Source organism: Triticum aestivum, chromosome 2D (assembly GCF_018294505.1).
Source record: "Triticum aestivum cultivar Chinese Spring chromosome 2D, IWGSC CS RefSeq v2.1, whole genome shotgun sequence".
NCBI classification, from domain to species: Eukaryota; Viridiplantae; Streptophyta; class Magnoliopsida; order Poales; family Poaceae; genus Triticum; species Triticum aestivum.
Window position 1 is genome coordinate 14,953,954 of NC_057799.1, and position 69,738 is coordinate 15,023,691.

The 69,738-nt window shown below is 45.4% G+C and overlaps 5 protein-coding genes and 1 long non-coding RNA gene across 11 annotated transcripts; 2 read left to right on the forward strand and 4 right to left on the reverse strand.

Annotated features, from left to right (window-relative positions):
- Positions 1–19,543: 19,543 nt before the first annotated feature.
- LOC123051141 (uncharacterized) lies at positions 19,544–25,344 on the forward strand. Its single transcript, XM_044473939.1, has 5 exons — positions 19,544–19,888; positions 20,111–20,286; positions 24,142–24,325; positions 24,880–24,986; positions 25,092–25,344. Exons 1-5 carry the CDS (start codon positions 19,817–19,819, stop codon positions 25,171–25,173), a joined length of 621 nt encoding a protein of 206 aa, XP_044329874.1. The 5' UTR covers positions 19,544–19,816; the 3' UTR covers positions 25,174–25,344.
- Positions 25,345–27,929: 2,585 nt separating this feature from the next.
- LOC123051142 (L-type lectin-domain containing receptor kinase IX.1) lies at positions 27,930–30,661 on the reverse strand. The gene is made up of 2 exons (XM_044473940.1): positions 29,192–30,661; positions 27,930–29,079 (listed from the first exon to the last, which is right to left on the reverse strand). The coding sequence occupies exons 1-2, from the start codon at positions 30,574–30,576 to the stop codon at positions 28,488–28,490; spliced, it is 1,977 nt and encodes a 658-aa protein (XP_044329875.1). The 5' UTR covers positions 30,577–30,661; the 3' UTR covers positions 27,930–28,487.
- Positions 30,662–30,786: 125 nt separating this feature from the next.
- On the reverse strand, positions 30,787–36,002 carry LOC123051144 (phosphoglycerate mutase-like protein 1). Of its 3 annotated transcripts, XM_044473946.1 has the most exons (11): positions 35,774–35,875; positions 35,442–35,621; positions 35,108–35,169; positions 34,872–34,979; positions 33,715–33,794; positions 33,457–33,619; positions 33,006–33,080; positions 32,826–32,914; positions 31,503–31,622; positions 31,250–31,294; positions 30,787–31,158 (listed from the first exon to the last, which is right to left on the reverse strand). In XM_044473946.1, the coding sequence occupies exons 3-11, from the start codon at positions 35,165–35,167 to the stop codon at positions 31,044–31,046; spliced, it is 855 nt and encodes a 284-aa protein (XP_044329881.1). In that variant the 5' UTR covers positions 35,168–35,169; positions 35,442–35,621; positions 35,774–35,875; the 3' UTR covers positions 30,787–31,043. The 3 variants fall into 3 exon arrangements, with proteins under 3 accessions (XP_044329881.1, XP_044329880.1, XP_044329882.1); XM_044473945.1 differs by lacking the exon at positions 35,442–35,621 and having other exon boundaries at positions 35,774–35,904; XM_044473947.1 differs by lacking the exons at positions 34,872–34,979; positions 35,108–35,169; positions 35,442–35,621 and having other exon boundaries at positions 35,774–36,002.
- Positions 36,003–36,935: 933 nt separating this feature from the next.
- On the reverse strand, positions 36,936–43,875 carry LOC123051143 (phosphoglycerate mutase-like protein 1). Of its 4 annotated transcripts, none has more exons than XM_044473942.1 (11): positions 43,587–43,875; positions 42,214–42,275; positions 42,017–42,124; positions 40,970–41,049; positions 39,995–40,157; positions 39,672–39,746; positions 39,491–39,579; positions 38,796–38,915; positions 38,414–38,455; positions 37,345–37,389; positions 36,936–37,255 (listed from the first exon to the last, which is right to left on the reverse strand). In XM_044473942.1, the coding sequence occupies exons 1-11, from the start codon at positions 43,783–43,785 to the stop codon at positions 37,141–37,143; spliced, it is 1,098 nt and encodes a 365-aa protein (XP_044329877.1). In that variant the 5' UTR covers positions 43,786–43,875; the 3' UTR covers positions 36,936–37,140. The 4 variants fall into 4 exon arrangements, with proteins under 4 accessions (XP_044329877.1, XP_044329876.1, XP_044329879.1 ...); XM_044473941.1 differs by having other exon boundaries at positions 42,214–42,296; positions 43,587–43,831; XM_044473944.1 differs by lacking the exon at positions 38,414–38,455 and having other exon boundaries at positions 43,587–43,874.
- A 1,227-nt stretch (positions 43,876–45,102) lies between these two features.
- On the forward strand, positions 45,103–49,400 carry LOC123048302 (uncharacterized). Its single transcript, XR_006423265.1, has 4 exons — positions 45,103–45,180; positions 45,562–46,301; positions 46,410–46,470; positions 47,257–49,400. It is a non-coding gene; the product is annotated as an uncharacterized lncRNA (long non-coding RNA).
- Positions 49,401–52,776: 3,376 nt separating this feature from the next.
- Positions 52,777–56,763, reverse strand: LOC123051146 (phosphoglycerate mutase-like protein 1). The gene is made up of 10 exons (XM_044473948.1): positions 56,504–56,763; positions 55,327–55,388; positions 55,131–55,238; positions 54,933–55,012; positions 54,671–54,833; positions 54,494–54,568; positions 54,313–54,401; positions 53,634–53,753; positions 53,455–53,499; positions 52,777–53,372 (listed from the first exon to the last, which is right to left on the reverse strand). The coding sequence occupies exons 1-10, from the start codon at positions 56,745–56,747 to the stop codon at positions 53,192–53,194; spliced, it is 1,167 nt and encodes a 388-aa protein (XP_044329883.1). The 5' UTR covers positions 56,748–56,763; the 3' UTR covers positions 52,777–53,191.
- Positions 56,764–69,738: the final 12,975 nt, after the last annotated feature.

A 69,738-nucleotide genomic window follows, 5' to 3' on the forward strand; every position in this document is an offset into this window, starting at 1 on the left:
ATACATCCGCCGTGGATCCTCCCAGTCACAGTCACCGAGCAGGCAAGCAGGCCAACAAGCAACCAGCGTCGAGTCTTCCTCTTAGATATCTTATTATGTATTACCCATTCCATTTCAGTTTAAAGTTCTAGGTTTATCCTAAGTCAAACTTCTTTAGGTTCGATCGAGTCTATAGGGAAATGTACCGACATCTACAACATCGAATTAGTTTTATTAAATTCATCATAAAGTATATTTTTGTATTATATATATTTGATATTGTGGATATTAGTAAAAAATTCTACATACTCAGTCAAACTTAAGAAAGTTTGACCAAATTTTGACCTAGGATAAATCACTTTCAATATTTTGGAACCGAGGTAGTATTTGCCTAAAATACTTGCATATGACCATGTGGTGGAGCTTTTGTAGTCTTGTTGTGGTCTGCTTCCGTTACTGTCTTTTCTTCTTTTCCATTCCTATATGTAGAGCTAGGTCAGCACTGTTCGTGTTGGCAAACCAAAGTGAAAAAAAAACATCCGTATCATCGTCACCCTATACATGCACGCTTAATTGCCAAATGGATTGAATCCAGACCGGCTTACTGAGTTAACAAGAACCAAACTGTAACCCAATATAAGCATGTTTTTCAAGATAATCCAGGTGGCAAAGGGCATTTTTACACATGCATTTCTACAAATTCTCAAGTCAAGAAATGTTTCTCTCGGATGGAAAAGACTTATTGTACATGGCATGATCATTTGTCACTAAACTGTCTTAACGTGCGTGTAGGCACTTCTCCTTAATAAGCTCCCAATAAGGCAATAACCAACTCATGAAAATGACCAAAACGGTGATTTGACGTTGCAGCATGATCTTTAGATTTCGTTCTCAGAGGACTATGCACACGGAAAAAAAACACTAGAATGATGAGGATGGCGTGGCCTGATATGAATGCATGTGATCATGGCCTTGTGACCATGATATTTCAAAAACCATCCAAACCATGTCCTGTGTAGCAGCATATGAAAACAACCAAAATGGCTAGATTTCATAATTTGCCAAAAGCAGACCATTACTATGAATTGTGGCTCGCATCGACGACAAAAATGTCAGAGATTCCCAAAACCCAATGGTAAAAAAGCCCCGAACAAAAGAATTTTTTATCAATTATCATAGTAGGCTCGTCAACATGACCCATCCACCTAGGAGTATTCCCTACAAAAACATTATGGGGTCCCTAAAAGCCACTTGCAAAAAATCGACCAGAACAGTAGAGAATGTGCGAGGCTCCAGGATAAACTAGTGAGCCTCACATAGAAAAGAAGAACGTGGAGACCCCAATGACTATCTCGCCAGAGACAGAGCCAAAAATTCTCAAACTACCCCTAAATATTAGGTGAAGTTAATAAATTTAATATCCAAATTCTTATATTTGCCCCCTCCAATGCTTTACATGTTTCATTGGCCCCCTTTAATAAAATTCCTAGTTCCATCCCTGTATATCGCAAGAAATTTAATAATTTGCGATGTGAAAAGAAAAACTGAACCTTATAAAAAAAACACGAAACCACATCCCAACAAAAAGTAACAAAAACGAACTCAGCCCAATAGGAATGTTAATTAGGCCCATCCCGTTCGATGACAGTCATCGTGGTACATGGTACGTGGAGTCCAGATCAGGAGGAGGAAGAACCGTAGCCACCCCTTCCCCAAAACCGAACTTTAGGATCGTGGGCTAACCCATTTCGCGGCTGGCTCACGCAAACTGTCGGAGTAATGGGCCACGGGTAGTCTAACCCGAGCCCCCGAACCTTTCAAGACATCGGGGCCGGCTGCGCCCTCAAGACGTCAAGATGGATCCCCGCCTTCTGGCGGCCAGTTGGCCGAACGGACGACTGTCAAAAGGCGGCCGAGTTTCAGAAGACGGCATCACAATAGGCCGACTCCTAGTGGGCGGCCTCCAGAGAGGTCGGGCCCTAGCAGTCGGCCCATGGCGTCCTCAAAGTCTGCGCCCTCATCAAGGGGACAAGACAGGGTGGGTCGGGCGTGGCCACAGTGCCCCGTACAGGCGGAGATCTCCGCACGATGCGGCACTGTTGCCTCTCCCTTTTAAACGTCACTCCTGACAGGCGGAGCCCTGTTCCCACGACAGCCTGTCGGTACGGCTTGCAGGCGGCGGGCCCTACCAGGCAGTGAGAGCCCTGAAGACCGAGGAAGCCAGGGCAGCCGGACCTGAGGGAAGCCGGCTTCCAGCAGGCGGCTTATCCCTCCCTCGGGCCCCGTGTGCCATCAACCAGATGAGACGCGGTGTGGCTACAGTAATCGCCCGCCAGGCGGTGGGACTGTAGCCACGCTCCCCCGACCAAGTCTGCGTCATTAGCATCACGGCTACAATGATCAGCAGCTGGCAAGACCCGCGAGCGGCGGGAGCGGCCTGTCGGCTCCGTACCAGACCAGGCGGCGGGCCCCAGCAGCCGGCGGCCAGAGACACTGACAGCCGGGTCCTACACCCGGCAGATTACCAATGTACCCCTGGGGGGTAGGCCTATATAAACCCCCCAGGGCACCCATGCAAAGGGTTCCAACCTGTTAGAACTAGACTCATACCTAGAGGGGGAGAGAGCGTGCCTGCCTTCTTCCACCTCTAGCAAACAGCTCAAGGAACACCATTGTACCACTAGTGCCTTAGTGAACATGCGGAGACCCCGCAGAGCAGGACTAGGGGTGTTATCTCCACGGAGAGCCCCGAACCTGGGTAAAGCTCGCCGGCGTACGTGTCTACGCCTCATCCCGCTTCCAGGCACCGGCGACGTTCTACTCGCTCCCACCATGATAAGCCATCCTTTGGCATATGTCGCACCCAACCCCCGACATTTGGCGCCCACCGTGGGGAGAGGTGCACCGTCTCCCGGAGACCTGCTCTGGACGGGAACCTTGTTCCTTCCTGGCGAGCGCAGCCAGCCCGGCACGCCAGACGGCGTCTGCACCGACGCGCTGCGTGGCGCGGAGGTCGCCTGCGCGGCGAGCTGCCTCGCCGATCTTGTTGGTGAGATTCGCCTCTCCGACGAGCCCGCGTCTGACGCGGGCACCGATGGCCTTGAGAGCCGCCTCGTGAGCCTCCTCGATCAGCTCCACGTCGCCAGCGAGCCTGCTGCTGACTTGGAGTCGGTTGGCTCCACCGACCCGATGTTGGTCGACTCCGTCACGGCGTCGCTCGACGCGTTCCCCTCCAACGTGGTGGTCTACGATGAGCCGCTTCCTCGCGTGGACAGCGGCGGCAGCACCATCACGGAGGTGCTCGTCATCAGCCTTGGCGAGCACTCTGGCGGAGGTGACCAGGACCCGTTGCAGGCGGCAATGCAAGACCTGGCTGCGCCTATCCCGGAAGACGCCGAGGCCGAGACGCTGAAAGCGCGCCGCGTCCAGCTCGTCGAGAGCGCCAACCGGCTGGCCAGCATGCGACGCCTTTCGGAGGCCTACCAGCGGAAAATGGACCGTGCCGTCGGCGGCACGCCGGCTCCTGGTGGGCCTAGCCGCATTGGCTTGATCCGGCGGCGTGGAGCGACCATCGCCAGCATGTTCGGGACAGATAGTCCCGTCTATGCCACACCTGCGGAGAACATACGAGCTGCCCAGGCGGCAGCAGACGAGTTAGACAAGCTCAAGGGTGAGGAGCGTCGCCACATGACGGAGCGAGTTTAGCAACTCCTCGACGCGGCTGCTGAGCAGCAAGATGCCGGGTGCCGGACTGAAGCGCCCAACCGGCGAAACGACGATCCGCCTCCTCAACGAGACCAAGGTGCGACATCCCGGACGCCGACTGGCGGCGTCCGCGATAGAAGAGACAAGGAGCCGGCTGCCAGCCGCAGCCGGACTCACATCACCATCGAGCGCGACCAAGACGGTCGCCCAAGAGCAGTATGGCGGCGAGACGACTGTCCGCCTCCTCCTCCCCGCAGGGAGAGGCGCATTTCCCCGCCACCTGTTGATCACCCATCACTCGGCGACCGCCTTGGCCGCCGAGAAGGAATCGGAGAAAACGATGCCCGCCACCGGATCGATCGCCTCAATCGATCCCTGGCGCTAGAAGAGGAAGATGAGCTGGGTCCGCCTTGTTTTGGCCCCCGCATCCGAGATGAGCCCTTCCCCAAAGGATTCACTCTCCCGAGAGACACACCCAAGTACACCGGCTCCGTGAAGCCGGAGGACTGGCTCGTCGACTGCTCCACAGCTGTCAGCATCGCCGACGGCAACAAGTGCATTGCCGTGAAGTACGTCCCGCTCATGCTCCAGGACACGGCCCGGACGTGGTTGAACAGACTGAAGCCCCGCAGCATCAACAGCTGGGTTGATTTCACCGAAGCATTCATCCGCAACTTCACCAGCACGTACAAGCGGCCGCCCAAGCCCCGCCAACTCTCTTTATGCGTCCAAGGCCCAAATGAGTCGACTCGCGACTATCTTACGCGCTGGGCCGAGTTGCGCAACTCGTGCAAGGGTGTGCACGAGGTGCAGGCCATCGAGTACTTCACTGCCGGGTGCCGAGAGGGCACCCTCCTCAAGCACAAGCTTCTCTGTGACGAGCCGGCGACCCTCGACGAACTGCTAATCATAGCAGCCAAGTACGCCACGGCCGACTCCTCCATGAAGGCGGAGATTCAAGTCAACGTGTCGGGCAAGGTGGCCCCTCAAGCTCCTCGGACCCCGGCTAGTGACTCTAGTCGGCGACAGCAACCGAACGACAACAAGAGCAAGGCCATGCAGCCGGCTTCCACGAGCCGGCAGGTGGCAACAGTTGAAGATCAGTAGCCAGAAGGGCCGCCTCCTCCAAAGCGCCAGAAGGGCGGCAAGCCCAACTGGCTGCCCGCTTTCTCGTACGAGCAGACTCTTGATGCACCTTGCAAGTTCCATAGCGGTGCGAAGCCGTCCAACCACACTACTCGGAAGTGCCACTGGCTCACCATGATCGCCAAGGGCGACGGACTCCAGCCTCCTCCGCCAGGCCCGCCGCCTCCTCCTCCTCAGCAGCCGGCAGCCCGGCCAGTCGGTGCCATACAAGATGATTATCCCGAGGAGCATGGGGCCTATGTCGTGTTCACCAGCGTGGCCGATGACAGGCGCAGCAGACAGCAGCAGCAACTAGAAGTGAATGCAGTAGCATCAGAGACCCCCGAGTTCATGCATTGGTCGGAGAGGCCCATCAGCTGGAGCAAAGCTAACCACCCGGAGGTGATGCCAAATCCCGGCTCTTATGCCTTGGTGTTGGATGCCACGTTTGCCACCGAGAGGAGAGCTGCTCGCTTCTCCCGAATCCTGATAGATGGCGGCAGCAGCATCAACATTCTGTACAAAGATACCATGGAGAAGTTGGGGATCAAGCAGAGACATCTTCAGCCCAGCCGGACTATTTTTCATGGCATAGTCCCTGGCCTTTCCTGCTCACCAATCGGCAAGACTCGGATAGATGTCCTCTTCGGGGACAAAAATCATTTCCGCCGAGAGCCAGTCTGGTTTGAAGTGGTGGACCTTGAGAGCCCTTATCATGCATTACTTGGCCAGCCTGCCCTGGCCAAGTTCATAGCAGTTCCCCACTATGCTTACCTAAAGATGAAGATGTCGAGCTCCAAGCGGATCCTGACCATAGCAGGAGACTATAAGAAGTCGTCTGTCTGCGCTGCAGAGAGCAGCCGGTTGGCCGAGTCCCTCGTGAACGCAGCGGAGAAGCGGCTCCTTGACCGGGTTGTGGCAATGGCAGGCAAGCAGCCGGAAATGTCACCCAACCCCAAGGAGTCGGAAGTCGAGGGCTCGTTCAAGCCGGCCAAAGAAACAAAGAAGATACCCTTGGACCCGGAGCACCAGGAGAGGTACGCTGTCATAGGTGCGAACCTTGACAGCAAATAGGAAGGCGAGCTCGTCGATTTCCTCCGTGAGAATCGGGACATCTTCGCATGGTCCCCCAAGGACATGCCGGGTGTTCCGAAGGATTTCGCCGAGCACAAGCTACACGTCCGACCTGATGCCAAGCTAGTCCGGCAGCCCTTGCGCCGCCTGTCAGAAGAGAAAAGAAGAGTTGTTCGAGAAGAGATACCCGGCTTCTGGCAGCCGGCTTCATCATGGAGGTGTTCTTTCCAGAGTGGTTAGCCAACCCGGTCCTAGTGCTGAAGAAGAATAAGCAGTGGCGCATGTGTATTGATTATACCAGCCTCAACAAAGCATGCCCCAAAGACCCATTTGCTCTGCCAAGAATCGACCAAGTGATTGACTCTACAGCCGGATGCGAGATGTTGAGTTTTTTGGATGCATACTCCGGGTATCACCAGATCAAGCTGAACCCGACCGACAGGCTGAAGACCGCCTTCATCATGCCATTCGGAGCCTTTTGTTACCTGACCATGACGTTCGGCTTGAGAAACGCCGGCTTCATGTTTCAACGGTGCATGTAGAAGTGTCTCCTCAAGCAACTCGGCAGAAACGCCCATGTCTATGTGGACGATGTGGTGGTGAAGACGGAGAAGCGTGGGATGCTACTAGAAGATCTCAAGGAGACCTTTGAGAATTTGCGCCGATTTCAGATCAAACTCAACCCGGAGAAATGCGTCTTTGGAGTACCAGCCGGCCAGCTTCTTGGCTTCTTGGTCTCAGAGCGCAGCATAGAGTGCAACCCTGTGAAGATCAAGGCCATCGAGAGGATGGAGGTGCCCACCCGACTGTTGGACGTGCAAAAATTCACCGGCTGCTTGGCATCCATCAGCCGTTTCATCAGTCGGCTGGGCGAGAAGGCTCTTCCCATGTATCAGCTCATGAAGAAGACCACTTTTTTCGAGTGGAACGATAAGGCGGATGAAGCTTTTCTCCAGCTCAAGAAAATGTTGACCACTCCGCCTGTCCTGGCGGCCCCGACTCCTAAGGAGCCCATGCTCCTCTACATCGCTGCTACCAGCCGGGTGGTCAACACATGAAGGAAATATGCCCTAGAGGCAATAATAAAGTATTATTTATTTCCTTATATCATGATAAATGTTTATTATTCATGCTAGAATTGTATTAACCGGAAACATAATACATGTGTGAATACATAGACAAACAGAGTGTCACTAGTATGCCTCTACTTGACTAGCTCGTTAATCAAAGATGGTTATGTTTCCTAGCCATAGACATGAGTTGTCATTTGATTAACGGGATCACCTCATTAGGAGAATGACGTGATTGACTTGACCCATTCCGTTAGCTTAGCACCCGATCGTTTAGTATGTTGCTATTGCTTTCTTCATGACTTATACATGTTCCTCTGACTATGAGATTATGCAACTCCCGTTTACCGGAGGAACACTTTGTGTGCTACCAAACGTCACAACGTAAATGGGTGATTATAAAGGTGCTCTACAGGCGTCTCCAAAGGTACTTGTTGGGTTGGCGTATTTCGAGATTAGGATTTGTCACTCCGATTGTCGGAGAGGTATCTCTGGGCCCACTCGGTAGTGACTAATGAGTTAGTTGCGGGATGATGTATTACGGAACGAGTAAAGAGACTTGCCAGTAACGAGATTGAACTAGGTATCGAGATACCGACGATCGAATCTCGGGCAAGTAACATACCGATGACAAAGGGAACAACGTATGTTGTTATGCGGTCTGACCGATAAAGATCTTCGTAGAATATGTGGGAGCCAATATGGGCATCCAGGTCCCGCTGTTGGTTATTGACCGGAGAGGTGTCTCGGTCATGTCTACATAGTTCTCGAACCCGAAGGGTCCGCACCCTTAACGTTACGATGACAGTTTTATTGAGTTTTTGATGTACCGAAGGAGTTCGGAGTCCCGGATGAGATCGGGGACATGACGAGGAGTCTCGAAATGGCCAAGACGTAAAGATCGATATATTGGACGACTATATTCGGACTTCGGAAAGGTTCCGAGTGATTCGGGTATTTTTCGGAGTACCGGAGAGTTACGGGAATACGTATTGGGCCTTAATGGGCCATACGGGAAAGGAGGGAAAGACCTCAAAGGGTGGCCGCACCCCTCCCCATGGGCTAGTCCGAATTGGACTAGGGAGGGGGGCGCCCCCTTCCTTCTCTTTTTCCCTTCCTCTTTTCCTATTCCATATGGGAGGTGGAATCCTACTAGGACTAGGGAGTCCTAGTAGGACTCCACACTTGGTGCACCCCCTCCTAGGGCCGGCCTCCTCCCCCTTGCTCCTTTATATACGGGGGCAGGGGGCACCCCAGAGACACAACAATTGATCCTTGAGATCTCTTAGCCGTGTGCGGTGCCCCCCCCCTCCACCATATTACACCTCGATAATACCGTTGCGGAGCTTAGGCGAAGCCCCGGTGGAACATCATCATCGTCACCACGCCGTCGTGCTGACGAAACTCTCCCTCAACACTCGGCTGGATCGGAGTTCGAGGGACGTCATCGAGCTGAACGTGTGTAGAACTCGGAGGTGCCGTACGTTCGGTACTTGATCGGTCGGATCGTGAAGACGTACGACTACATCAACCGCGTTGTGATAACGCTTCCGTTGTCGGTCTACGAGGGTACGTGGACAACACTCTCCCCTCTTGTTGCTATGCATCACCATGATCTTGCGTGTGCGTAGGAAATTTTTTGAAATTACTACGTTCCCCAACAGTGTAGACCGCCACGAACCGACCCGCGATGGTCCTGCTCAATTTCTTGTCCAGGAGCACCAGGATGATGAACAAGGAGGCGACAAACGCCGTCGTGTTGCAGACGAAAAAGGCCCGGTACCTCCGGAGCTCGCTGTCCTGCATGATCGGATCGCCGGCGAGGTGAAGAAGGAGGTCGTCCTCCTGCTGGGTGCTGCTCCAGAAGCCCCCAGGCGGGTTCAGCCTGGCTGTGTATGAGATGGTGACGACAAAGGCCGCCAGCGGCATCAGCACCGTGATCTTCTCATTCTCTTGGTGCCCAGTGTTTGTGTTTGTTTTTTAGAGAAAAGGCACAAAGGCCCGACTTCAAATTAATGAAGCCATCAACCGGCTAGGATACAATGGTGCTGAATTACAAAGGCCAAGACTTGACCAAAAACTGAAAAATCCATGCCAAATTCCCTACAACCAAGAGCAGCAGAGAATAAGGCAGCAAGAAATACTATGATCAAGCCACCGGAGATCTTGCACAGCTAGAACGGCAGGGCTGAAGCCTCCCGGCGACAGCAAAAGCCGTGAACATGAAGATCCAGACCGCGTGAAGGAAACCATCGACTCCACCGCCCGCCGCCTCGGGCCACAGCCGGAGGAGAGACCACTATCTCCCCTTCGTCCAGACCGTGTCGAACACGCGGACGCCCACTGCCGGCCGGTGACCAACCAGCAAACAAAGCGAGGAGCCGCTGAAGGATGCGGAAGAACCCACACGCCACCACCAACGCCGGCAACCAAGGGAACCGAGCACCACCACCGCCACCCACCACCACGCACCAGGTCCACAACCCCCAACCACCCCTTGAACGACGCCTCCAGGAAGGGCCGAGACGCCAGAGCGCCTCCACCGTCTGGCCAAAAAGGCCAAGGCTTTCGCCCGGGGAAGGGAGGAGGAGGAGGGGGACAGATCTGGAAGCTCGACCCGCCCTCAAGAGGGAGAACGGCACCGGAGCGCCGCCGGCGTCGAGGTCGATGCGAAATCGACCAGGGGTTTCCCCCGTTCCAAGTCTCCACCGCCCCATCCTCGAAGCCCAGATCTGACGAACCAGCCACCAGATCAGCGAGAGGAGACCACCGCAGGGGGAAGGGGCTGGGAGGAAGAAGAGCCGCCCACCGCTGCAGCAAGACCTCGCCGCCCTCACGCCACCCACGCGGCCGGGAGGGAAGGCCAGCACCCGCGCACGTCATCCACCGGAGAAATCGACGCCGCCATCTCCACCCAGGGCCGCCGCCCTGGCTTCCAAAGCTCCTCACGCTGGCGCGAGGCAGCAGATCCTCGCCGCCACCTTCACCGGAAGATGCGCGGCAGCCGGCAGGCTCCTCTGGTGGCGGCGGGGAGGGGGCAGGAGGGAGGAGAGGAGGCGGCGGCTAGGGTTTGGGGGCCGCTCCCGAGTCGCCCGAGAGGGGCGACGCGAGAGGGGGGGGGGGCCTTGGGTGCAGTGTTTGTGTTTGTGTGTGTGGTGCAGCGGCGGAACAGACCGAGGTAGCTGAGGAAAGCATATATGATGTGGACCAGGACGGGGCAGGCGAGTGCCACAGCCCAGATGGTTGTGAAGGTGTCGTCGCAAGCGCCGGCTGTGTAGGAACCCATAAGTCCAAGAAGGTCGAGCACCATGACCACCCGCAGCAACACCGACCAGACTGGGCTATTCCTGCCCAGCATGATGAGGATGAGGCAGACCACGACTGATGGGGCGAGCGCAGTGGCGTTGCTGTAGTAGAAGACGAGGTACCGGCGGTAGTGGACGCCCCGGAGGATCGGGTCGCCAGCGAGGTGCCCCCTGCTCCTGCTCGGGCTGCCAGGCTCCCCCCGGGAGGTTGAGCCCGGAGACGTACGTCACCGTCGCCACTAGAGTGGTCAGCAGCAGAAGCTGCTCTTTGAGCTCATACAATAGCTCTGAGTCTGGAACTGCGTTGGACACAGCTTGGTTGGACGTCGACGTTCCATTGGAGATGGAGATGGAGATGTCTTTCATCTTGCTAGCTGGGAGTCTGGGAGCTCCTTGCATTGCATAGCACTGGGTTATATACACATGCAGCTATGGATGTGAACAAATTGCCTTTAGTTTGTGTGTGTGATTAGACCACACGTCTTGTGATTTTATACCCCTGTGTCTTTTTCCCTTGATGCATGAGCCGACGACAACTGCGCTTGGATTGTAGCTTTTCAGTTTTCACACATCACATTCATCTTCTTGTCTCGATTCACTGTATTTTGCACACAATGATGAGCACGTACTTATTTAAGATTGACTAAAACTTGCAGTGCATGCGGTCATGCACCTACCCCTTCAGGATTATACTTCTTTAAGACTGATTAACAATTGTTGCTCAAGCTTGGGTAGTTGGATTAGGCAACTAATGAGATGCAAGTTGGCAAGTCTCGTGTGCTCTGGGAATTTCGGTTCACAGTGACAGATAGTTATAAAGCAATGAGTTGGAAGTCTTTATGTATCTATTTACATACTGATATTTCTATTACAAAGGAAATAGAGATGTGCTAGAAGTTTCTCATTAGAAAAGCAAAGCATCTGTTTTTTTTATCTCATGGCTAGTACTCCCTCCGTCCCAAAATAAGTGACTCAACTTTACACTAATTTTAGTACAAAGTTAGTACAAAGTCGAGTCACTTATTTTGGGACGGAGGGAGTATTAAATAAACAGAAAACAACCGTTGGATCTTCATAATGTAAGCAGCAAAGCATGAAGATTATCTACATAACCATAAGTAAGCAAATCACAACATTTTTTTGAGAGAACTACATATCCTCTGCATTTGGGAGCTCCTTGCATTGCATAGCATTGGGTTCTATATACATATTGTCTCATGCGCTTCACTGTATTTGGGAACTACATATTATCTACATAACCATACATAAAGATTGCTGTGCCAAAGGTCATGCACCTATCCCTTTAAGATTATACTTCTGTGAGATTTCTTAAGAATTGTTGCTCAAGGTTGGGTAGTTGGATTAGGCAACTAATGAGATGCAAGTTGGAAAGTCTCATGTGCTCGGAATCTTCATTCAGAATGAAAGGTAATTATAAATCAAGTAGTTGGTATTCTTTTAACTATCTATTTACTATATACTAGCTAAAAGCACGTTATGAAGAAAAATAGAGAGTTGTGCTTGAAATTCTTGTAAAAAACATGTAGCTTTTGATGTTATGGCTAGTTTAGTCAAATAGATTACCACAATTATATATCTTCATCACCATAGCTAAGCAGAACACAATGGTTATCTACACAGCCATTAGAGTTACATATCTCACGCGCTTGGGAGCTCCTTGCAATGCATATTCTCTCATGTGCTTCGCTGTATTTTAGACAATGGTGGTTATACTTTATGATTGACTAAGAATTGCAGTGCTCGAGGTTCACGCACCTACTCTTAAAGATCATACCTCTTTAAGATAGAATAAAGTTCTTGCTCAAGGTTGGGTTGTTGGAGTACGCAACTAATGAGATGCAAGTTGGCTAGTCTCATGTGGTCGGATTTCTTATTCGAGTGATTAACATGTAATGTGTACCATGTGAAGCTGTCGGAGCAGGATGTTCTCGCGTCCGCACCATGTTTTACACGGGAGTCATGTTTCCTAAGAAACTTTTACAAGGAGTCACTAGCATTGTTACTAATAGAATAGACAATGGAAAATCTCATGCAAAGTAATGGCCTCTCCAGCATGCTCGTGTTATTTTTCTCAATCAAATGGAAGAGACCCAGTTCAGTTCCAAGAATGAAACTGACAATACAGATAGGATCTCACACCCTTCTTCACTGGGACATGCACAATTGTCACGCCCTACGACAAACTGAACTTGGAAAATCTAAACAAGAACACCTGGAGACAGATGCAGTTGTACTGTAGTGGGCAATCACAAGCGACATGTACGACTACTAGGCGTGTTGTTTAAAGAGATAAGAGTAGTGATGCAATCGGCATTCCAATCTTGTAAAACTTGCCCATGGATCTGCAATATTTTTTCAGGTTGTTTAGATGCTCATGCACGGTGTATGTATGGGGCAGAGAAGCTATCAGATTTGGCTTGATCAATTTCCAAACGATGTGATAAAACTTGTAGCCGGCAAAGTCCAGCTTGCCTTGTTATTGGAATGCTCTGTGTTTGTTTACAAAAAAAAACACCACAAACTCCAAGCCTCCAAAACGAAATAAGGCAACGACATGTACAATTTTTTTGGCAACGCTGGCTTCTCTCGGCTATCTCTTTCATAATGGTGGCATATATGGGCGAAAGCCATCTTCTGTTTGCGAGCTCATTTGAGCTCATGATGAATAGTCCGAAACAAATGAATTAACATTAAAAAATTCTGAACCTTTTTTGTGGCGAGCTTTGACAAATGGTTCAGTTCATGCAAGTTTTCATGATGAAATAACATTGTTTTAAAATGATTATGAATTAAAAAATGATTTATAGAAAAAAAAAGAATTTTCAAAAATCTTCACCATCGTGAAATAATGCTCGTCATGTATTTAAAAATGTTTACCGTGTATTTGAGAAATAATCCTCATGTATTGAAAATTGTCCACTGTGAAAGACAAAAGTTCATCATGTTGTCAAAACAAAACATGTCAATTATTTGAACATGATCACTATTTATTTTAAAAGAGGTTTTTTTAGAAGAATATGTTTATAGATGAAAAAGCAAAGAAAACAAGAAATGAAGAAAAATATGCACGCAATCTTGTCTAGATGGGAACACGAGTGAGAGATATGCTAAAACGATTTATAAAGAAAACATCTAATTGTCTTTCTTCCAGTAACTTCATTTTTCAGTATTACAAAAGTGATATTTACTATCTCTAAAGTTACGCTAACCAAACAAAGTTGTAGTTAGTTAATTACAACCATGACAGTGTTTAGACAAAACTGATTTAGTAAATGCTCCATATCCAAACAACTCCTAAGGTTCATTGCCAATGTTAAGGTATTTATTAAGTAACCTGTTATAATAAATCAATGAACTAGCCCATCTTGTATAATTTGTAGTAAATAGCATGGTAGTCCATTATCCTTAGTGGGATAGACGTGTTGAGTATTAATTTATGTTTATCTCATGTATGATATATGTTCTAGAAGGTCCGTGCTCGATTTTGTCTCTTTTTTTGTTTTTTGGTTGTTTTCTCTGCTGGTTTTCTTTTTGCTGTTTATTTCTTTTTTTATTTCTTCCCGGTTTCTACGTTATTTTTCTTATGATCTCATTTTCACATTTATTTTTAAAAATGTTCACTGCTTTTAAACATGTTCGCATAATTCAAAAAATATTCACAGTTTTTGAAAATGTTCATAAATATTTCCGATCCTATACTCTTTTTATAACTAAAAATTTCATAATTTTCGAAATTTATTCACAATTTTTTAAAAATATTCACAATTATATAAATATTGTAAATTTTAAAAAAATGTTCACAAAAGTTTTACAAAATGCTCACGTCTTAAAACATGTTCCCTATTTTAGAAAAAAGATCACATTGAAAAAATGGTTTAATTTTAAACTTGAGTGAAAGTTTCAGGTATTTTCAAAAATCGAATGACAACCAAAAAATATTAGAAACTGAAATAGGAAAATATATATATGTTAGCTTTTCTTAAGCTATTTTAAGGGAATTAGCTCTCATGGTACCGGTGATATTCTATATCTAGCTAGCCTCCACTAAGACATTTCTCTCAACATACTAGCATGCCACCTCAACATACCAGCATGCATGCGAAAAGACCCACCAAAACATGCAACCATGCATTTTCATTATGTTATGCTATTTGTATTTACTATATACTAGCTAAAAGCACGTTATGAAGAAAAACATAGAGTTGTGTTTGAAATTCTTCTAAAAACATGTAGCTTTTGATCGATCTTATGGCTAGTTTAGTCAAATAGAGTACCACTGTTATATATCTTCATCACCATAGCTAAGCAGAACACAATGGTTATCTACACAACCGTAGCTAAGCAAATCACAACCATTAGATTTACATATCTCACGCGCTTGGGAGCTCCTTGCAATACATAGCATTGGGTTCTATATACATATTCTCTCATGCGCTTCACTGTATTTTAGACAATGGTGGTTATTCTTCTTTATGATTGACTAAGAATTGCAATGCTCGAGGTTCATGCACCTACTCTTAAAGATCATACCTCTTTAAGATTGAATAAAGTTCTTGCTCAAGGTTGGGTTGTTGGAGTACGCAACTAATGAGATGCAAGTTGGCTAGTCTCATGTGGTCGGATTTCTTATGTGAGTGACATTGTAATTAACATGTAGTGTGTACCATGTGAAGCTGTCGGAGCAGGATGTTTGCGCGTCCGCTCCATGTTTTGCACGAGAGTCCTGTTTCCCAAGAAACGTTTACAAGGAGTCGCTAAGATTGTTACTAATAGAATAGACAGTGGAAAATCTCATGCAAAGTAATGGCCTCTCCAGCATGCTTATGTTTTTTTTGTCAATCAAATGGAAGAGACCCAGTTCAATTGCAAGAATGAAACTGAAAATACAGATAGGATCTCACACCCTTCTTCACTGGCACATGCACAATAGCCACGCTGTACGATAAACTGAACTTGGAAAACCTAAACAAGAACACCTGGAGACAGATGCAGCTGTACTGTAGCAGGCAATCACAAGCGACATGTACGACTACTCAAAGTGTAGGCGTGTTGTCTAAAGAGATAAGAGCAGTAATGAAATCGGCATTCCAATCTTGTAAAACTTGCCTATGGATCTGCAATATTTTTGCACGTTGTTTAGATGCTCATGCACGGTGTATGGAGAAGCTATCAGATTTGGCTTGATCAGTTTCCAAACGATGTGAAAAAACTTGTAGCTGGCAAAGTCCAGCCCGCCTTGTTATTAGAATGCTCTGTGTTTGTTTACAAAAAAACACCAGAAACTTCAAGCCTTCAAAACGAAATAAGGCAACGACAAGTACAAGTTTTTGGGCAAGGCTGGCTTCTCTCAGCTATCTCTTTCATAATGGTGGCATATATGGGCGAAAGCCATCTTCTGTTCGCGAGCTCATTTGAGCTCGTGATGATTAGTAAAATCCGAGACAAGTGAAATAACGTTCAAAAAAATCCGAACCTTTTTTATGGCGAGCTTTGACAAATGATTCAGTTCTTGTAATTTTTCATGATGAAATAACATTCGTGGAAGTCGTGGCAAAAAACAAAAATTAGCACTCCAAAACACTTTTGAAAATAACATTTTTAGAGCATTGATTTTGTCTTTTTTGCCATGACTTTCACAAATGTCATTTCAAGATAATGCGCTCCAAACATTTGTCAATGTTTGCACGCAAAAAAATTCAGATTTTTTTTCAAATTTATTTTCAAATTTTGGATTTTACAATGTTAGTGACTAATGCGCTCCAAGCTCTGGAACACCACATCCGCATAGCCATACCCAATATTGTGAACAACGCCGAGGCAATTCGAGCTCACACCTTTGATCCTCATGAGTGCCTAGGCGTTGAGGCTGCGTTCGGTTTGTAGGATTTTCGCAGGAATCTGGAAGGAATACTGTTCACGGAGGTTTATTTTCCTGTATGGTGTTCGGAATGCAGGAATCTCCTACAGTAATTAGGAAATCTGTCCTTCCGATGCTGATTCCAGAGGAAATGGAACATCTGCGTGGAGCTCATTTTTTCCGCGGAAGACCGAGGCGAGATGCTATGAGCCTTGACAGTTAGCATACACAGCTCATTAAAATAAGCTGATGTGTGACGCAATGAGCTGAGAAACAGAGATAAAGCTGCCCTTGTTCACCACTGTTGCCAATTTTAACTCATGTGCTTTCCCATCGTTTTTCTATAGCCACTCAAGCGTGAATGCTTGATCCGAACAGCCTACTTTTCTAGATTCCCATGTTCCTAGACCCTGTAGGTTCTCTGGTAACCTTCAGCCCTATTCCCGTGGAGTATTTTTTTTTCTTTTGTTTTTTCTCCCTGCGTACCGAACACAGCCTGAAGAGGTAGACAAACTGCCACGCATGAGCTTTTCTTCAAAAAAAAAGTAAAAACAAAAGGTAAATTCGAAAATCATTTTTTTAATATTGTTAAACAAGTTTAAGAATTAAAAAATGATTTCTGTGGAAAAAACCATTTTTTGGAAATCTTCACCGTTGCGTATTTTCAAAATGTTCACCATGTATTTAAAAAATAATCATTGTGTATTAAAAATGCCACCGTGTTTTTTAAAAACAAAGTTCATTGTGTTGTCAAAACAAAACATGTCAAGTATTTGAACATGCTCACTACTTATCTATATACCAATATAAAAAGACCCAAAGGGCATATTCAACTAATCTCTGTCATCGAACCATGTCAATCAAATGATCTAAATTGCTTCAATGGTTTGTATCCAAACAACCCCTATGGTTCTCTGCCAATGCTAGGGTTTTTATTAAGTAACATGTAAAAAAAAAGAACTCGCCCATCTTGTGTAATTTGTAGTAAATAACACGGTGGCTAATTATCCTTTCTGGGTTCGAAGTGTTGAGGATAAATTTATGTGTATCCCGTTTATGATATAAGTTCTAGAAGGTTCTCGCTCGGTTTTCTCTTTTTTTGTTTTTCGGTTAATTTCTCTGATGGTTTTCTTTTGGGTTTTAATTTCCTTTTTATATATTTTTCTGGTTTCTTTATTATTTTCTCTTTTTCCTTTTTATTTTGAAAAACGATCACCTATTTTAAAACATGTTTGCATAATTTTAAATATGTTCCTGCAATTTAAAAATTGTTCACGAAATTTCAAAAATCTACATGATTGTTTACGAATAAAGTTTTCAAAATTTATTCAAAATTATAGAAAATATTCTAAATTTTCACAAAGGATCACAAAAGTTTTGCAAAATGTTCGCATCCTAAGAAACATGTTCTTAATTCGAAGAAAATGTTCACATTGTAAAAAAAATGGTTTAATATTTGGAATAAATAAACGTTTCAGGTATTTTTAAAAATTAAATGAAAACCAAAAATGCTAGAAACTTTTTTCGATAAAGGGTGGATTTTATTGGCTCAAAGAGGAGCATCAAGAGAATACAAACCCAAAGAGCACACACCCGGCCTCTGCATAGCTACGATGCACACAGCCAACACCAACACACGCACACACAAAAACACGCCAGATAGCAAAGTCATATATATAAGACCAAAGCTATGTGCAGGCGAGTAAAAGAAAAACCCGAAGCGACCAGATCCGCGATCGGCAAACTATATCAACGACCATATCCGCACCAACCATCTCATGACATCACACAGACGACGAGGTTCTTCAACAGTAACGCCTTCAAGGAGGGAGCGAAGTGTTGCCGTCACCGGATCCAATCACCAAGGCCTGAATCTAGGTTTTCATCCTGAAGAATCAGTGCAAGCATATCCGAGCAATGCCTTCAACAAGGTAATGACGTAAAAAAAACATCGCCATTGCCGGGTATAACCAGCTCAGGTCAACCTAGGCTATCACCCCGGATCTCGCGACCGGGTGCTCATAGCACCACCTTCGAAGTCACTCAAGTGTTTTCGCCACCACTTTTCCGTAATCCCAGCAGCTACATACGATGCGACCGCCGCCACTGCACAACCATTCCTCTGCGTCAAGCCAACGTTTATAGTTTGCATCTCACCATCGAAGTCAACCATTGGACATAGATAGATGAACCCTCCTGAAGATCCCTCGGTGACCACCGTCACCATGGAGCCGCAAGAGGTCACTGCAACACAGTCTGCAGTCACCCCACTCGACCGATCGAATCTGGATCACCACCACCAAGCCGTCCAGTTCTGAATTGAGCAACCACACCGGGTCGGTCATGAACAGACCACGATCCAGAGTCGCCGGAGCCCGCGACCTCGTTGCCTCCACGCCTTGTAGCAAGCCGGAGCCAAGCCACAAGAAGAGACAAGCCGGCGTCGCACGAAGGCGCCCATCCAGCAGAGGGCAGTTTTGCCGTCGCGGGAGAGCTGTGCCGCCCGACCATCAAGTCGCCGTCGCAGGACGCCCATGCAGCAAGTGGAGCTGCATCGTTGCCCTATGCAGCCATGAACCGAGGAGCTTTCCCCATGCAGCCGCCGCCACACGCAGATCCAGAGCGCCGAGGAGCCGCCCGCCGCCAGAGAGAAATCCCACCGCCACCGGCACCGCGCGGGCCTTGCCCGGCGGCACACGCCGACGGCAGCGGGGGAGAAGGGAGGTGGTGGGGAGCCGAGGCGTGCTAGGGTTGGGGCGCCCTGGTGCCGCTCGGGAGCGGCACGGGAGCGAGATCCGTTTCGTTCGACGGAATAAAATGCTAGAAACTTAATAGGGAAAAATGGCACGCCGCAGTAGTTTTTTTAAAATGACATGTACTTTTATTCAAACTTGAGAAACATTACATGTACTATGCTTTGAACTAAAACCACGACAATAATTATGGAACGGAGGGGGTAATTCTCATCACTTAGAACTTTAAATAAATTTCTTGGCACATCTTCTCATGGTATTACTCTTTGCAACAAAAAATACTGCCAAGACTTGAGTGAAGAGAGAGCAATTAGATAAGAGCAGCAATATCACTGCTCGTAAACCTGCACAAACTTGATTAACTGGGAATTCGACGCACTTTGAGAATTCCTATTTTTCCCAAACGAGTGTAGAATAGGGAATGAATTCCTATTTTTCCCAGAAAAATAGGGAATTAGAAAAATAGGAATTCATTCCTCGCATTTTTTAAAGGGGATTAGCTCGCATTTTTTCAAAACAGAACCCCGCAATGTTAGCTCTCATTGAACACGAACCCACACAGCCCAACAGAAAAGAACATGAACGAGCCCAGCCCAATAGGAATGTAAATTAGGCCCATCCCGCAACCAGATGACAGTCATCGTCGAGTCCAAATCAGGGGGAGGAAGAACCCTAGCTACCCCGCCCCCACCTCGTCGCATCCCCTCTCTCCCCCACTATCTTCGCCGTCGCCGCCACCTCCCCCTCCGGCCTCCGTCCGCGAGGCAGCCCCCCTCCCTCCCCCCTCCGCGCTCCAGTATTTCTTGCCGGGAGCAGCGACGGTAGCCGCCGCCCCAATCGAGCGGGAGAGAGGGGATCAGGACAGCGGGCGGGGGAGGAAGAGCGAGGTCCTCGAGCGGAGCACTGCAGAGGGCGAGGAGGAGCAGGATGGTTTCGCTGTCGACGTGGTTCCGCTACGCCGCCCACAAGTTCGAGTACTCCATCTCCCTCTCCTGGAAGGTACCCCCTTTCCCACCTACCTCCCCCCTCCCGATCCGCGCATGCCATACAATCCCTCGAGTTCGTTCAGAGCCAATTCATCCAATCCAATACCCAAATCCCGTGCAAGAAGGACCTCACTCAAAATCATATGTATCTTGTCTTGCTCACTCTGGCCGAATCATGTACTAGATGTATTCTTCTCTTGGGTTTACATTGTGATTTCTGTTCATTTCAATGCAGAAGTACACCGTCGGGCAGATCAACAGCACTGAGATGACTGACGCCATATGGAAGAGCTTCTTCCAGGGCAAGCTCACCTTCCCGCAGTGGATCAAAGGGGGCGAAGCCATGGCCCCTGTCGTGGCTCCGACCGGAGGAACCGTCCTCGTCAGAAAGCTCGCCACTTTGTCCCCAAAGTAATCTCCTTTTTGCCAATCTATAACATGCCATTGTGTAGGAGCAGCACTCTCTGTTTTGCTTTAAGATTTATATTTCTGTTCAATGCACTTCTGTAAGCTAGTTCTACGTAAATGGTTCAAACGAACATAGATCAAAATCTCAATGTTTGAAAAAGCGGAAAGTGTAAGCGAAGCGGAAGGCCTGCCCTTAAGTGTTCTTTTTTTAAAAAAATTGCCAGAATTTGACTGTTTTAAATGATATGCACAGGAAAATAGAAAATATAGCACATAGGTAAGTGAAATATTCCCTCCGTTCACAAATATAAGATGTTTTCGATATTTCAATATGTACTACATATGGACTGAAATGAGTGAACAAACACACTAAAATGTGCCTATATACATCTGATTCACAAAAAAGTTAGAACATCTTATATTTGTGAGCAGAGGGAGTAGCACCTAAAATGCAGTTCACACCATAGCAAATACACATCAGGTTCACACAACAAGCAAAATAACAACTAAAATGCACTTCAGTTCAAATTGAGGTGCAGTTCACACCATAGCAAATACACATCAGGTTCACACAACAAGCAAAATAACAACTAAAATGCACTTCAGTTCAAATTGACATAGCCTAATAGAGATCATGTAGCCAGAATTTGGCCAGAATCTGAAGGGGATAGTTTGCTGAACAGACCCTAATAACAAGATAAATGGCATATTGCCATTATTGCGCAATCAGCCAAGCTGAAGTAGTTCAAAAACAGCCAATTTTTTAAAAGTTTAATCTACTGTTTAGGGCCAAAGTGAAGTATTTTTCCATCGCTCAGCGCTTAAGCGTCCCTTAAAAACACTTTCTTGAACACTGCAAAATCTAGGTATTATCAGTGTTTGGCAATGTTTTCATGGCGTCCGTATATCGTCGCTATATCGACGATATAGCGGTATGGCGCGGTCGTAGCCTGGGCCGTCCAGGCCCGCGATAGGTTTGGCCTGTGGCGTCCGCCATAGGCCCGTGGCGTCCGTAGGTCGTCCACATGACGCGTTTTCATCGCCATACCAGAAATCGAACGCCTTCGACTCGGTGAGCTCGTGCGCGCGGGAATAGCAGCCAGCGGCAGGAGAAATTGGCGCGCGCGCGGGAAGCATCAGGCAGCGGCGGGAAGGAAAGAGCTCTCCAGAGGTAGAGAGAGGGAGAGGGAGAGAGAGAGAGGGAGGCCATGGGAGATTGAGATCGTACCTGGAGTCCTCGACCTCGTCCTCTCCGGCGAACGGCCAACGGCAGCCAGCTCCAGCTCCGCCTCCAGCCTCCGCACCACCTCCCCACCACCCCTGCGGCCCCTTTCCCTACCTCCCGCCAGCCCCCTCTTCCCTCCTCCCGCCACCCCCTGTCGCTCTCCTTCCGCCAGCCCCTTTCCCCTCCAGATCCAGCTGCAGGGAAGCGCCTTTGCTCCAATCGAGCACAGCTGCTCATCTCCTATGTGCATCAGGTGACCATCATGGTATTTCCCTGGCTCCCCCCTCGCCCTCTCCTTCTCCTTGCTCTTCCTCCCCATGCTAGTGCTCTGTTTCTTCTGTATCTGTCCTCTCTGTGCTAATTTCTGAATATATGTACATGTACTGCCTGTTGCGCTGCTGCTATATGTAGTGTTCAGTCATGTACAACTCACTTGGGCAACTCATTTGGTACAACATATTACAGCAAGATTATGAAGTTGTGATTTAATTTGCTATCATTCGCCATAAGGTTGTGTCTATGATGTCGCCACGCCATACGCCATAAGCGTTATAATGTTATGAAGGGGGTCAGTCGCCATAAAATGCGTTACGCCATGAAAACATTGGTGTTTGGATGCTTGATCTTTTCTTTTTTTACCTTTTAGCCTTGTCAAATCCTTTATTCTGCACTGTATGGTAAGAAGTGTATGCTGCCCGGAATCAAAATTAAGACTTTCCTGGTAATGGCATTCAACCTCTATCTAAAGAGTTAACTTACATTACTACATATAATTTGCTACTGGCTGTTCCTCAAACAAATCAAGAACTATCCCAGAGGAACAATTTTAGCTTGAGAAATAATTTACTAGAGTTAGCGAAGATACTCATATCTTAACAAACTACTAGCAAAAATACAAGCATGTGCAGAGAACATTTTGCCGATATATAAACCATGTTTTCAATAATAAAATGCCACCAGGTGTGGAACTCCCCTCTGAATTTTGTTTTTGCAGCTATATGACTATAGTAATAGTAAAAGAATAATATGGCAGCAATAACATTTCACAACAATGCATCATATGGGGAGAAAAATCAGCAATCATGACGTCATGAGTATTTGCTATTTCTCATATAGTGAAAAATGGGATCGCTAATGGTAATTGATATGTTGTTATTACGAGATTAAATGTGCAGTTGAGATATATTTTTAGCTATTCAACTTAATTTTTGAGCTGTTAGATTAGATTGGATGGCTGAGATGATGTGCATGAATCCCTAACACCCTAAAGTAGTGATCTAAATGCTCTACATTTCTTTACAGAGGGAGTACCTTTTATGTTGGTACAGATATTGCAGATTTACAAAATGATAAAGTGGTACTTACTGTGGTACTAATTATTTTTTCTATGTAGAAACCTCTTTAAAGGAAGGTCCAGACAAGATAAAAATAATAATCATGTGAATTAACTTATCTGAGCATAACTCTAACTAGGCTGAAATTTATCTGCGAAAATCACTTTTTTCTTTCATGTTACCTCCGTCCCATATTAGTTGTCTTAAATTTGTCTAGATATGGCTGAGGGAATATTTATAGAGGTGGCTGCCTGTGGTAAATTTTCTATAAATGAACCAGTGTTCACAAATACTCCCTCCGTCCGGAATTACTCGTCACGGAAATGGATAAAAATAGATGTATCTAGAACTAAATAACGTATAGATACATCCATTTCTTCGACAAGTAATTTCGGACGGAGAGTAGTTAATAGTAGTGTATTTTCTTGTTTGCCTTGCTGTTGGCTGCAGCAATACATGTGGTGAATTTATTCAGTACGTGAACTTTGAATCAGGCTGGTGCTGTACACAGCTCGTTCATTGGCGACAAAAAGGACTCGAATCAGGAATGGATATGATATAGGCTTAGCCTTGGACCATATATGTACAGAATTTGGCTCCATTTCTGTGCAGTCCTAATATTTATTAACCTGTAAAATATCTGAATGATCGATAGAATAGTTTAACTGCAAGATATACTTGGGTCCTGTACAGAACTGATAACTGGTCTGCCTACTTAACTGATCTCATAAAAATGTTCCATGCTAGTAATAGTAACAGCAATTCTTATCAATCTTGTAACTCTGGTGTTTTAAAGGGGTACAGCATTAACTTTTTGGGAATTGCCACTTGAAGGTTTTTACCATCAATATTCATCAGCCGTTTTTTCTGATGTGATACCTTCACTTTCCTTGTTATTCAGATGTATCATAATTCTCTGATCTTCCATTTTTATGATTATTGCGTTTAGATTCACTATGAGCAGATAATTTTGGATACTATCTTTTGTTATTGATCTTGTCTTCTGTTCGGTTAGAAAATGTGATAGTTTTCTAATTGTATTAAGCTAATTACCATGCAAATTTGTGTCATGATGTGACATGTGTTGATCTGAGTAGCTGACTGAAACCTGATCTTTAAATCAACGGATTGATCTCAAGAGTAGCACTATCGTGTATTTGTGTCAAGTTTGGCATCTTCTATTGCTTAAACCCTTGCCTTAATACAAAGAATGAAAGAGAATATATATTGGGTCGGTATTGAGCCTTTAATAATGTCTTGATATATTGGTGTTATTTATGCATTAAATTGTGTCAACAGAGAACTCTTTGTTGGGGACATCGTCTTGTTGAAGGACCCAGAGAAATCCGATGATTTAATTGTCCGACGACTGGCTGCAGTGCAAGGCTATGAGATGGTCTCTACTGATGAGAAGGATGAGCCCTTTGTACTTGACAAGGACGAATGCTGGGTCATGGCAGATAACCAAGAACTAAAGGCAAAGGTACAGTACATCAATCCGAATTATAAGATGTTCTAACTTTTTTCTGAATCGGATGTATATAGACGCGTTTTAGTGTGTTTGTTCACTCATTTCAGTCCGTATGTAGTTCATATTGAAATATCCAAAACATCGTATAATTCAGATTGGAGGTAGTGGTAAATAATTATATTCGATTGTTTCAACCAGAATATATTTATATTTTAGTGGCGTAAGCATGCGATAAGTGGACATCCTCATTGTAGATACATAAAGCATAGAGCATGACTGAGTGAATGAGTATATAAGTGGACATCCTCATTGTAGATGCATAAAGCATAAAGCATAGAGCGTAGCCAATCGCTAAAGGAACAGTGTGGTACATCAATCAGTAATAGTAAATAATTATGTTGGCTTGCTTCGACAAGGTTGTATTTATATTTTAGTTATGGAAACGTGAGATAGGGAGAGACATCCTCATCGTAGATACAGTGTGTTCATAATGACCGAGTGAATGAGTAATATTGGATTTCAGCAGAGTCTTCTCATAATTGTTTGTTATTTTATTTTGGTGACAGGAAGCTAGGGACAGCCGCCTATTTGGGCCGGTCCCTATGACTGATATTGTTGGCAGAGTTATATACTCTTTAAGAACTGCTGTTGATCATGGCCCAGTGGACAACAGGTAGGAGGACCCCTACTCCCTTTGTTTAATTCAGCGCCAAATCAAGTCATATACCTGTACTTTAGACATGAGCTGAAATGTTTGTTCCTACTTTGTTTGCCACAGCCGTGTAGCCATGTTCCAGGATTCGCCGGTTTTGGCGGTAGAGCTCGACGTGGAAGAGATGGTGAAGAACAATAAAATGTAGATAATGACATCCTGTGGTGTATCATTTCCCTTGCGCGGATTTTTTAAAATTTGTCGCTTCAAGTAGAAACTGCACGTGGATGATTGTTATTCGATGTTCGCTTGTGATGTGGTGAAGTCAATAATATCTCATCATAAGAAATAAGCACACATGTTTGCTGAATTCTGATCATCCCTGGGTCTGGGTTATTATTACTCCATCTTTGTTTGCACTATTCGATGTGTGTGTGCTTATGTTGCTATTGATGTTTATCACAGTTTTACGTGACATCTTAGGATTAAGTTAGATATGTTTGTACAAATTGTACCAGTCTCATCACAGGCCTGAGGTCACTTTTTAAAAGAAAACAACTATAAACCCAGGGATCCAGATCTTCATAACTACTCCGTGCCATCATCACACTCCAAACACGCAAGATGATTGAAGTTCTTCTATACCTAATAATAAGGGTGTTATTGCATGGTACATTATAAAAATTGTCCCCAAAGTTGCAAAATATTACCATAAGTTTTTTTTTTAGAAAAATTATCACATATCAAAGTCATAAAAAATGTTTCACATAGGTGAATCCCCAGCCTGGGACGGCCCATGCAGTAGGACCTCTATACTGAGCTGGGAGAAGACGCTGCGTGCCCATGTCAGGGCGGCCTGTTTTCTAAATTTCGATTTTTTAATTTTTATTTTTATTTTCCGAAAATTAAAATAAAATGTTTGTGCATTCAAAAAATGTTTGTGATTTTGTAAAAAACTGTTTTCTTATTCAAAAAATGTTTGAAATTTTGAAAAAAAATGTTTGGGAAAAATGTTCATGATTTAAAAAAAATGTGTATTAAAAAATATTAATGAAATTAACAAATTTTGCCAATTCAAAATAAATTATGAATAAAAAATATCCTAAAAATTCAAAAATGTTTGTGACTTACAAAATAGTTTATTCATTCATAAAATGTACGCTGATTCAAAAATGATCATGCATTTCAAAAAATGTTCGTAAATTTCAAAAAAAATTCAACTATAATTCCAAAAAGAATGTTTGTAATTCTAGAAATGTTCGCTGATTCAAGAAAATTGTTTCAACAAATGTAAAAAATTATATAAAAAGTTTGAAAATAGTATAAAATGTTCACGAATTCAAAAAATGTTCTTGATGTTAGAAAATATTTGAAAATTTGTAAAAGTGTTCATGAATTTGAAAAAAGTTCACAATTTCAAATATGTGCACAAGTTTTAAAAAATGTTCATGAAATTTCAAAAATTGTTCATGATTCCATGAAAAGAGTTATATTGTATCTCGGTGATGCAGCAAAGTGTGGTCATGGCCATTGAAGATTATGAAATTTTTTTTCCTGTTGCAACGCAAGGGCCTTTGGCTAGTAACTACAAAACGATAAAGTTGTAGAGCAAAATACCAGACCGAACAAAGAATCTCGGAAGTGCATCAAGTTTTCGGGGGGTCGAACCTCAACGTCTCGCACACACATCCTGTGTACCAGCCGGAATAAACAACAAGCTTCATATTGGCTCTGTTCGAACATGTACGAAGACTAAACCGACCATCATCAGCCAGATCGAGGATGAATACTTCTTCCTTGGCTATGTTAATGAATACTTCTTCCGTCCCACAATATAAGACGCTTTTGCAAGTTAACATAGCTTGCAAAAAAGTCTTATATTATGGGACGGATGAAGTATAGTGTTTGAGAACTGATGATGTTTATAATATATATATCTCTTTAAGAGACACATCAACCGACACATCATTTCTGAGGGGCTGGAGTGGAAGGATGCGACGGTTAGCAGAACCACATATACATTACAATGTGGAGATTAATTACACTCCTCCGTCTCAAAATGTAAGACGCTTTTATAGGCTGCTTTTTTGCGAAGAATTAAAAAAGATACTTGACTTATCCAACGATTGTATTAAACATAATAGGTGATAAAGGATCCCCTTGAAGTAGCCCTTCCCTAGATTGAACAATTGCTTAACATCATTGTTTACTTCAATGGAGACACTACCTTCGTAAACAACGTTATCAACCCAAGCTCTCCAAATCGAAGAGAAACTCTTCACCCGCCGGGCTTGTTGTAGAAATGACCAGAACGTCTTGTCGTGGGCTTTCTCAAATTGATCTTTAAAGCCTCCATATCAAAATCAAAGAGAATCATCATTTACTCCATCCAACTTATTATTATATAATTTGTGGGTGGTTTCATGCAAACAAAATAACAAAGCCTCCATAATATACTGGCTAGGCAAAAAAAGCCGTTTGTATTGGCCATATGATATTTAAGAGCCACATCGATAACCCAGTTAGAACTCCATATAGAGTACATACAAAGCAGAATTTCATAATATACTTGAATCAGTTGTCCGTGCCATAGAATCATCTAGATGCATCGCATTCCACTAAAAGAATAAAATGATTGCAATACAACCAATGATGAAGCGGGTCAATAAATAGGACATAAGATTTATATATCAATCACCAGTATTGATATTTGATATCTGTGTGAAGATCCTCCAAATAAAAGAGAAATATATGAGGTGTTCCTTCTTTGATGTCTAACTATCAACGATGAATCGTAGAAGCAAGCCATGGTTAGAGGCAAATGAGCCATGTAAATGCAAAAAACAACATGATTGGTAGATTCATTTCTAAATGATGCTAACTCAAGGTGTAACTAAGTTTTCTTTTTTCAATTTTACAGAAATACTATGCTGATTGATTCATGCATTATACTGTATGGCTTGATATGGGGGCCGGCAGATAAAGAGGTGGCACAATATATGTACAAGCAAAGTATATTCATGTTTATAATTAAATTAGTCAACTAACGTATTGTTATTATACCTGTTGCGTATTTTCTTGTGATATTACCATTTACAGTTTCATACAAGCATATCAATATAAAAAATGGATAAAATATGTATTGGAAATCATATAAAACTAAAAAACAACACGTGTACTAGCATCGAAGAAATCTAGCCACTTCTCAAATGTGCGGGGTCATCAGTTGACGCACACATCCAACTTTCTAGTACATGATTCCTATTCCTGATACATCCCGGCCGGCTCAAGCATATCAATATAAAAAATGGGTAAAATATGTATTGAAAATCATATAAAAACTAAAAACGACACTTGCACTAGCATCAAAGAAATCTAGCCACTTCTCAAGTGTGTGGGGTCATCATTTGACGAACAAATCCAACTTTCTAGTACATGATTCCTGTCCCCGATACATCCCGGCTCAATTTGTATCCCTTGAATACATGTATGGTATTTCTTTGTGGTTTTGGACTACAAAGGCTATGGTAGGGATAGTGTCACCGGTGCCAAGGGAGTGATGTCCAGTTTTAGCTCCTCTGATCGCAGGGAATCCATGGCGTGCGTGATGGACGGCCGGCTGCTCGGGTCCTGATGCACACACAAGAGCCCGACAAGTAGCACACGCTCCATTTGTTGTCGCTCAGTACTAGACTCGCCGCCTATCAAGCTGTCATTTGCAGCCTCAAGGATCGCATCGTCGTGGTACAAACTCCTTACCCATGACGACAACGGAGGCATACCATTGAGACTCGCCGTTGGGTCCCTTCCAGAGACCATCTCTAGTAGGACAATGCCAAAACTGTAGATGTCTGACTGCCTGTTCCGCTGGCTCGTGTTGAGGAACACAGGGTCTATATATCCCCAAGTGCCCTGCAAAAGGTCTGTGGTCTTTGACCCAGTTTCTTGGTGAACAAATCTTGTCAATCCAAAGTCACCTAACTTGGCACCACTTGAAGACCCAAGCAACACGTTGCTGGACTTGATATCACCGTGTACAATACACTGTTGGTGTTGCTCGCAATCTACATGGAGGTATTGCAGTGCAGAGCCTAGGTCGAGGATGATCTTGTACCTGTTTGTGAAAGCATGTAACCACGTGTTATGTTATGTATGTAAGAGAAAAAAACTGAGTTGAATGAAGCGAATTAAATGTTGTCTGAGCTGGAATTACAATGCATATATACCTCTTGGACCATGGTAACCAACTCTTGCCCTCGTGTAGGTGTTGATCGAGGCTACCTTGTGGCACAAGCTCATACACAAGGAAGAGACGTGTGTACCTGTCGTCCCGCCACCAACATATAAACTCAACCAGGCTCCTCTGGCCATCGCAGCACCAGCCTATCAATTCCACAAGGTTCCGGTGCCTGAGCCGACTCGCAATCTTGAGCTCGTCCTCGAACGCCTTCCTCCCCTCGCGTGATGATGTTTGCTTGAATATCTTTATCGCCACCGGTCTACTTGGACTTGCCAGTTGGCCCTCATAAACAGAGGCAGAACCTCCTTGCCCAAGCTTGTTTTCCTCTGCGAATTCGTTGGTTGCACCTGCCAACCTATGATAACCAATAGGCCCAAGGCCCCTGGCAAGAGCTCTGTAACGCCTCTTTCTCGTGAATAGCTGCCATCGACGGATGCCAACAAAGATGCACGCAATTGCAATGACTCCAATGACTGGTCCAGTTATTATCTCTACTGGCAACAGGGTCTTCGGTGCAGGAGGGCGACTCCCAGGGCTCTCCCGTGGCGGATCCAAGGTGGATTCAAATGACCAGGAAACTATTTGGTGTAGTTCGAGCGCCACGCCAGTGGCACCGGAGAAGCCGATGGCCACTAGATTAGGCAAGAACTGCCTGAGGTCAACAGTCGTGTCGACGCGGTACGTCGTGTCGCCGATCTGAAGAAGAGCTGTCAGGATTTTTGTGTCGTTACCGTAGGTGATGTTGCAAGTCATTGTGAGGCCGGACGTTAGGTTCCTGCCAGGCACGGTGGCGTTGGTGTAGGCCCGTGAGACGATGGAGTTGACATCAATGCCCATGTGGCTGCCGCTGGGGTCGAAGCCATCATTCAAGTGCGTGTCAAACTCAACGGCCACGGCTCGTTCGTCGCCAGTAGCGACTGTGCCGACGCTCTTGTTGAAGAGGCCGAGGTTCCCGCCGCCCATCTCACGCTCGAACTTGGGAATGTCGGCCGGAGGGTAATGCCCGAGGAAAAATGCCAAGCCGTCGCCGGCATTTGCATTGTTCACCTTGATTTGGAAGGTGAAGGAGGTGGTGAAGCGGGCGAGCTCGCCGGTGACGGCATCCCACAGCGGCACGGGCGCCGCGAGGAACGCCCGGCCTACGCTGTTCCCGATGCTCGGGGTCAGCTGGATCGTCTGAGACCGGGAGTCGTAGTAGGCGTCGCCCTGGAAGATGAGGTCCCGGCCGTCGTAGTCGGGATGGGAGAAGTTGGAGGTGAAAGAAATGGAGGAGGTGGCACGAGGCAGGTGTGGAGACCATATGGAGCAGCAGCAGAGGAGCATGAAGATGTGTATTACTATTTGGTAGGAAAGGCTCACGGCAGCGGCCATTTGCTGCGGCGTCTTGTTTGGAATTGGAAGCTCGGCCTATATACTCTATAGCTTGTGATCTCGACGATGAAATGGCCCCTAGCAATGTCCGTCAAACAGAGAGGGTTAATAAGCAAAATGACAACACTATTATAGGTGAGGAAAACTATGTGCCATCTATCTGTGTAGTTTCCATCAGACCAAGTCTCCGAAGCATATAGGACAAGTATATATTGCCCTCGTTCTCCAAAGAGGGGTACGTGTATAGACCATCCTTATTCCCATGAATTTTTGGGTGCGTGTTCAGACAACGAATCAGATGAGATAACAAACATACGAATCATGTAGATCATACACTCCGGAGACAGATGGTGAGTCCTATCCGCTTGTCTATTCTTCGATTTCAGGCATGCAATTTAAACTTGGCCATTGTCAGCCAGAACCATGGTTTGATAAAAGAATCAAAGACATACATCTGCTCGGTAGTCTCAATTCTTGCTAGCTTCTTCAGCCTGCTTCTTGTCTGCGACATCGCTTGGCATATCGAGCCCGGCCGGTATCTTCCCAGCGAAATTGTATCTAGAGGTATCCGATCCAAGCTTACTGCAGCGTTGCAAAACAAATCCACATTATAAAAGAAGAAGCAAAGCGTCAATCGCAACATATTCGTTGAGGCAATAAATTAAGGACTGACCTTCTGTCGACCAACACCATCGACCGGAGCTCACAGTTGGCGAAGCTGTATATAACCAAGTACTAGTTAGATTACTGAGATTGCAAGACAAAAGTTCTCTGAACAAGTAACTCTATCAGGTCATGGTATCCCAAGACAAAGAATACAAAAGAATTTTTTTTTCCTTTTTCCGGAAAGAAAAACACCATCTGGCAAATGCTGTGCTCTCTTGAGTTGATTGCTCAGTTGCAAGGGGAATGAATGCATTACTTACACCTTGCCCAGTTCCTCTGCTACGGTTGGATGACACCCTTTACCATACGTGTTCAGGGTGTGATACAAGAAACCACAATGGGTGACAATAGCTATCTCTTTCTCCTCCCTTGTCCATAACCTGCAAGCACATCCGACGAATAGTTTAATTTAATCTAGCTACCAAAAATAAAGTTACTGGTCAACCCAACGGGTCACCTAATCCGAGGTTTGTCTTTCTCGATACATGCTACACATAAATAATCTCCAGCATCTAGAACTTCCTAATTTCAAATTAAATGCAGTTCACAATCCTTCACCACCAGTTTCAATTTGTCTCTAAATCACGCAACAAGAGTTGACGGAGATAAAGTAACATATATGGTCAGCTTCTGCCTTCCAGTCCATACATGAAAGTGGGGCAAATAACTGGCTAACCAATGCTGCGGCAAATGAAATGGTTGCTTTGTTGATGTCGTTGCAGGGTTTTAGGTTCTCCAATGACCAAGACCAAAGGGCGCTCATACATGGCAAAAAAATCCTCAAAAGCTCCAAGGGTATTATTATGCATGAGGAAGATGAGCGTGACCATGCGGATCTTATTTGGCGCAGCCGCTGTCCAAACAAGCTGAAGATCTTTGCTTGGCTCTTGTTTAGAGGTCGGCTAAACACCAGGGACAGCCTCTTTCATAAGCACATTGCAGTCGCCACAGCTTGCCCACGATGTAATGCCACTTCAGAGGGCACACAACATTTGTTCATTGCTTGCCCCAAGGGTTGCGTCCATATGGCTGCGCCTAAGCATTGTGCTCCCTGCTCAGTTCCAAGATCTTTGGGCTACCTCGACGTCGGCTGACCTTTGAAACTTGCATTTGGCCAGAGATTCTTCTACCGATTCTATGGAAGATATGGGACTCTTGACCGTCTTCAGGAATAAAAATCATAGCAAGTCAACGACTGTTCGAAGTATTTGTAGTGACTTTGAACTTTGGACTCATCGGTTTAAAGAACCGAGTGATAAGATGGCCGCCCAGTCGCAACTATCCCACCTCACAGATATACGTGGCCTTGTAACTTCTCTCTAACACCAAGCCCCTTGGGTCACTTTGAGTAATATATATATATATACAGGTGGGGACCCTCCCACCGGCGGTGATTCCTCAAAAAAAAAGTGAGGCAAATAACATGATTCTTTAGGAACATGGGACTCCTGTAAAAGTGATATAGGGCGCGCAGATGAATTATCAAGGTACTTGTGTTTCATGTTCATAAAAGCAGAGCATCAGGCTCATATTTTCAAGACATTAATGAAAAGAAACTAATCAATCTTATAAAGGAAAATTACCAGTCAAACAAATTCATGCCCCTGGCAACAACAGACTCATCTGTTTCTATGACATCGGGTCCCCAAAGAACATCTTCATCATTCTTTATCTGTAAAGAGTGTGAGCACACGTATATTAAAAACACCATCAAGCACTGTGTCATGAACTGTTCTTGTGAATTAGCAACAGTAGGTACTTGCCAAGGAAAAATCAATGGCAGGAAAGAGAGTACGGTATCTTGTTATGCTGCTCCTCTTGTCAGAAGTAAGAACACTCTGCATTTTATAATCAAATACAAAATCAAATATTGAGAATATTTGTCAAACAGAGCATTGCTGATACGGGAGAAGCAGACACAAACAGAGGCTTCTGTTCCATTATGCATATAATGGAACCCGGCTCCCAGTTAGGGATGCATATGGAATAAAAAAGACACAAAGAGGCACGCAAAATTCTCAAATGTGAGTATTCGACTTAGAAGTTAAAATAAAGGTGAAATCGGCTGAAAATAGCCTATTCTCATATGGAAAAGTTATTCTAGCAACTGCGAAAATAGCCTATTCTAGTTAATATTTAACACAAACCAACATAAATGAGGCACTAAATGACGAGAGATTTTTATTTATTTTGTAACAAATGATAGGGAAATACCAACTTCTCCCTGCAGGCCTCAACTGCAAGAAACGGTGGGCAGTTCAAACTTGAAATCGGCTGACGTCCACTGTTTTCTGCACCTTCTACCATTAAAGGGGGTGCACTTACTCCATCAGTATAGTTCCCACCACCAAAGACCCCCACTGCAGTTTGCATAGTCCTGTGAGATTGGTTCAAGTGAACATAAAAAGCTTAGAAGAAGATCCAGAACACTGAAAATGTACAAGAAGGCCAGAAGGTCAAGGAAAACTATACCTCATTAGAGGGGAAACAATAACCAACTCAATCTTTTTTGCTAGTCCAGATTTCGTCACATGCTCTCGCAGGCAATCAACCTACAAATGCATTTTAATCAACATCCATGGAACTTGAAAATGCCACATGAAAAAAAAAAGTTGAGTGGTATTTCGATCGACATTATACGTCAGGGCCAGAAAAGAACTCAACTAATTACACAACTGCAGACAAAAGACTTTCAAATGAACATGCCTAAAAAATTGGCTCGCAGCCTTAACGGAATCAGCTGAAGGCATCGCAATGTCATCCAAAACAAGGTGGTGTCATTGTGTTCTGATACAACTAGGGTTAGGGCTGATATCTCTAGTCAGAGGTTGATGCTAACACAAGGGACTTAATTTTTCTAAGGCGGCAATAAGAACCATGTGAACTACTAACAACCTAAGGTTTTGCATATGAAACAGCTGCTACGCTGTGAGGATTTCATTAGTAAGGAGAAAGTATTCTCTAGGATTTCAGCCATGAAAGCTTGACAGAATAACCATAGACAAAAGTATTGGACATTTCCATAATACTGCTAACTGCCACACATGCATTTGACAGAAGATGCCATCATCCAAATAAAGGTTGAACATCATCAATGTTACTATGTGAGGTGAATGAATTGAGTATCCAACACTTGAATTACAGAAATGAACTTGTATCACTAAAGCATCATGACATGATGCCAAATTTACAAATTTCGATATAAACAATCTTAATGTTTAATAATATTGTACTCCCTCCGTCCGGAAATACTTGTCGGAGAAATGGATGTATCTAGACGTATTTTAGTTCTAGATACATTCATTTTTATGCATTTCTGCGACAAGTATTTCCGGACGGAGGCCATGGATGGCCTGATATCATGAGCACAACACATGATAGTGAGATACAGGCTACTATCCAATCCTGTGGCGCTGAAACACAAAGGCAAAATGAATGGAGAAGGGCTTTTCTAATGTGCTTCGAGAGCATTGGTGCTTCCATTTCTAGTGCTCGTGTCAACATCACAGACGCATTTTCGCCTTAAATATCTGATTAAAAGCACCACCTTAGTTGGGCATATAACCGATTATGCTAAGAGCTGTGGCTGAAACGCATGGGGATAATGTAAAGGAAACAAGAAACCTTACTTGGCTCCAGCCCAAAGGGGTAAGTTGAGCATCAAGCAGCGCAGGTGAAGTGTGGTCTATAATATCCGACTCTTCTGCCGCGTTGTGGAAACCCTGGGCATGCCTCACCTGCGCACATTGGTTACACCGAAACAGATTGAACATTGTTCACACTTCTCTTGCGGGTTTGTCACCGACAATTGATGCTACATCCTTGGGTAAAAGGTAGACTCAAACAGCAGCTCAAAGTGTGGTACCAGGTATACGGTTTTGCATCGGTGCGCGGGATACAGAGCTGCCACGGTGCTCGCCTCCATTTCTGCCCAGCATAAACGGATAATTATGTTATCATCCATCGACGAACTAGACGGGTAAAGATAACGTAATCAGACCATAGTTGTATTCTTGTTATATGCGACAAAGGAAAATCATTCCGGCTGCGACGCGGCAGATGTCTGATCCTCCGGCTTTATATATAAGCGTGTTTGGTTGGGGTGAATTGGTAGCTGGGAATGGGAGTTTTAGAGGTATGATGAGACATATAAACCATTGTTTGGCTGCTGGGCAAGGGAGTTGAGGAGGGAAACTTACCCGGTCTCCCCCCTGTTAGTTGAGGTGGGATGAAACTTGCTCTCAAATTCCCACTAGTAACTCTCGCCGCACACCAAACATGGGTGTAAGACTAAAAGCCAACCACCTCCATGCCTAATCCCCTAGCAAACTCCATTCCCTTTCTCTAATATTGCCAGAACACGCGGTCGAGATCTGGCGCTGCGCTGCGGCGGAATGGTGGAGGAGAAGGTCAAGTGCTGCCGGGAAGAGGAGGGGGTGGGAGCCCGGGGGGACGTGGGGCTACAACCAACCCTCCGCCAGAAACAGGACAGGGGATCGATCTTTCAATGGAGGGAGGGGTGCGGTCGTACCTGAGGAGGAGCTAAACGAAGTGCGGCGGCGGCGGCGGTGGTGGTGGAGCAAGCCGTCAACGGTGTCCTCTTCGGCTGCTTGATTTTTCCTTGGCAAAGCCGGAACCACGCGCACGGCCCCGTCGCCATCGTCTCTCCTCCGCTTGGATATTTTAATTAAGGATTAATAAAGAGGCATCTGATTGATTGGGTTTCTCTTTCTCCTATTCAGATGTGGATTGTCTTTGTGTTTGTCTTACTATGGAGCGACCATGTGTGTCCACCCTGTAACAGAAAATGCCGCTTTATTTGTTGAATGAACATGTGGTGGTTCCTCTAAAAGAAACCCTAAAAAAAATGTCTCTTTAAACATCTGAGCTGTGTGTCATTTCTCGTGCTCATCTCATATACGAGGGCATTATGAGGGGTTGCGGACGTGTTCGGGCAGTTTCACCTTTTGCATAAAATCTCCTGTTGTTTTTTGAAATCAACCCGCTGTCCAGTTTTAAATGAGTCCAAAAAAATATTTTTCTATTTGCAAAAAAAAAATTTAGGGTCAATCGACCCACAATCTATATCAAATGCTTAAAAAATATCCGTTTATACCCTAACTTCAATTTTAATTCTTATATATGCAATTTGATTAGAAAATGCTTAGAATCTAAATATGATGTTATTTTACAAAAATGATGTTTTGGCTCTCGGCCTCCATGGAAAAACTCAAGAATAAAAGAATACGGTATCAAAAAAATCTGAAGAAATTTATACAAGCAAACAAGGATGTGAGGCGTATGTGTGTAAATTTTTAGGTTGAAATACGATGAAATGGAACCTGTAAAAAGACAAATTCATTTTAGGTTGAAATACGATGAAATGGAACCTGTAGAAAAGACAAATTCATGGTTTAGGAAGATGAATATCATGTGTTAAAAACTTTGCACAGCCCTCACTTCAACTTCAACGTATTTCGACCTGAAAATTTATACACTTGTGCACTATGCCATCATCTATGTTTTTTTAGAATTTTTTGAAATGTAAAATATAAATTTTCACAAATTTTAAATTTTGCATTTGAAAGCCTCCATTCAGCTCGGCCTCCAAAAGCAATTTTCGGTTGTTTTACCTACTATTAAAATGCAATTTAGGGTTCAACGTATTGTCCTCGTTCTCAAAATGAGGGGTATGCGTGTAAGTCCTTATTTCCCATGAATTTGGGTATCTTCTGTTCAAACAACAAATCAGATAAACATAACCAATCGTGCCGATCATACACCAGAGCAACAGACGGCAGTTCCTATCCGTAGATGTCGCCTGTCTATTCTCAGTTCATTGTGAGCCAGAACCAAGGTTTGATAAAAGAATCAAAGACATCCATGCGCCCGGCAGTTTCAGTTCTTGCTAGCTTCTTCAGCCTCCTTCTCGTCTGCGACATCGCTGGGCATATCAAGCCCGGTCGGTATCTTCCCAGCGAAGTTGTATTTAGAGGCATCCGATCCAAGGTTACTGCAGCGAGCGTTGCAAAGCAAATCCACGTTATAAAAAAGCAAAGCGTCAACTATCAACGTAACCGCTGAGGCGAAACAAGAACTGACCTTCTGTCGACCAAGACCATTGACCGGAGCTCACAGTTGGCGAAGCTGTATATAACCAAGTCAAAAGTTAGCAACATGCTCATCATTTAACGGTTGAACATTTTAGGGTCTAGCACAAGAATCATCATACTGAGATTGCAATTTGCTTATACTTTCTAATGGTTTGAAGTTCCAATGGTTACATCCGGCAAATATTGTGCTCTCCCGGCATACCTAAATTTTACCCCAAGACCTAAAAACAGAAATTTTGGGGGTTTTTTTGCCCAAAAAATGGCTCAAACAACATACCTATATGTGCATGGGGATTAAAAAATTTGGGTAGCCACCAAAATTTTGCTACCAAGGACCCATATTTGGGCCCAACCTACCACGCTACCCAAACCACCAAAAACGTCTGCCCTGTTAAACCTCGCCGCCGCCATTTCCGCTCTATACCCAAGCCGCCGCCACTGAATCCCACCGCTACGGGCCGACCATCGCGATCCTCCCTGCCCGGGCCCCACGATTCAAGTCGTCCCACAGCTCCCTGCCACCCGTCGCCGAGCTCAGCACCACCATTTTTTAGTTCGAGCTCGGCCGCCGCCGCCGCCGTCCCCGAGCACAGCGCCACCAAGCATGTTGAAGCCACTACCATGGACCCCGAAGCACCGCAGCGTGAGGCTTCGGACATGCTGTAAGTTTGCGGCTGAGATCCATAACCCGGACACGAAAGCACGTGTGCGGCTTCACACGTTCGCCACCACAGAGAAGGCGCTGCGCGCCTACGACGCTTCGCTTCTTCGGGAGCCTGGCGAGGCTCAACTTTCACGCCGACGCCGTCGCCGTGCCCATGATCGCAGCTCCCATTAGGGTCGTCTCCCGGGCCGAGGAGAAGGAACACCGCAAGGCCGAGGCACAACTCGGGGCCAAGCGCGCCAATGCCGCCTTCATGGCAGCTCTCATCGAGGAGAACCGAGAACCGCACGTTCTTTGAGATGAAGGAATTGTGCAAGATCAATCACGAGCGTGAGCGGATCGCCCGACTCAACGCCGAGTGTGAGGGGATGTTCGAGGAGCTCGACGAGCTCACCGAGGAGATGTTCGACGACGACGACGCCGGCCCCTCCGGCACCTAGTTTTAATCGCAATATAGCTAGTTTTAGTCTCAATGTAGTGGTAGGGATGATTAATTATGATGGTAGTAGTGTCAATTTAGCTGTGTTTATTGTGCAACTGATGCTTAATTATGAGATGAACTATGTGTTATCTCTTGTTTTATTTGGTTTTGAAAATATGGGTATCCAATTTTAGTACGTTGTAAGAGGAGATTTTTTTTGGCTACCCAAATCTTCTCTCTCCTCTGCCTAAAATGGATTTGGGTAGCCAAACTTTAGGTATGCTATTGGAGATGCTCTAAGTTTGCAGAATATGGTGAGTTGATTGCTCAGTTGCAAGGGGAATAAATTACTTACTGCTTGCCCAGCTCCTCTGCTATGGTTGGATGACACTCTTTACCGTACATGTTTAGGGTGTGATACAAGAAACCGCTATGGCTGACAATAGCAATCTCTTTCTCTTCTCTTGTCCATAACCTGCAAGCACATCCGAGGAATAGTTTAATTTAATCCAGCTACCAAAAATAACGTTACTGGTCGACTCAAGGGGTCATCTAATCTGAGGTTTGTCTTTCCCACTACATGCTACACATAAATCTCCAGCATCTAGAACTTTTTAATGTCAAATAAGTCACTCAGTGGTAACACACTGGTGTATGAGAAACAAGCATCCGAGGAAGCATTGTGTGGGGGCACAATCCTTCATCACCAGTTCCAGTTTATCTCTAAATCATGCAACAAGTGTTAACGTAGATAAAGTAACATATATAGTCCGCTTCTGCCTTCCAGTCCATGCATGAAAGTGAGGCCAATAACATGATTTGCTAGGAACGTGGGACCCTGTCAGGTCGGAAGTGGTCAATAAATTGCTTGTTTGGGTGAACAAATTATTTTGAATGACGCAGAAAAAATAACCAAAAGTGATATAGGGGATGCAGATGAATATTTATTGAGGTACTAGTGTTTCATGTTCATAAAACTAGAGCATCGGGCTTTTATATCTTCAAGACATTAATGAAAAGAAACTAACTAATCTTAGCAAGGAAAATTACCAGTCAAAGAACTTCATGCCCCTGAGAGCAACAGACTCATTTGTTTCTCTGACATCGGGTTCCCAGAGAACATCTTCATCATTCTCTATCTGTAAAGAGCACGAGCACACATATATTAAAAACACCATTGAGATACTGTCTCATGAAATGTTCTTGTGAATTAGCAGCAGCAAGTACTTGCCAAGGAAAAATCAATGGCAGGAAAGAGTGTACGGTATTTTGTTATGCTGCTCCTCTTGTCACAGGGATGAACACCCTGCATTTTATAATCAAATACAAAATGAAATATTAAGAATATTTGTCAACAGAGCATTACTGATACGAAAGAAGCAGAGACAAACAGAGGCATAAAATTTCTCAAATGAGGGTATTCGACTTAGAAGTCAAAACAAAGATGAACAAGTTATTCTAGTTAATATTTAGTACAAACCAACATAAATGAGGCACTAAAGACTAAATGACAAGAATTTTTTATTTATTTTGCAACAAACGATAGGGAAATACCAAGTGCTCCCTGCAGGCCTCAACTGCAAGAAACGGTGGGCAGTTCAAACTTGAAATTGGCTGACGTCCACTGTTTCCAGCACCTTCTACCATTAATGGTGATGCACTTGCTCCATCAGTATAGTTCCCACCACCAAAGACCCCTACTGCAGTTTGCATAGTCCTGTGAGATTAGTTGAAATGAAATACTGTGAGGCTCATTTAGTATTAGTAGTCACATACTAAGGCAATGCACTGTCATATTATATCATGCCTTAGCACAGGAGTCCTGATAGATAAACAGATTGAGTAGCTATTGACATGAGACGAATGACTAAGGGTGTAAAAGATGCTCAAACTGATTTTGTAGTACTAGATTTTATGCACATGGGTCATGTAAGGCATGTGACAAGAATTGCAGACAACAAGGATATTTGTTCATGTAAAACAAAACCAATCTAAACTCTGTTTGACCGGTGCGAAAGACAAGATTCTGTGCAACCCCATAATGGCATAATTTGACGAACCGTGAAGCCACTGCTGAACAGTTCTGACTCTAACCCCAAACAAGCCAGCCTAGTTGAGTGCTCCTCTGACTGAATTCATGTTTTGGTATGCACTACCAATAACTGAATGTGCATAATAAAAACTATAATTCCAAAGTAAAACTGATAAGACTCGTGGCCCAAGCAATAACTGATACATGGAGATGCTTAACTGACATAATTTATAGGCCTTTCAAATAACATGTTTTTTTTTTCTAAAGACAATTAACACGTTCAGTCCAGGAAAATATTGTTAGAAGATCGACCTAGTCTAGGTTTAAGCAGTGCTACAATTTATACTAGTAGCTGAAAGCCTGAGATGATGCATCCTCGAAAGAACATTAACGCAATGCCAACTCTGGGAGAAGACCATTTCTCAAACATAAAAAACTTAGAAGATCTAGAGGACTGAAATTACATACAAAAAGATCAAGGTCAAGGAAAACTATACCTCAGTAGAGGGGAAACAATAACCAACTCAATCTTTTTTGCCAGTCCAGATTTTGTCACATGCTCTCGCAGGGTATCAACCTACAAATGCGTGTATATCAACATCGATGGAACTTGAAAATGCAACATGAAAAATAAGTTGACTGATATTTTAATCAACATTATGTGTCAAGGCCAGAAAGAAACTCAACTAATGACACAACTGCAGCCAAAAGACTTTGAATAATTTTGGCTTGCAACCATAAAGGAGTCAACTAAAGGCATCTGACTGTCATCTAAAACAAGGTGGTGTCATTGTGTTTTGATACAACTACGGTCCGGGTTAATATCTTTAGTCAGCGTTGATGGTAACACAGGGGACTTCATTTTTTTAAGGTGAAAGTAAGGACCATGTGAACTACTAACAACCAATGGTTTTGGATATAAAATGGCTGCTAAGTTGTGAAGATTTCATTTGTAAGGAAAAGGTATTCTCCAGGATTTCAGCTATGGAAGCTTGACAGAATAACCATAGACAAAAGTACTGAACATTGCCATAATACTGCTAACTGCCACAAATGCATTTGACAGAAGATGCCATCATCCAAATAGAGGTTGAAGATCATCAATGAGGATTTGTCAGTACGTGAGGTGAATGAATTGAGTATCAAACACATGAATTATAGAATTGAACTTCCATCACTAAAGCATCATGACTGATGTCATATATACACATTTTTTAATATAAACAATCTTAATGCCTGATAATATTGTACCATGGATGGCTTGATACCCTGAGCACAACACATGATAGTGGGATACAGGCTACCATCTAATCCTGTTGCAGTGAAAGACAAAGGCAAAATGAATGGAAAAAGGGCTTTTCTAACGTGCTTAGAGAGCATTTGTGCTTCCGTCAGTAACATTCATGTCAACATCACAGACATATTTTCGCCTTAAATATTTGACAAAAAGCATCACCTTAGTTGGCCATAGAACTGATAATGCTAAGAGCAGTGTTTGAAACTGAAATGCATGGAGATAACGAAAGGGAAACGAGTAATCTTACTTGGCTCCAGCCCAAAGGGGTAAGTTGAGCATCAAGCAGCGCATGTGACTTGTATGCTGCAAAATCCTTCTCGCCCTCCACGTTGTGAATACCCTGGGCATGCCTCACCTGCGCACATTGGTTACAGCGAATCATGTTGATTTTTTTTCGCATTTGTCTTACAGGTTTGTCGCCGATTGATTGATGAAGTGTGGTACCAGGTATATGGTTTTGCATCGGTGCGCGGGGTACAGAGCTGTCCCAGCGCCGGCCTCCATTTCTGCCCCAAAGAAACAAATTACTACTGTATGTTATTACTATCCATGGCGAGTTAGACAGATAAAGTCAACCTGAAGAGACAGTTGCAGCCACATGGAGTTAGCTAAAATCGCAACTTCCTGGGAGTACCTCATGCTTTACAGAATGGCACGTATGCTGATTCGTCAAAACGGAAAATTTTCACATGGTAGGAACGTTCATGCATTGGTGCGTGCCCAAAGAATCACATCACATGGTAGTAAAAGGCGTCGATTCTCCATCCATTGGTCAGTGAGCATGTGCACCGTACTGGCAGTGTCTATATTATGAGCTAAACTCGGTGATTCCCATCGGACCAAGAAAAAAAAAACAAGGCACTGAATTGCCAAGGCTGAAAGCATATGGGTGGATCAATTTTATGTAGGATCAAACTAATAAACTTGTAAACACGAACCTTATCTGCAAAAAAAAAAAAAAACATGAACCTGCTCCAACTACTCTGGTTTGTTTTCTTCTTGTTGTGTGACGAAGGAGATCATTTCGGCGGTGCAGTGCGGCGGGTGTTTAATCTAGTGTACGACGAGGAGGTCATTTCAGCGGTGCGATGCGGCGGATATTTCGGCGGAGCAAACTGCATATGTCGGATTAGTATAGGATGATAAGGTGGCGAGGGACGTCGGCAACTAGTACTAAGCATCATATGTCGGATTAGTATGGGATGATAAGGTGGCGAGGGACGTCGGCAACTAGTACTAAGCATCGGTAAGCAAGGGGAGGGGATCCAACTAACGCTCGCCAACAAAATCTGCTTAAATAACAAATACTCCCTCCGTTCCTAAATATAAGTCTTTGTAGAGATTTCACTAGGTGGACTACATACGGAGTAAAATGAATGAATCTACACTTAAAATGCATCTATAATACATCCGTATGTGGTTCATAGTGGAAGCTCTACAAAGATATTTAGGATCGGAGGGAGTAGTAGATAAATAAGTGGTCGTGTATGAAAAAGTCTTGAGGGGGAGGAGCATAAATAAGCGCATATTCGGGAGCATCTGCGTGGCGGAGGCAGATCTGGCGCTGCGGCGGGACGGTGGAGGAGAAGCGGAAGCGCCTGGAAGAAGACGGGCGAGCTATTGGACGGAGGGCGGAGGCATTGAGATTGCAGAGCCCGGCGGGGCGGGGCCCTGCGATTAATCAATCGAAGAGGAAGAAGACAGTCGAGCTTTCTTTCCGGTGAGGGATGGGGGAAGAGAGAGGGCGCCGGTCGGTTGGATTAATTAACGGGGGGAAGCAGAGGAGAAGGAAGGAGGATGTTGGAGCGCGGCCGTACCTGAGTGGGAGGACGAGGAGCAGCGGCAGCCGCTGAAGGAAGCGCGGCGGCGACGGCGACGGCGACGGCGGAGGGAAACTCGTCCGACGGCGAAGGAGGGGGGCGACGACGAGGCTGCTGCGGCCGGGGGCGAGATAGGGAGGCAGAGGCGGAGGGCCGGGGCGGTGGTGGTACTAAAAGCAGGAGGATTCGGCAGCATCGCGCCTCGTGTCGGCTCGCTTTTAATTTATTCAATTGTCAATTAGGCAGTAGCACGAGTGAATGAGTCAGCTGCAAATCGCATCTTGTCCTCGATGGGTCGCGTCGAGGGCAACAGCAGTTTGGCCATCGGCTTGCGGTTCCTCCCCTCTTCCTCCACCGCTTCCATCGCTTTCTCCTCTCTTTCTTTCTGCCGACCTCCTTTCGGGTCCATCCCCTTCTACCGCCGCTTGTTTCGTTCCTTCCTTCAATTACCGTCCACCGTTCGTGTGGCGCCATCAAGGAACAATTTTGGCGGCCTAAAAATCTCTACTCTTAATGGAGCAGTTGGTAGTCTCCGTCGGTCAATTTTCGTCCCATCAGAGATGGTTAATTTTCGTCCTCAATCCCACCTCCCGCAACCCAGCCATTCCCCCCTTCCGCCCTCGAGAGCGACAAAAAAAAATCGGTATGCTACCACGATGCCAGTTGTGAAACACTACGATTCATCGACAGAAAATCGTCCTAAAAAAACCTACGACGGTTAACCTACGAAAATTAGCAAGACGTTGCCCGTGCGTTGCGAACGAGCGAGCCAAGCCTTTGCCCTCGAGCGACGCCACACCAGCTCCTTTGCCCACGCAGCCGCCGCCGATCCCCTCCCTCAAACGCCGCCGCCCGTCGCTGCCGCCCCCGCCACCTCCCGTCGCGGGCAGGCGGGAGGAGCCCTGCCCGGCCATGGCGACACCGCCGGCGGCCTCCTCCTCCCCCTCACCTTCTCTCCCTCTCCCAAGGGAGGGAAGGGAATGGAAGGGATCTGATTGGAGCGGTGGATCTGCGCCCTTGCCGTCTCTTCTTTTCTTCACCGATTCCAGGAGGAGATCGAAGTGGGAGGTAGACGAGCAGGAGCGCCGCGTCCGCGACAGCGATGAACGATGACCCAGGTAACGCTATCTCCCTGCCCTCGCCCCGACCCATCTTCTCCCCGTAGCCTGTACTCACGCGCCCCCAGGTTCTCCTCTCCCATGGCAGGGACACCAACTGGTGGCGCAACGGACAGCGGGAGATCGGCTGGTGGCAACGGATGGCAGGAGGCCGCAGGACCGTGCGAGGAGCAGGTAGCCGGAGGATGTCGCCGGTGGAAATCTGGCAAGTGGCGGCGGCATAGAGGGCTTTATGGTTTGATGTTGGTCTTTTTATCTATAGCACTGAATTTCATGTATAGGTTGTGCTGATCCTAAGATTGCCAAAAACTGCTTTGTAAAAATCACCCAGGTCTGCTTTTTATTGTGATTATGCAAATTGCTCGAAACCTGAGTTGTCCTATTTTGTTGATGAAGGAATTGAAATCTGAAGACATGGTGATTTTTACCCAATGTGTTATGCCCTTGAGCACGAAGAGCTTTTGAACTCTGAGGTAATCTTTTGTAATGTGAGCCACGATTTTGTTGCTTCTCCAATAGTAGGTGTGGTTTGTCAACCACTATTTTACACACATTTGTCCAGTTCAACTTTTTTACCATTTGCAATGCCCGGTGCGAGTGAACATGTATCACGCTATGTTTTATTCCATTAAATCATGTAGGGAAAATGCATTGTAAGTTTGGATAATTTCATTGTAGCAAAATTGGTTGAGCCCACCCCAAAATATTCATGTTTGCATCAGATACAATTTTCAGTAGATAAAATGATTCGTAAAGAATGATGGGGCATGGTATTTGGCGTGTACGACAATACTGTTACAGTCAGTTTTATTTTTAGAAATGTATGATGATAGGTTTCCATGTTTTATTTCCAGGTTCAGGACCACGCGTGCTTCTCACATTTATTGAGACAGAGAGTATTAATCAAAAGCGGTTCAAGTTTCCACAATGAGCTATACATCATCTAAACTCACATGGATATACCAGGTCTGCCTTTCCCTACAATTTAAGCCTTTGTTTTGGCAGGTATCAATCACCTGGTGCTAAACTTGGTGCTTAATGATCAACTAGAACAAAGTTTCATAGCCTTCCAGATTTGTCAAATCTACAATAACATGATAATTCCTGTTAGACATGTTATTCTACTGGTACATGTCATATAACGAAATTCTTGTATTTTGGAAGGAGAAAACATTGAGTGGAGCAATTATGCAATTCAAGTGGCATGGTCATCAAAGCTTTTGTTTTTTCTTAATCGTGACATGTGTTAATATTGTGCAAATCATAATATCATTTTTTAGGTTTGCAAATAAAATTAACCTGAATAAAGTATTTTAAACTTAGTGAGCATAATAGTGTTTTGTAGTGTGAGGATAATAAGGTGAAGTGAGGCTGCTGCTCGCCGGTGGCTCGCCGGCCATCCGAGAGCCGGAATTGCGGCCCCACGCGAGGGAAAGATCAGCGTTGCTGCAACCACGGCAGGACACCCAGCATGCGCGTACCATACAGGCAGCATCAGCCTCACTTCACCTTGGATGACATTGCGATTATGAAATATTCAGTCATTCTCCTTGGGTCTACCTGTTGGACACTTGGACCTACTCATGTGTTTGAGGTAATGCTTGAATAAAAGAGCTATGCAAATTTTTATTTCTTTTCAGATGAATGAGGAGATTTGGTAATGCTTAAAGAAAAGATCTACTCTATGGTTGTTTCTCTGCAGATGATTGTGCAGAAAAGCTGAAAAAGGGGATAAAATTCTATGTGAGAGATGACCGCTAAAGGTACTCAATTTTGGTAGCTAATGTTGTGTGCAGATTTCTTTCTACAAGATGTGGGTGTAAATTCTTATTGTTGCAATGTTGCAGTAGCAGTGGCGCAAGGTCGACAATTTTTTACTTCCATATATTCAGTCCTTGCATGCATTTTCTGAGTATGTTCACGATTAGTATGCAGGTTATTTGTTTCCCCAGTATGGACCGCGACATAGGGAAAGATTAGCATTGCTGCAACCATGGCAAGACACCCACCATTGCACCTTACAAGTTGCAGCAGCTTCACTTGGTTGTCAATGACATATCGAGTATAAAATAGATAGCTAGCTGCAAGCATTGCTCCTCCCCGCCCGACAGAACAAACTTTTGCAACATGCCCTTTTCTCCTCTGCCCCATTCCAGCCATCCCTCCATCTACCTGTTGGACTTGCTCACCTTGTGTTTGGGGTAATGCCTAATGAAAATAGATAGCGATGATTATTTCTTTTCACATGATTGTGGTGATTTAAAATCTAAGAACATATCCTTTGGTGCTGAATTTAGGATACAGTGCATGCCATATTATTAAATCCCGTACAGCAGAGTCTTAGGTATTTTATTTTCTGACCAAATTATGATTTTTACTGCAAAATCAAATTATGAATGCTTAATCTAAGGTATTTCTTACTTTGTTTGATCTAGGTTTCTATCAATTATTACCTGCCTTTTGAATTTTATTTTGTGGGGATTTTTCTTCTGAGTTATGTTGAGGTGAATGTAGCTGCTGGTCATACTTTAACCACATGTCAATTACAGGAGTGCGACGCCACCATCCTGTGCCACAAACCATACCAAGAATGGCGGGTTATGGATAGAGTTCATTTGATCCATCTGATAAAAATACCAATTGGGGAATAAGCATGAAAAGTAATCAACCACTCTTTCCGCAGTGGAGTTCGGGTATGCCTGCTCCTCTATTTATTTGACTATTGTTAGATTGGTTCATCCTGGTATGACATGTTAATGAAGGTGTTGTTTCATTCCTCATACGATCTGGATACCTTTCAATTGATTAGTTCTTCTTTTGGATTACTCTATATTAATTCCCTATGTGTATCTTTATTATGTTCCTCAAGACTGAGTAAGAAAATTATTTTGTTGATATTAATTTCAAGGGAACATGGTACCCTACGACACAGGAAGATTACTGAAAATCAGTTCAAAATCTAATCTTCTCTGTTGTCTGTACTGCAGCCGTGATGATCAGAAGTTTAGGACCACACTGTAGTAAAAAAAAAGGAATGATCTTCGTAAGCTACACCCTTTTGATCCCAATCTTACCTTTTTTAAATTAGTTTTGTTAGTGCTTCCATTACTTTCTGTTAAAATATGCTTAATGGGCTAGAGACTGTATATTTTCAGAAAGTTATAGTGTGTGGTATGTTTGCTGAACTTGTGATGACGGTTCTTCAGGCAGGACTTTCGTCCCTATATTTTAACTTTGAACATCATTATATTTAGACAAATGATGTGTTTACTGAATTATCGTTGTTTAATTTTTGAAGTTATGCCTTTCGTAATATTGCATTGTAGATAGACAAAAAGATATAGGTATTAAATTTTGTGGCTCTAGCATAAATGTTTATCACCACGGTGACATTTGTTTTTCAATTTAGATAAGAAAAAAGAGATAAGTACTGAACAGAGAGTAGAGAGGATAAGAGCATTGTAGTTCAGCGTGGTTCATGCCAAAGACTGTGATACATATAATTTCTTAGGATAGTGCAAATTCATTGATGATGCAGCGGAAGTAACACAAGTTCTGCTAGAATTTCTCTCACATAACATGCATAGAGGTGAGTTTTGCATAATCCATCTCAGTAACAAGCTTGCATTGAGTTATTCTTTTCAAGAAGCTTACCATGCACAACTACAGGATACTTGTAGTTCTCAGTGGCAATTGATAGCTACATTCTTCAATGGGAGACCTAGCATGCCTTGAGTACAACAATACATGATCTTCTGGCAACAAACTGTTCATGATTGACGCATAATATGTCCTCTGTCCGCATTTTAATTATTTATATTAATATTTCTGGTTATCACTGAAGAGTTGAAATGGATTTGATGAGGGAAGTCTGCAATGCAGACTGTGTTAAGTGTACCCGCTCCAGATTTCATCAACAGTAAATGGTCCACTCCTATTGGCAAGTGCCTTCTTGTACTCTTCTGACCCAGATTTGGCATGTTTTTCATTTTCTACTATCATCGCGTAGTTGCACAAAAATACGTAAGAGCATGGCTCAAAACCCACAGAGAGGCACAACTTTGAAATGGTTTTATTTAAACAATGAAACAATGTTATTTGACTGAAAATCTGTAGTATATTTTGATTATGGGGACACAGCTGAAATGTATACACCAAGAAAACATAACTCTCTTCAGTTGAATTTTAAATTCATGTTGTGGAAATCAAATCCATTTCAAATTCCATGATTTCGGCTAGAATGATTTCGGTTATGTCCCGTACAAGGAGATTATCTTATAGGACAGGCATATCAGCCCCCATTCAGACATAGCAGATATTCAACAGAAGAAGTTCCTCCACTGCTACTGGCCAAACTCTAAGCAAAAAGACCTTCCACTTTCCTTGCTGATGGTGAGCAACTCAAAGATGGCTACAAGGTTACACTTAATATTTACTCTCTGAATAACATATTATTTATGTGACCAATACATGTATAAATGCCTTGAGAGAACATGTATATATAGCTGCATATATGTTATATCTGAACAATGGCAGATTTGACCATTAATTACATGTATATACTTGCTAGGAGAGAACGTGTATAGCTTTCAGTTAAGCTTTTCGATCATTAAGCTGTTACTTTCTCATCTTATTTCTAGGTAGAAACATTATTGGTGTTCTTTAGCTTAATTTTGAAACATGAACACCATCATGTCTTCATCGCTGAAAGTGACATTCTTTCCCATTAATCTGTGCACTCGAAAATTATTCAAATATATATTTCCACTTGGTAGTTTTCATATGTCCAATGGTCTGACGGGTGTGCATTTTCAGGAGAGTTAGCAAACCTTTTTCCAGTCATCTGGTGCATGTAGATACCAAGTGCTATTTGAAATGAAAATGCAGTTGGCTGCCAATTTTATCTTGCGTGTATGACTGAATTATTTTGTCCTGTTAGTTTTATGTCTATATATGCAGTCTAGTCAGTATATGGATATTTTATTAAGTGGAGAAGTTTGGTATTCTGAGTAAGCACTCGATTCCTTGTTAGGTCCTGCTAGATTGATCTTTAAGGGATCATTTTAGTCCGTTCTCCGACCAAACACATTACAAACGGGCAGGAAATGATTCTTTTCCGATCCACCTCGATCTCCTTCCGGATCCATTCCTGATTCTCCACTCCTAATGTATGACTTGGTAGCCTCGCCTCCATGTTTTTTTCGTCTGTTTTTTTGTCTCACCTCTCATTGGTTTTTATCTCTTTATTTACAAAAAATATGGGAGCCCATACATAGTTCGTTCGCTCGACCCTCTCGCTCACACCGATTTCTTGCCAACTTTCAAAAAAAGTATGTCAAGCATCAACCACACCGATTTGTATCCAAAGAAAGCACACCTTTCGGATCTGGTTTTTATTACCGATTTTTCTTGCCATACGGTAGGAGGCTATATCCCACCTAATCAATATCTTCCGACAAAAATTTCTTGCGCCCATACATCGATTCCAGAAATCTCGGATGTCACTTATTTTATTGATCTGATTCTGAAGCCCACCTCTTTCTTGCGGCGGAGAGGCGCCATACTTAACGCAGGTGATGGCAAAGTATCTCAAGTTTGCATGCCAATGATATTTATCGGACTCGAAAGACGATGCATCCATTCAAATTGGGTATCGCTTCTACATGGCATTCGGTGTAACCTGCCAAATATTTCTCAGGCATAACTGATTATTATTTTTAAGTATGGACCCAAATAATTCACCCATGACATGTTCTTGAAATTAATTTATTCTACTGATTATTCAGAACATGAGTGTTAGATTTTGTAGTCCAAAAAGATGATAATGAAGTTGAGAGAAGAGAGTATGCCTACGATCTATGAACATGATGTGTGACAATAGATGGTATGACTTCTTCAGAGAACCATCTTGATCCTTCTTTTATCTTCATATATGGCCAAGCATTGATATATTGTGGTGCGGAAGGTCACGATCGCTAGAGATTGTGGCACTGTTTAGAGGGTTGGGCGGCGGTAGAGGCGGCAACTTGGGTAGAGGGAGGTAGTAGTGTGTGACAACATTTGCTGACTGTTGATGGCGGTGGCAAGTGGTTTCGTAGGTAGAGGTGGGCGGGTCAATAGAGTCGACGGAGAAAAAAGTATGAAGAGGGAGGAAGAAGAGTAGTAGAAGCAGTGGGTGTTGGCGGCGGAGGAGAGGCAAGGGGTTAGCGGTCTCGAGTGCAGGGAGCGGGAGGTCGTGGGCACTAAAGATGGTGGTAGATTTTAGAGGGACGACTGGCGTCAGCGTTGACAGAGGTGGTGACTTGAGCAAGTGGCGACGTGTGGCAACACTCGCTGGCTGTAGGGTGGCGGTGGCATGTGCTTAGACAGGGAGAGGCGGGCGGATCGACAGAGTGTCTAATAAAAAAATCTGCGACTACGGGACGAAGACGAAGAACTAAAGGCGGGTCATCGTTGGATGAGAAGGGGCAGGGGATTAACGGATTTGAAGGTAGGGTACAGGATATCTCAGGTGGCGGAGATGGTGGTAGTGTTTAGAGGGATGCCGACACATCATGTTACAACATTTCGTTTGCACCATCCATCCGGAGCAATCACGAAAAATAGAAGAAATTGGTGGAACTATGTTAGAAAGATCTATTTGGGTGAAGAGATGAGGAATAATGTAGTTCATGACGGTCACTTTCATCGTCTACGTATTGTCAGCCTTGTCGGCATAGGAACACATAGAGTGAGGGGTGCATGGGGTGAGAGAGTGAGAGGGCTGGTTGTGGTGAGAGAGTAGCCAAGCTGCTGAGGTCAGAATAAGGCTGGGCAAGTAAGCTAAAAAAACTGGATAGACAACATTCCTGATTATGAGATAATTTCTTAAGTGCATCAAGTAAATTTTAATTTGTAACGTATTTTTAGTTAGATAATTGCTCTATATGTATACATCGTCAAATTACTATTTTAATCAATTTACATTGCCAGTGAAGTGGACTTCAATTATTACCCAATTATGCCCAGCTATCTTTTCTCTAAATGTGAAATTTAACATGCATTATGTTTATATAACTTTGGCAAAATATTTCAAAAGCCCGTGGCAACGCACGAGCATTCTACTAGTACTTATAGGGCAAGAGAGACAATTTTCGGACACTAGTCTGACCTTTTTTTTTGCTTTAACAGATGATATAAAACGAGTGCCCTGAAGGAGGAGTCGCCGATGTGCCGGGTGGGGCAGCGGAGTTCGCGGTGGCCGGTAGAGTGGAATCAGCGGCCTGTCATAGAGGTTGCGGTCCCGCCACAACTACTCCCCCCGCTAAACATAAGCCATTTTAGAGATTTTGATGTGGATTAGGTACGAAGTAAAATGAGTGAATCCACACTCTAAAATATGTCCATATACATCCATATATCCATATGTAGTCCTTATTAAGATTTATAAAATGACTTATATTTACAAACGGAAGGAATACTTTTTATAATGGGTTGGGCAGTGTAGTAAACGCTCGCAGGCCGAGGCTGCTGATCAAGTGATGAGTGAGTACGACTGGCCTGGAACGGCATCCTCGCCGAATATCCATATTCCGTGCTCCATATCCCTCCTCCCTCCCACCACATTACTTAGATTCCTTCCATCTTTTTCAGTGGATTTGATATCCGTCCACATCAAGGCATTCCAGTGGCCTGCCTGCCTGCCCACAGCCACAGGAGAGAATCGAATCAGAGTCAACCAATCCGCCTGCTCCAATTTCAAACCGACCAATCACATAAATATTTTTTTTTTAACACAATCACATAATATGCGGCAGCAAGGGAAAATATAGCTCCGTTCTGTAAGACACAGTACTACCTCAGTTTCTAAATGTAAGACATTATAAATTTTTTTTTTGAATCGAATGTATATAGACATGTTTTACTGTGTTTGTTTACTAATTCAGTCCACACGTGGCCCATATTGAAATACTCAAAACATCTTATATTTATGAACGAAGGGAGTTGATGGCATCATGGAACCAAAGGGCATATGAATGTGTTCCACAAGAATTTGGTGGGCCCTGATCCTATGATCCAAATAACTTGCATAGGAAAAAGAATCCTGTGCGATTCGAATCTCGAGAATTCCTATAAATTGCTTCAATCCAAAGAGGCTCCAAGCCGCAGAGAAAAATGTGACAAGAAACAAGAGTCGGAAACTATTAACTAACATAATGTCCTTGATCAAAAAAAGGGGTACACGTATATATAATCATCCTTATTCCCATGAATTTGGGTATGTTTTCCGACAACAAATGAAATAACGATCATAATGAACTGTTCTAATCATACTCCAGAGTGACAGATGATAAAATCATATCCATAGGTGTCGCCTACCTTCGCTTCAACATCAATCATGCAACTGATACTCGACCATTGTGAGGTCAAGAGTCTCAGTTCTTGCTAGATTCTTCAAAGGAAATGTGATTAAGGGGGGAAGTTCCCTCCCTCGACTCTACGTTGTTAGATAGAAATGAGGCGAGTGGGCGAGCTCATGTGCGTGTGCTCTAGACAACCAGCCGCTCCCCGGTTCCCATTGCTAGCTTCTTCAATGTGCTTCTTGTCTGCGACATCACTAGGCAGATCAAGTCCGGCCGGTATCTTCCCAGGGAAATCACATGTAGGGGTATCTGATCCAAGATTACTGCAGCGTCACAAAGCAATTCCAAATTATTAAAAAAAGCCGTCGATTGCAACATAATCATTGAAGCAAAACAAGAACTGACCTTCTGTCGACCAACACCATCGACCGGAGCTCGCAGTTTGCAAAGCTGTATGTAACCAAGTCAGAGTTAGCAACATGCCCTTGTGATGATAAAATCAACCATGGTCTCAATATTTTACAGCCCTTGAAGAATATTGTGGGTTGATTGGTTGACAATTACCAAGGAAAGAAAACACTTACCGCTTGCGCATATCCTCTGCTATGGTTGGATGACACTCTTTACTGTACATGTTTAAAGTGAAATCCAAGAAACTACTATGGGTGACAATAGCTATCTCATTTTCTTCTCTTGTCCATAACCTGCAAGCGCATCAACAGATTGGTTTTAATTTAATCCGACCGCCAAAATGAAGTTACTGGTTGACTCAACATGTCAACTAAAATCTGAGGTTTGTCAAATAAGTCTACAGCATGTAGGACATTCTAATGTCAAATAAGTCACTCAGTGGTAACTCACTGGTATAATCAACAAGCAATCAAAGGAAGCATTGCGTAGTGGCAGAGGGTATTACCCAAGGAAGTGCACAAGCCTTCACCACCAGTTCTAGTTTTTATCTAAAACACGCAGCAAGTGTTACACAGATAAAGTAAGATATATGTCCAATTGTCCATACATGAAAGTGCAGAGGCAAAAAACATGGGGCTCTTGTCAGGCCGGGAGAGTGGTGAATAAATCGCTTGTTTGAGTGAACAAATTGTTTGGAATGATACAGAAAAATAACCAAGAGTGGTAGAGGACGTGCAGATTAATATTATTGAGTTACTTCTGTTTCATCTTCATACAACAGATCACTAGGCTTGTACTATTTTTCAAGACATTAGTGAAAAGAAACTAATCAATCTTAGAAAGGAAAATTACCAGTCAAGGAACTTCATGCCCCTGGCAGCAACAACGTCAATTGCTTCTCTGACATCGGGTTCCCAAAGAACATCTTCATCATTCTCTATCTGTAAAAAGCGCGAGAAGACATATATTAAAAAACTATCCGAGACACCGTCTCTGAAACTGAACCCGTGAACTAGCAACACTAGGTACTTGCCAGGGAGAAATCAATGGCAGGAAAGAGAGTACGGTATCTTGTTATGCTGCTCCTCTTGTCACAGGGATGAACACCCTGCATTTTAAATTAAAATTAAAATGAGGCACTCAATGAAGATTATTTCGGAACAGAATGATTGCTCATGATTTATTTGTGTTCTTCAGGAGAGGGAATTACCAAGCGCTCTCTGCAGGCCTCAACCGCGAGAAACGGCGCGCAGTCCAAACTTGAAATCGCCTGACGTCCACTGTGTTCAGCACCCTTCACCATTAATGGTGGTGCACTTTCTCCATCGGTACAGTTTCCACTGCCAAAGACCCCCACTGCAGTCTGCAGAGTCCTGCCAGATTAATTCAAGTGGAAATAAAAAGCTTAGAAGAATATCCAGAACACTGAAATCATGTACAAGAAGGTCAAAAGGTCAAGGAAAACTATATACCTCATTAGAGGGGAAACAACAACCAACTCGATCTTTTTCGCCAGTCCACATTTTGTCACATGGTCTCGCAGGCAATCAACCTACAAAGGCATCTAATTTAACATCCATGGAACTTGACAATGCGGCATGAAAAAAACTTGAGCGATGACAGCATTATTTGCCAGGGCCAGAAAGGAAAAAGGAAACAAGAAACCTTACTTGGCTCCAGCCCAAAGGGGTGATGTGAGCATCGACCAGCGCAGGCGACTTGTAGGCGCTATGATCCTTGTCGCCTTCCACGTTATGGATACCCTGAGCATGCCTCACCTATAGCACGTTGGTTACAGTTAATCAGATGGAACATTCTTTGCATCTCTGCGCGCAGGTCCACATATAATCGAGGAGGTGGCAGTACCAGGTAGATGTTTTTGCAGCGGCGCTGAGGATAGAGAGCAGTGCTAGAACTGGCCTCCATTTCTGCCCAACAGAAATCAATCACAACTAGCATCATAATGATATTATGTGCTGAGGAGTTAGGCAGATAACAAGACTTGAAAGAGACAGTTGCATTGGTTCCGGATGTAGTTGGACAAGCTCGCAACTTTCCCACATGTACTGAACTGTTTGCCGAAAGGATTCAGCCAACAAAGCGGAACATTCAGAAGGTAGGAATGGTATGTATGGGTGCCGGTTTTGGGAGCTGCCAAAGAATGTCATGTGTTGATGAATGATGGTTCTCCGTCACTTGGTTCTGTGCCGAATGGTAGCAGTATGCTAGTGTCAACTACAGGATGTAGTTCGAATTGGATCCAGAGAAGAAGAAGAAGAAGAAAAAGGTGGTGATTTGCCAAGACCAAACTTGTGGCTAGAACAAGTTAATGTTCTGAAGGGGCAAAAGTGCTGTTGGGATGCAGAGTATTTATGGAGCTTTTTGTTGATCCCGCGGTTTTTATGAATGAAGAAAATGAAAGGCTGGCCTAGGCAGATGGTGTGGATAATACGTACTGTACTAGCATGAAAACACGCAGCCCATTCATTTGGTGTGCTGCTGAAACATCATCCGAAGTGTCATAAAACGAACAGTGGGACTGGTACTCTGTTTTTACACCAGGACTAGTACTCTGCACCCTGCATCCAAGCACGCCCCTGAAAGGCTGAAACCTGTTGCGGTTGCTCCGTTTTCTTGTCCGTTTGGTGAGGGACGGAGGGGACCCTTCCGGCGAGGCGGCGGAGTATTGACATATTATTCCATCGGGTTAATGGTGTAGGACAAGGAAGGATGTCAACATCGGACCCAGAAAGTAGTACAAGGAGAGGGGATCTAACTAACGCTCGCCAACAAGAACAAGAACAAGAACAAGATCCCCTTGTTAATAATAATAAACAGATACTGGTAGGTAGATCAATCAATAGAAAAGGAGGCCAAAGCGAAGCGAGGAGAGAGGCATCAGGGGAAGCAGAAAGCGCATATTCGGAACCGGAAGCATCTACTCCATCTGCGTGGCGGCGGCATGGCATGGCATGCAGTGACGCAGAGGCCATTTGGTCAGGCGTAGGGTTAGGAGGAGGAGGAGACTGGAGCGCGGTCGTACCTGAGGCTGAGGAGGAGCGGCGCGCGGCGGCGGACGTTGAGGAGGACAAAGAGGCGGCGGGCGGGGGCGAGACCGGGAAGGGACGACGGCTGCGGTGGTAAAAGAAGCAGCGGGTCCGACTGCGGGAGGGAGGGAAGAGTATGCGTCCCGTGTCTGCCCTGCTGTATTTATGGGCTCGCTCGTATCGTATGCGCTTGGTAGAGGACGACGCGGCGACAGATGGGAATTGGATCTTGTGCTCCATCTGCCCGGGCTGGCTTGCCGTTGCCGGTTCCAACTTGCCCTTCTCCCTAGACTAGCCCGACCTTGATCGCTTTCTTCCTTTCTGCCGACCTCCTTTTACTTCGGAACGGTCCGGGACACGCGCGCGTCTCTGTCGTTCGCTCGCTCGCTCGCCGGCGGCTTCTCGATCCTTCTCCCCGCCGTTTCCCGGTTCGGATATTTCCCGGCTTGCCGGTTCCAGGTTCCAACTTCTTCTCCTCTGTTGATTGTTTTCTCCCTGCTGTTCCTTCGTTTGGATACTTGGCGTGAGCCTTTCCGCCGCTACGCTGCTGCTGTTCTCATAGTACAACTGGTATGTTGGGTTTCATCGGCATGGCATCCTTCCGATCGATCGACCGAATATCCGTGTTTCTGTACTAAACAATCAGTGCTGCGGTACAATGTTAATAGTAGCTTCTTTTCCTTGTTAATAACTTTTGATTTCCCTTTCTTGGAGGCTGCCCAATGATCCAATCCACACTTGGCATTCATCATGTGGCCCACGGCCACATGAGAGAATCTAATTGCAGCCAGCCAACCAACCATCCAAACGGTCTGTTCAAACGTATCGGCGACACCAGACTGAATCATGTCATCAAAAAAACAAAAACAAAAAACACACCAGCCTGCAACCCTTCATCCCAGCACCGCCTGTAATTCCTGTTGTGTCTTCGCTAGAGCCATGCATACTTCTGTAGATGCAAACAAATGGAACTACCAGTACTCTGTTTTGGCAATACTACTACTAGAGTAGTCTGCATCCAGCCGCACCGTGAAACCTGTTCCGTTTACTCTGTTTTTTGGGTCCGTTTTTGGTGACGGAGGGGACCATTTTAGGGCGGCGCGATGCGGTGGATCGGATTATTTGTACTAGTAGTATATGACGAGAAGGTGGGGAAGAAGGTCAACAATGGGGATCTAAGCTAAGCGCTTGCCAACAAGACAGACCCTCTTATCTTAGTAATACTCCCTCCGTTAGTACAAAGTTGGATTAATAGGGGACGAGAAGGCTGTGGGAAAGGGACGGGAAGGAAGCATCTGTGGCGGCATGCCATGCAGGAGGAAGACGATGGATCTTCCCTTCCCTTCCCTCCCTCGTTCCATCCAGGGAGGGGGAGGAGGTGGAGCAAGTAAACGCTCGCGGGCCGAGGCTGGTGAGCGTGCGGCGTCCCAAAAGAGAGAATCACATGAACCTTGTCCGTAAGAGAGAATCAACAGCCCGGCTGGGACGCAAAGAATTCCTAGAGTTTTATCTTGACACCGCGGTATCTGTAAACAAATTAAGGTTTCTCTAATTGAATTGCTCTGGTTTTACAGCAGTGTACTCTGCATCCAACCTTCAGCCTGCCCATGCTGCTCTGTTTTGTTCTCTCCCTTCCTCGGCGGAGGGGGCCAGTCCGGCGGCGGAGTGCTCTAGTATTATATCCCATCGGCGACTGCGAGTATAGGACGAGCCAGAAGGTGGTGAAGACGTCAGCATCTATCGGCCCTTAAAAAGTAGTGTAGGTACGTACGTTCAAGTGGCGGGGATCTATCGCTCGCTCGGCAACAAGATTACGATCCCCTTGTAAATACTAGAATAAAACAGAGAGCCGAGAAGAAAGGCATAACGTCAGCAGAAAGCGCATATTCGGAATCGGAAGCATCCATCTGCTCTGCGCGGCGGAGATAGATAGATAGATACGCACGCCGACGACAGGTGGAGGTCGCGGCGATGTCTGGCGCCGGCGGCATGCAATGCAGAGGCCATTTGGTAATTCCTTTCACCTCTCCTTGAACGTACCCCCTCTGTTTATTTATTACTAGTTGATGATGGACGGGTCAGGGCCAACCAACAGAGTTGTCTGTTCCAACGGGCCAAAGCAAACCAGCCTAAACCCCAGCCAGAAGCTTCCTTACTAATAATTCTCCCCGGTACACTGCACCTGCACCTGCATTGCTCAACTCTTCTTCTCCATCGGTGCTTTTCTTACTCACTCTCTAGCTAGGCCGTCCATGTGCACACATGCTACTACACAGCCAGCACATCAAAATATCATCATCATGCTACTACTCTACTTCTTATATTTTACTAATATTTCCTCATGGGAGGCATGCATGGGACCGTTTGGCTTTTCAATCCATATTAGATTCATATTTTGGATCATCATGCGATGAGATTGTAATGTGGCCAAGCACGTCGACATCAGATCTAACCATTGCCAACAAGCTAGCTAGATCCCCTTATTATACAAATAATAAATAGATATATGTTTTCTTCTTCTTGGACGAAAATGCTGTTCATTGATCAAAGGGAACAGATAGTAGCCGGCCACACAGAGCAAAACAGCGGTTATATACTACGTGTGCAAGAAGATTGGAATCTTAAACAGCTGGCGCTGGTTCAAGCGGTATGTGGATCACATGCAGTGTGAATCCTGCTCCTCGAGGTGCATGCATGCATGGAAAGCCAAAAGCGAAGATAGAAAGAGACGGTCGAGAAGCAAGCATAAAGCGCTTAGTCGGAAGCATCTATATATGCCTGTGCGCGGCGGCGAAAAGGCCGAGGATCAACACAAGCGCTGGCCGGCGGCACGTACGGCATCTATCCGGGACAGTCCCTAGCCACACATGGCGGCCCACGTCAAGAGTAGACGCGGCCTTAGCTAATCTATGAGCCTCACTAATAGATTCCCTTGGTTCATGACGAAAGACAACATGCTCAAAATTCCTTCTGCGAATAGCTATCTCATGCAGAATTGGCGCATAAACAGCAGCTGTGTCTCGGCTCTTGGTGATTACTTCGGCACAATCAGAGGTGATTAGAAGTTGCTGAACATGCAAGTCCTGGCCCAAAGCCAAAGCCTCATTGCATGCCCACGCTTCCAAACTGGCTGGATCAGAGAGTCCATCGAACACAACAGCTGAGGCTCCAAGGAAGGTTCCATTGCAGTCTCTGTAAATAGCTGCTGCTGCACCTTTGTTTCCACTGCGAGATAAACCTCCATCCACATTTATTTTCACTTCTGTTTCTGCCGGTGGAAGCCACCCCCGACGCATCCGGCGCGGCAGCGCTCCTGCGTAAGCTTTCGGTAAAGAAGCAGCGGTGATCTCCAGGTCCTGCAGGTAGCGATTGATGAAACTCATTGTAGTTAAGGGACTCCGAAACTCATTATCATGGATGGCTTTCCTCCTAGCCCACCAGATAGACCACATTGTGATTAGCACACGGGCTAGGTCATGTCGGGGTAGCGTGTCAAACAACCAAAAAAGCCACTGTCTTGCGTCTTCAGATATATTTGATATCACATGCTCAAGAATTCCTTCATCTCCCAACGACGAGACACACCGAGCCATCCGGCAATTGAGAAGAGAATGACGCCATGTATCTTCGGTCGCCGAGCATATCGCGCATACTGGAGATGTAACCATCTTCCGCTCGTGTCTGGTCGATCCCGTCGGCAGAGACGTGTGGGCCAAACGCCACACAAAAACCCGGACCTTTGATGGCACCTCTGTTTTCCACAGTCTTGACCAGTCATTCTTCGTCGCCGTTTGGTTCGAGTTGCTTGTTCGATTTTCCAACCAGTCTTCCCGCTGAAATTTAATTCCGGAGATCATTCTGTAAGTAGAACGTACTGAGAATAAGCCCCTACGATCATAGTGCCACGCCCAGAAATCTTCATGCACTCGCGTACTAAGGGAATATTCAGAATGACATCTATGTCTGGTGCAATGAAGTGATCCTCTAATGCTTGCCTATTCCATGTCCTGGTTGACTGATTAATCAGCTCAGACACCAACAGGGGCGGGTTAGCTGATCGAGAGCAGATCGGTCTCAGCTTGAAATCCCTCGGTAGCCAGTTGTGCTGCCAAATTTGAGTGTCCTCCCCCGTACCTATACGCTTAATCAAGCCCAGGGACAGAACTTCTCTTCCTTCCCTGATTGAGCGCCACACCTGAGATGGGTTTGGTCCAAGTGGCGCATCCAAGAACTCTCCCTCCGGGAAGTACCTTGATTTCAAGACACGGGCACTCAATGAACTCGGATCTTGTAATATCCTCCAAGCTTGTCTAGCTAATAAAGCTAAGTTAAAAAGCTCAATATCACGGAAACCCATTCCACCCATATACTTTGGCTTTGTCATAGTATTCCAGGAGACCCAGGCTGTCTTCCTTTCACCCCTCTTACCCCCCCACCAAAATTTCCTCAGAAGCCCATTGATATGGTTGCAAAGACCACGAGGCAGCTTAAAACATGACATCGAATATGTTGGTATTGATTGGGCAACTGATTTAATTAAGACCTCCTTTCCTCCTGCAGAGAGGCACTTCTCCATCCACCCTTGCACATGTTTCCAAATCCTATCCTTCAAATATCGAAAGCATCCCTCCTTGGTTTGCCAACATCGGTTGGAAGACCCAAGTATTTCTCCGAAAGAGATTCAGTTTGAACTGCTAGGGTCTCCTTGATTTCACCTCTCAAGCTGTCCGAAACTCCCTTACTGAAATAAATAGAGCTCTTGTCAGCATTGATTCTTTGGCCGGAGGCGTTGCAATAAACCTGCAGCAAGTCGCGGACTCTCCTTGCTTCGTCGTTTGATGCCTCAAAAAACAATAAACTGTCCTCTGCGAACAGAAGATGATTGAACTCCGGGGCCGTCGGTGCCACCTTGATACCGCGGATGCCATTTTTCAGCAAACAAGATAAACCCTTTGCTGCAATGACGAACAGATAAGGGGATATTGGATCCCCTTGCCTAACTCCACAAGAAGGCCTGAAATCATCCAACACACCTCCATTAAAAAGCACCGAAAAGGACACGGACGGCACGCACCTCATGATAGTATCAATGAACCTCGGGCTAATACCCAACTTCGTCATGACCGCCTTCAAGTATGGCCATTCCACTCGATCATACGCTTTCATCATGTCCAGTTTTAGCGCACAAAACCGGTTACTCTTTACTCTTCTCGTTTTCATATAGTGTAGACTCTCATAAGCAGTGATAAAATTATCCGTGATGAGACGTCCAGGAACGAACGCTGACTGCTCTTCTAAAATCACCTCTGGAAGAATCTTCAGCCTATTGGCTAAGACCTTTGATGCAATCTTGTAGATTACGTTACAAAGGCTTATTGGCCGAAATTGTCCTAAGATTTTTGGACTAGCAACTTTCGGAATCATAACAATGAACGTACGATTGATATCCTCCGGTGAGTCAACTCCATCGAGCACTCTTATGATCATACCCGTAATCTCTTCTCCACACAAATCCCAATGGCTCTGAAAGAAGTGCGCCGGGAATCCATCAGGTCCCGGAGCTTTTGTTGGGAACATTTGGAATAGCGCTTCTTTGACCTCCTCTTTGCTATACTGCTTATTCAGGCGTGCATTCATCTCAGCATCTACCCTTGATGGTATATGGGAGAGCACTTCCTCCATACCAATTGTACCTTCCGAAGTATAGAGATTAGAGTAAAACTCAGTGGCCATGCGTGCCAGCTCCTCCGGATTAGTGCTGATTGTACCATCGTTTTTTTGTAGCTGAGTTATCTTTTTTTTGCCCTGCGGGCACTTGCTTTTTTCTGAAAAAATTCAGTATTCTTGTCCCCTTTAGCGAGCCATTTTATTCGTGATCTCTGCCTCATCATGATCTCCTCCGCCAGAGAAACTTCGATCATACGATCTTGGACTCGCTTCTCCTCCTCACTTGGGCCTACCCGTCCCGGGACTGCCCGTAGGGTAGCTAGCTGATGTCGCAACGAACGAAGCTCCTGCCGGACTGATCCAAAGGACCTGCGTCCCCACTGAGCCAGCGCTACAGAAACTGAACTGAGCTTGGCAGCTAGGTCCGACACTGAAAGAGAAGGTTGATTACGGTTCCAGACTTCCTCCACTACTTGATGAAAATCTTCCTTTGTTTCCCACATACACTCATATCGAAAGGGTTTTTTAGAGCGTGCCTCATACTTGTTGTCTCTAGCTCTGTATTCAGCAGAATGGGGAGTGATCTGACTTGGCGGCGGTTAGGTGCTCAAGAGATGCAAAAGGGAACAACGCCGACCAACTGGGACTAGCCAGCGCACGGTCCAGTCGCACCCTACAGAACTCGCCTCCCCCGACTCTCTTTTCCCACGTCCAATCAAGACCTTTGTAGCCTAAATCAGCAAGCTCACACACATCCACAGCCTCTCTGAAGCCTGCGATCTGACCACTGTCTCGAGTGTTAATACCCATGTGCTCCTCCGGACGCAACACCTCGTTAAAGTCTCCAATGCATAACCAAGGAAGTGTACTCTCCCCTCGTAATCTCTTCATCGTCTCCCATGTGTTATGCCTCAGACTTCTGTTGGCTTCACCATAAAAGCATGATAAACGCCAATCATCAGCACCTGGTTGTGAAATCCATGAGTCTATGTGATACTGCGAAAAGTTCTTTATTGCGAGATTAACATGATCTTTCCAAAAAATACATAAACCACCACTACGACCGTTACTTGGAACTGCAAAACATCCTGAAAAACCTAAAGAAACAGCCAATCCCTCCACTCGGGCCTTCGCAATTTGAGTTTCAACAATGCAAAGGATCGACGGCGCACACGCCTCCACGAGATCGCGGAGCTCCCTAACTGTCGCGGGGTCGCCAATCCCGCGGCAGTTCCAGCACAGTGTCTTCATCAGGCCCGGTGGCCCTCCTCGAGGGAGGCCGCCTCTCTTGTTTGATCCACTAAAACACCTTCTTCTCCATCCTGACGCCTTCTCTTCACAATTGGGTCCTTCTCCGGGGTGGAGATCACAGCACTTGTGTTTGCCACTTGAGGTCATCCTTCGATCATCATGACAGTACCAGCTACCCGTCCAGCCAAATGATTGAGCTGTTGCCCCCGGACGTTAAGGGTTCCATCCGCCTCAACCAGCCTTTTCCTTGCTCCCCTTTCCCCTAAACCTCCTACACCGTCTCCCTGGCCCTCCACATCCATATGCTGCGTTCCAGCTTGCTGCACCCCTGCTCCGGGATCCCCTCTCCCCCTTCCGCCCATCGGGCCTCTCCCTCCTCTACCTCCTCGGTCTCCCCTACCTGCATCCCAACCTCTTCCCCTACTACCTCCATCTCCTCTACCTCGGCCTCCTGCACCTTGGGCTGTAGGCACTTCAGGCTCCCACAGCAGCCACTCACCCCACTCAAAGGAGTTTGGGTCATGAATCCCATCACCACACTCATCTGCAACATGACCCATCTTACCACACGCAAAGCAAAAGTCCGGTAGCTTCTCATAATAAACACTGTATCTTTTATACTCCTTCAAGGTTATTGGAACAAAACGGACAAGCGGACTATTGACATCCACATAAACCCTCACCCAGAGGGTACTAGCTGGGTTGATTCTCCCCTCATTCATTATCACGGTGAAAGGTGGGTCACCTACTTTAGCTGCAACTTTCTCCGCTAACTCTTTCCTTCTTGTGAGGCCATCCGGCAACCCCTTCACCCTCGCCCATACCGGAATTTTATTGAGTCTATAACCTTTGACATCTGAAAAACCATCATACTCTTGGATCACCACCGGTGCCCTCCTAAACAGCCATGGCCCTCCATCCATAATCCTCCTCCAATCACCTAGACAATGGCATTGCACCAGAAACAAGTTGGGTCCCTTGATGTTGAACGTCACCCCTTGAGCCGCCGACCATGCATTACGCATCTGAGACAAGTGCGCAGCGTGGCTAAAGGGTTTCGTAGTATGGACACGGAACAAGGCAAGCCAACGTACATCCTTAATCAAATTGTCAACTTCCGTGAAAAATCTAGCTCTTCCTCCTCCCTTCCATGGAGCTTCATCCCTGCAAATTGGTCCTCCAAATCAGGTTCAGGCCCATGATAATCTACAAACTTCTCTTCCTCTCCTTCGAATTGGTTCCGCACGTCCCGCGAGCTGCGAACAAACCCATCCCTACTCCTATTCTCATCCGTAACCCCTTCCTTCATTCCTCCCGATCCGCTCGGCCTTCCTGCTGCCGCCAAGGCTTCCACCACCGCGATCTCTTCCTCCTTGCCCCCTTGCACCTGTTGCGTTGGATCCGCCATGCACACGACTGCGCGTGACAGGAGAAGTAGACAGGAGAAGTAGATCTCACTCGCGGCCGGGTTAGTCCAGTCCTCCGGTGAGATTTTACGTGGACTCCGGTGCGGCGGCGCCGGAGGATAGGCGGAACCCTAGGAACCCTAGGGGAACATGCTTACTTGCTCCGCTGTTTTTCTGTAGTCGGAAGCATCTATATATGCCTGTGCGGCGGCGGCGAAAAGGCCGAGGATCAACACAAGCGCTGGCCGGCGGCACGTACGGCATCTATCCATGCAGAAGAGAATCGGTTCCTTCCCCCTTTCAGTTTCAGGGAGGGGCCGGGGAGAGAGACGGCATTCATGCATCAGTTCATACCTGAGGTGGGGACGAGCAGCGAAGCGTAGCGCGATGGCGGAGGCCGGGGAAGAGGACGAGGCGGCGGCGGTGGTGAGGAAAAAAGGAGCGGGAGGGAGGAGTTTGGGGCATGGCGCCGTCCCGCGTATTTATCAACTCGCTGAGATGCAAATTGATTGGATCTTGTCCTCGATCGTCTGTCTCTCTGTCGTCCATGTGTGCGGGCCGGGGTGGCTTGTCCTACTCGATCGCTTTCTCTCGCTCTGCCTCCCCGCCGTCGCATCACGGTGTGCCGCCGGTGGTGATGACGCTCGAAGCGGGAGGACGAGCATGCATGCGCGGGTCCATCATAGATCGTTCGTTCGTTCGTTTGCTGTCAACCTCTCCTCCTTTTCCCGTTCCTCCGTCTGGATGCTTGGCGTGAGCCTTTCCGCAGCTGCTTTTCTCATAGTGTAGTGCAACTGGTGGTGGTATGTTAGGGTTGGGCAGGGGCATGGCATCCTTCCGATCGATCGAACATCCATGTTGCCGTACTAGTACATAATCAGTGGTGCAGTACAACGTTAGTATACTACTCCCTCCGTTTGGAATTACTTGTCGTAGAAATGGATGTATCTAGACATTTTTTAGTTCTAGATACATTCATTTTTGCGACAAGTAATTCGGAACGGAGGGAGTAGCTTCTTTTTCTTGTTAATAACTTTCGATTTCCCTTTCTTGAGGCTGACAGGCTGCCCAATGATCCAGTCCACACTAGCTAGGCGTTCATCATGTGGCCTGCCTGCCTGCCTGCAGCCACAGGAGAGAATCTAATTGCAGCCAGCCAGCCAACCAACCATCCAAACCGTCTGTTCGAACGTATCGATCGACACCAGACTGAATCATGTCATCAGGAAACCAAGAAAAGACACCAGCCTGCATCCCAGCACCTCGCTTCTCAGCGCCTGTAGTAAATCCTCTTGTCTCCCCGCGAAAAGAAAAGTAAATCCTCTTGTCTCTTCGCTGCAGCCACGCATACTTCAGTCAGGCTTTCTGATTTCACCCGTCCTGCTTTGTAAATAATAGCCAATCAGGTGAAACTGAATATAGGTGGGTGTGCATGCATCGGCAGCTTTGAAAGAGATGACATGTGAATTTGATGGACTATCGTTGGGTAGAGACGTATAGTGTTAGGTACAAATTGTTCTACTGAATATTCTATATCATATTCCTATGACACAGCTATCTACTTCTAGATGGTTAGGAAACGAGTACATTTTGATCGTCTAGAGAAACTTCGTGAGAAGATATATACAACCTCGTTGTTGTTTTGCAACCCCTCGACGTTGAGCCAGTTTATGGGAACTAGGAGGGATGGCGCAGAGGAGCGTAGTGATATATTCCCTCCGTCCCAAAATGTGATAGTGTCAAAAAACGTTTTATATTTTGGGACGGAGGGAGTATCTTTTATTGAAGAGCCATAAATCGCGCTCCCCTTTGATCGCATTGTGTATGATGGTCCAACAGCGGGCACTTTTCTTGTCTATTCTTTGATTCCGTTCTTTGCGGTTTTCCTTTGGTTTATTTGGGAACCTGGTTTGTCTTTTTTTTTGTTATTTTTTTGGTTTCCTTTTTGTTTACTTTGTGTTGTTTCTTTTTCATAACATAAACTCATTTCATCTTAAATAGTTTTCAATTTTATTTTCTTGTTTCTTGTTTTTCTTTTCTACTTTATTTTCCTGTTCATCACTTATATAATCTATTTTTATCTTTTGGGGCAATATTTTTTCTTATTTCCAATATACATGGCTCTTATTTTTTGCTGGGTTAAAAAAATTATTTATCGGGTATTTGAAGGATGTTCACTGTGTTTAAAAGAATGGTCATCGCATATTTCAAAAGATGTTCTAGGCTTATTCAAAAAATGTTTATCATTTAAAAGAATGTTCATTATGTATTTAAAATAATGTTAATCATGTATGCAAATGAGTTCATCGCGCACTAATAAATGATCATCAAGTATTAAAAATATTCATTGTGTTTTTTAAAACATTCATTGTGTATTTTAAAATCCTCACTATGTATTACAAAATGTTTATCTTGTATCTTAAAATGTCCGTTGCGTAATAAAAACACATTCATTGTGTAGTTAAAAAGTGTTCATCATGTAATACAAAAAATGTTATTGTGTATTAAAAAGTTGTTTGTTACGTATCTTAAAAATCTTTGCGTAATTTAAAAGAAGTTCATATGTTAAAAAATATTACGCAATTTAAAGAAAACAAGTCGCATTTTACGTAATTTCAAAAGTGTCCGTGAAAAAAATTGTAGTCGCTCGTGCTCGTGCCATGCTACACATTGCGTCGCTGTTGCATGCATTTCGGTGTATATCGAATGCTGTATGCCATGCCGCTATGTTGCTCCCGGCCCATGTGTTTCCTCATGTCGACGATCACTTGGTCCGGCTTGAATGCTGTTGGCGACGCTTGTGTGCGTTTCGTTAAAGACGAGAAAGAGACGCGCCGTCAAGATCAGCCGCATGCTGATTTTGTTGGTAGTTTTGGACAGCTTGATCTAATTTTGTACTTTAGCTAGCATTAACCAATTGCCATGGGGAACTTGATGACAAATGTGATGACTATCAAAGGGCGCTGCTCTGTGTCGGCTATAGCAAACTGGAGTTTAAGGATGCCTCATGTCTATGTGTGCTTGAACCCTATCTTTTACTACCAGCAGTCACAAAAGGTCTTTCCGCTCTAGAGCATCTCGACCTGTCCCATAGCACATTTCTTTTTGATCTGCATGAGAGTCTAGGTGACCTCAGCAGACTACATACACTGAACCTCTCGGGCTGTATTAGACATTTAGACTGCGGAGGGTAGGTGAACTGAAGTCTCTCAAGTTTATACTCCCTCTGTTTTAAAATAGATGACTCAACTTTATACTAATTTTAGTATAAAGCTAGTATAAAGTTGGGTCATCTATTTTGGAACGGGGGAGTAGCTCTGAGGAAGTGCTGGGGTCTAGAGAGTTGCAACTTTGTGGTTTGCGTTGTCTATGATGACGATCCATGTAGCAGCAGCAACATCGCAGCCGGAGGGTGTTTTTTTTTTAGAAATGGAGGAGGACACCCGGCCTCTGCATCTGGACGATGCATGCAGTCACTTTATTAATTATTCATACAAAACCTTATAAAATCATGCAAAAGTAAGACTAAAGCCACCGTCTGGGCAACATCTATCGCTACTCCTATCCAGTTGATGAAGGGATGCTGATAGTCTGGGCCTAATACCAAACAGACCTCGCAGCCAAACCTAACATCTAAGACCTGAGGTCCCAACCAGGACGCCTGCCAGGTATGGGGCACCCACCAGTCCGGCATACTCCTCAACCAGGACGCCTGCCGGGTATGAGGCCGCCGCAGCCACCTGCCACCAATCCATCTTTAGTGTTGTACTGCTGCATGTACCTTGACCGGTCTAGCTGCCGTCGACGCCACCACGACGCCAGCCAACGCCACCATCCTGCGCTCGTTCCTCATCACACGCCCACCGGCGAGACCCCACTGCTCCATGCCGGTGAGACCCGCCGTTGTCGACGTGTCAGATACCACGCCGCTCCTCCTCTTGTCCCCTCCAGCCAACACTTGCTCCAAAACGATGCCCCAGGAGGAAGAACGACATCGAAACGTTGCCATCGTCCGATCCGGTAGACCCAGATCTAGGGTTTCCCCCGGAACCTACCGATCAGGTTGACGTGACCTGCAATGACGATGCCTCGAGAAGGGAACGATGTCCGAGACGCCGCCATCGTCTGCCATGACCGCAGTCAGGCGCGATTTTCATCGAAAGCCACGACGTCCCGATCTCACGGTTGGCTAGAACCGAGCGGAGTCTCGCCACGAAGACGAACGCCGCCGTCGGTAAACCGGCGGAGATCTGACATCTCGTCACCGGTCCCTCCACGCGCCGCCGGTCGGCAGAAGGCCACCCCGTGGCGGATCCGATCAGGGCGTTGGATCTGCAATCTCCGCCGCCACCATCTCCGCGCAGATCAGGCGCCCCGTCGGATGGGGTGCTGCCACCGTCGCCGTCCATCTCAGGGCCATCGCTCCGCCGGCTTATGGCACTTCGGCCACCGCCGCACGGCAAGGGATCGCCGCCCCAGCCGCCGCCTTCGGATCCCACGAGAAGGGCCGCCCCTGCCGCCTCAGATGAGATCTCGCCGCATCCACCCACCTAGGTGCCTTCGGCGCCGGGCCCGCCACCACCGCGGCCCTTGCCGGCGGCAGCAGCGGCAGAGGGAGGCGCGAGAGGAGGCCTGCGACGCTAGGGTTCGGGGGCCCCTGTCGTCGCCTAGGGGGAGGCGACGCGAGGGGGAGGGGGCCGTCGCAGCTGGAGGGTGTAAATTGCCAAGAGCTTCTGATAAGCTGCCTGGAAAATGTCAGGTCTAGGGAGGAAGCACAAAGAATCAAATTGGCGGAGAAACAAAAGCTTGAAGAGTTGAAGCTTTCTTGGACAGTGGACTAACCTCAACGGTATGTGGAGGACAAGGCCTTGTTAGGGGAATTAGTTCCAGCACAGCACATACTGTGC

Excerpts from the sequence above, each read along its gene's own strand:
- LOC123051141 (XM_044473939.1), top strand. The coding sequence starts at position 19,817 with ATGGTTTCGCTGTCGACGTGGTTCCGCTACGCCGCCCACAAGTTCGAG. Across the intron at positions 19,889-20,110 it reads CCATCTCCCTCTCCTGGAAG|AAGTACACCGTCGGGCAGAT; the intron begins GTACCCCCTTTC and ends ATTTCAATGCAG. Across the intron at positions 24,987-25,091 it reads CATGGCCCAGTGGACAACAG|CCGTGTAGCCATGTTCCAGG; the intron begins GTAGGAGGACCC and ends TGTTTGCCACAG.
- LOC123051142 (XM_044473940.1), bottom strand. The coding sequence starts at position 30,576 with ATGGCCGCTGCCGTGAGCCTTTCCTACCAAATAGTAATACACATCTTC. Across the intron at positions 29,080-29,191 it reads TGGTTACCATGGTCCAAGAG|GTACAAGATCATCCTCGACC; the intron begins GTATATATGCAT and ends TTTCACAAACAG.
- LOC123051144 (XM_044473945.1), bottom strand. The coding sequence starts at position 35,167 with ATGGAGGCGAGCACCGTGGCAGCTCTGTATCCCGCGCACCGATGCAAA. Across the intron at positions 32,915-33,005 it reads CTGCCATTGATTTTTCCTTG|ATAAAGAATGATGAAGATGT; the intron begins GCAAGTACCTAC and ends CACTCTTTACAG. Across the intron at positions 31,159-31,249 it reads ATGGTGTTGGTCGACAGAAG|TAAGCTTGGATCGGATACCT; the intron begins GTCAGTCCTTAA and ends GCAACGCTGCAG.
- LOC123051143 (XM_044473941.1), bottom strand. The coding sequence starts at position 43,785 with ATGCTGCCGAATCCTCCTGCTTTTAGTACCACCACCGCCCCGGCCCTC. Across the intron at positions 39,747-39,994 it reads AGGCCTGCAGGGAGCACTTG|GGTGTTCATCCCTGTGACAA; the intron begins GTATTTCCCTAT and ends TATAAAATGCAG. Across the intron at positions 38,916-39,490 it reads GGCATGAAGTTCTTTGACTG|GTTATGGACAAGAGAAGAGA; the intron begins GTAATTTTCCTT and ends ATGTGCTTGCAG.
- LOC123051146 (XM_044473948.1), bottom strand. The coding sequence starts at position 56,747 with ATGGAGCACAAGATCCAATTCCCATCTGTCGCCGCGTCGTCCTCTACC. Across the intron at positions 54,569-54,670 it reads AGGCCTGCAGAGAGCGCTTG|GGTGTTCATCCCTGTGACAA; the intron begins GTAATTCCCTCT and ends TTTAAAATGCAG. Across the intron at positions 54,402-54,493 it reads CTGCCATTGATTTCTCCCTG|ATAGAGAATGATGAAGATGT; the intron begins GCAAGTACCTAG and ends CGCTTTTTACAG.